At 40.4% G+C, this 72,089-nt stretch overlaps 1 pseudogene; it reads left to right on the plus strand.

The window, feature by feature from the left end:
* The first annotated feature begins 27,223 nt into the window (after window positions 1–27,223).
* Window positions 27,224–28,456, plus strand: LOC107783608 (uncharacterized; annotated as a pseudogene).
* The last annotated feature ends 43,633 nt before the right edge of the window (window positions 28,457–72,089 follow it).

A 72,089-nucleotide genomic window follows, 5' to 3' on the forward strand; every position in this document is an offset into this window, starting at 1 on the left:
AAGGCGGCTGCTCTAACTAATGTTATGATTTGTAAGTATTTCCCGTGTGTTTTGAGTTCTTACATATTCATGAGTGAAATTGTGTATTGGCCTTTTTGGGAAAAGTATTTCAAAAATAAATGGTGTATTGCAAGTTTATTATTTTAACGTGTGTTTCTATTGTTGGACGATTTTCCCTATTTGTATACGGTAAAATCAGAGGGTCTAATTTTCCGTCATTATGGTGCCTCGTAAGAATATTTCGCAGGTTAGAGACTAGGATCGAGGTTCACCCTCGAGGTCTATCGACGCTCAACCTCGGGGCGATGCAGACCAACGACTATGATGGAAAAGTGGGGAGTTCCCAAGGTGCATAACTAGAGCTAACAAAGTTTAGTGAGCTAAGTTCAGACCCGAATCATGACATCAACTAGTTGTCGCATCTCCATATCTTTATAATAAATATATTTGTACTATGTTAGGATTTCCCCTCATATATAAAAGGGATCCTTGTCATTTTGTAGTCACTTGTTGCTCAATACTAAATACACAAGAACATTCTCTCCGCTTTCTAACATATTCTCTTGATCTCATTACTTCATTTATTACTTATATTCATTGTGCTCCATTTATTGTTCTTCATTTATTGTTTATTATTGACCATAAAGAGCCGTCATTAATTTATTATGACTATTAGTCACCCATCAATTACCCACGATAGCTCCTAGCCAAGCTTCAGACTCGACCCCGAGGCCCTCGAATAGGCAAGCACGAGGCCCCGATTATTAATCATTCGGTTTGATTATCACCTTGCTCTCAGGCTCTTATCTCATTTCTAAGTCTTCCACATAACATCTATTACCCTAACAACTATCATAAAAATTAGATCACGCATTTTTAGAACCACTAAATCAAATTTAATTGTTATTACCATTTTCATGGTAAATAGTTTGGCGCCCACCGTGGCGTCTCTGATTTTGCTGATGGCATACACGATGTCAGATACGTCTATGTTGAAGTTGTACTCCGACAAGCGAGGTGTCTCCATTGGCCCTGTGTGCCTACCAAATCCAGCTCTGTTGACGAGTCCCCGAGGGTTCTGGCCTCGGTCCATCCTTCAATCATTGCGGGGTATGTTGCGCCTTGAGGCGTTTCTCCTATCTTCAGGGTATGGCTGGTACCTTTCTTTGTTTAGCTTTGTCTCCTTAGCCAGAAGCCTGCTTGGGTATACCGAGCCCGAGGGGGCTCCTAGTTGATCGTCCTCGACCCTGATTTTCGATTGATACCGATTGTGAACGTCCGACCAGGTCACGGCGGGATATTCAACCAGATTTCATTTTAGCTACTTCGAAGCCACCGAGATTCATTTATTCAAACCTTTAGTGAAGGCTTGTACTGCACAGTCATCCGAGACTGGTGGTAATTCCATTCGTTCCATTTGAAAGTGAGATACAAACTCTCGTAGCATCTCATTCTCCCTCTGCTTGATCTTGAAGACGTTGGATTTCCTTGTTGCTACTTTGATGGCACTAACATGTGCCTTTATGAAAGAATCTGCCAGCATGAAAAATGAGTCTATGGAGTTAGGAGCTAGATTGTGATACCACATCATGGCCACTTTCGAGAGCGTTTTCCCGAACTTCTTTAGCAAGACAGACTCGATCTCGTCGTCCTTTAGGTCGTTGCCCTTCACTGCTCAAGTGTATGTAGTGACATGCTTGTTGGGGTCCGAGGTTCCATTATACTTCAGAAGCTCGGGCATTTTGAACTTCTTTGGAATGGGTTTTAGGGCCGCTTCTTGCGGGAACGGCTTTTACACGAACTTCTTCGAGTCTGCCCCCTTTAGAATTGGGGGTGCGCCCAAAATTTGATCGACCCTGGAATTGTAGGTCTCTACCTTCTTGTCATTGTCTTATATCTTCTTCTCGCCCGACTCGATCCTCTTTGTGAGGTCCTCGAGCATCTTTATGATGGCGGGGTCGGCTGCCGGTCTGTTGTTGCTTGATCTCTCTGGTACCTGCTCGGCTGGGGGAGCCGTCCCCGATGCTACCACGCTGGGAGTTTTCTGGTGACTTTGCAGCTGAGCAATTGCTAGCTATTGAGCCTGCAACATTTAAAAAAAAACGTGAAGGCTAACCTCCCGTTCTTCCCTAGCCGCGGTTTTCTGTGCTTCTTGTTGGTCTCCTTGGTGCACGCTCCTATTAGTGTGGGAGCTTATATCGACGTGTTGGGCATCACATGAGACTGCATCCACGGGAATTGGTTCGGGTCATTCTCAGGGTTTCGTGGTGGTATACTGACACCTGGAACATCTACACCATTCTCTCCAAGGTCCTCAAGATTGTTGTTTCCGCCTCCATTTACCAAGTTAGACATTTTGACCTGAAATCGAAGATCTTGGACAAGAAAAAGTGTGAAAGATAACTTGCGTTACGTAGTAAAACCAGCAAGAAAATAATCACTATTATTTTTAGCCCCACGGTGGGAACCAAACTGTTTACCGTGAAAATGGTAATAACAATTAAATTTGATTATGAGGTTCTAAAAAAACGTGATCTATTTTTATGCTAGTTGTTAAGCAGTTGATGCAATATGAAAGGCTGAGAAACAAGATAAGATCTTGAGAGCATGGTGATAACCAAGCCAAATGATTAATAATCTGGGCCTCGAGCTTGCCTATTCGAGGGCCACGGGGTTGAGTCTGAAGCTCGGTTGGGAGCTATCGAGGATAATCGATGGGTGACTAACAGTTATAATAAAATCAATGATGGCTCTTTATGGCCAATAATAAGCAATAAATGAAGAATAATAAATAGAACACAATAAATACATGCAATAAATGGAAGCAATAATATCAAGAGAATATGTTAGAGAGCAGAGAGAATCTTCTTATGCATTTAGTATGGAGCAACAGATGTTTACAAAATGACAAGGATCTCCTTTATATATGAGGGGAAATCCCAACACAGTACAAATACATTTATTACAAAGATATGGAGATGGGACAGCTAGTTAATGCCATGATGCGAGCTTAGACTAGCCTGACAGACTTTGTCGGCTCTAGCTACACTCCTTGGGAACTCCCCACTTTTTCTCCGTAACCGCCGGTTCGTACTGCTCCGAGGTCGATCGTCGATGACCCTCGAGGGGTGAAACTCGACCGTGGTTCTGAGCCTTCGAGACGTCGTAACGATGGGAAATTGGACCCTCCGATTTTACCGTATACAGATAGTCCCTGCATTTCTTAGAGTAGAATGATAAGAAACGACCTTGATAACCATCTTTCCAAATTTCCCGCAATAATGTTATATTGATGATGTCATACTTATGACATAAGCCTTTGTGATAATCGAGGTATCCCACTGACTCGTCTTTTCGACGCCATTCAATGTACTGCCAATTCTCGTCCTTCTAAGTGATAATATCGCCGTCGATTCAGTTCCAAAAATGCATTGATTGCGCATGCCGATATGTCTTTCAAAGACATTGATGGCGTCATCGGTTACGTTTTTCAAAGAGTATTTATTGTTCCTGTTGGTTACTCTGCCATTTCTCTATAAATGGGAGCTTTCTAGAACCAATTCTTTATTCAAGTGTTCTCAAATTAACCTTTTACCCTTCTCTTCTCCTCATCCTCATCCATTGTTATCCTTTATGTTTGAGGCCCGCGGCCTTAAGGTTACATGGTGGCATTCTCTTCAGCCACGCCATGGCCTTTTTCCAAGGCTTTCCCTTGCAGAGCGATATTACACTGACTTGTCATCGTTGTTGTTGTTGTTGTTATTACTGTTGTCGTTGTTGGCTCGAGATGATGAGACAAGGGGCCAATTTCTGCCAACTTTGGAAGATGTTTGGACTCTACATCGCTTCTCACAAGGGTGTTCGGACTATACACCGCTGCTCACCTTCCTACCCCGGCCTGGTGTGGCACTTCATCCCTTTTGCTTTCTGTTGGGTGAAGTGGCACCTCTAGCTGGTAACTTGCATGACATGATGTCCCAAAAAGTGGACTCAAAGTATCCATGCAGGTAAGGCTGATACTCGCCAGGTCTTCTATCGAACCGTGATCTTCCCGGCCTGGTAGAGCTTTTGCTCTTTGGCGGGCTATGGCTTTTTCTTTTTCTTTCTCTGCTTCTTCACTTTCCTCTTCTCCATCTTCTCACTTTCCTCTTCTTCATCTTCTCCCTTGTGAGATACCATTTTGGAGGACTGAGATGAGACCCCCGAGGAGGTGGTGCTCGAAGATACTTCCGCTGAGGATGTACCCCCGAGAATAGATTAGACTCTAGGCTTTTCTTATATATGTACCTTGTTGCTTCTTTGTTTTTGTGTACAGACCCCTCATGGGATTTTGTAATCATATGTAAGGACCCTTCGTGGGATTTTGTAATCATGTGCTTATGAATACAAAGATTTTTCTTCAATTTGCCTCTGAATTATGTTATATTTCTTTTTATCTGTGTTTGTGGAGAATTTGAATACATGACTCCACCAATTGGTGCGAGTATTGAGCCCGGGTGTGAGCATTTCCTTTGGATCTTGATTGATTAACTCGATTCCCCGTAAAACCCTTTGTCGTACCTTGGACCGAGCCCGAATTGGTTTGATAAACTCGGGTCATCGAGATCCACGACTTCGAGTTGACTGGGAGTAGGGTTTCGAAATTTCAGTACGAGACTTAGCCTATTAGACCCCGCGATAGTCTTCGATGGGGGGATTTACTTGGACACCCAAGAATAAAGGTAGCCTTTAGGCTTTTGGGAGCAGTTCCCCAATGGGGTTTAGCTCAAGCTCGGGCTATGCGGAGACTTGTTTTGAACTCAGAGTAGATAGTCTTAAGGCGTTACAAATAGATCTCGGATGAGGGCTTACCTGAGTTTAGATTGTACCTCTAGGCCAAGCCCATACGAGTAGAGTTTTAGTGCTTGTTTTCTCCTTGAGAGAAGCCCTCAAGATTGGGTACCATCTGGAGTCTTGTAATGATATTAATGGCCCCTTGGAGCATATCTTCTTTTTGGTGGAGGTCCTCGAGATCGGGTACCATCTCGGGACTTGCAACGATGCCAATGGCTTATTGGAGCCTATCTTCTTTTTAGTGGAGGTCCTCAAGATAGGGTACCATCTCGGGACTTGGTTGATGCGGGGTCTTCGACCCCGAAACGTCGTATGGCGGCACCAAGTGTATGACACAGTTACGAAATGACCAAGGAGATTCCGCTGGCATATGTTTCCAAAGCGATAAAAGCTTTAGCCAATATTTTTAATCAGTTGTTGATGCAGGCAGGTGGTCGCCGCTTTTCCCATATATAGGGTTGTCTTCGCCCTTTTGGATATTCCGCTATTCTGAGAAGTTATCCTCTTTCATAGAGTTCTCCTTTCTTGCTCCAATTTTCCTTTAACTCAAAGCTTTTGCGCAAGTCTTCATTTCCCCTTTCTTCGTTTTATCATAGCCATGGCTGCTATGCCCTAATTTGCTTGGCAAGGAGAAGGGAGCTCCGCCTCTGGGCACTTTACTTCAGGAGGGAATCTACCGTCAGAAGAGACTCCCAACATTCGAGGTTATCGGGATTATGCCTTGAAGTTCATTTCTTTAATAGGAGAGGAGCATCTTAAGTTGGTGAGGAAGGACTGTGGATGGTGAGAAAAGGTAGCATTGTGAGTACCTTCCCCGGAGGAGAGCATTATGGACCATGCCGAGGGATTTTTGAATGTGTACACGTACCCCTTTACGCTGGGCCCCCTTGATGGGATCGTGTTAGACTTTTGTCGAAAGTACCAGGTTACCTTGGGACAGATTCACCCGTCATTTTGGCGGATAGTATTGATGATGAGGTTCTTTGTGGAAGAAGTAGGTCTTGAATTCACTCTCAGTCATCTCATCAGGCTATATCAGCCCTTTCACCATTGAGGCCTGCTGACCCTGCGATGCCGATCCACCATGCCTTTCATTGTTGACGACGAAGAATACAGAGACCGGGGATGGATGAGCTGATTCTTCTGGGTACGGACTGTAGGTGGTACACTCATGCCAATGGAGTTCCTGCCATTTCCTGAGGAATGGAATTTTACACGTAAGTGGTACACTCATGCCTGCGTAGTTTCGTTTGTGGCGAAGGCATGCTCCTTAAATGCACCTTTTTTTACTTTTCTATAGCGACTTCGTGGATGTCGGGTGAGGTTCCAGATTTGCTGGATTGGGTTCGGAGGTTGGAGACCCACTCGACTTACAATGAGCGTAAGTGGCGAGCATTATCTAAGGATAGGTGGGAGGCAAAACACCATGGTACATGCTATATGATTTGCTCCCCCCTTTACTCTCGGAAGGGCACTTTTTCTTTCTGCAAACTAACTCTGTCATCGTAGGAATCAGGGAGTCCCTAAAAGTGAGGTCGTGTCCTTTATAATTAGGATAGGGAGAAAGATCGCCGACTTCAGGACTGGGGGATGATAACCATAACAAAAAGCAAGAAATGCCTTTGCAGGGCGACAATGCTCAAATCAAGATGAACCCAGACCGGGAGCTCGAAGAGGATGTATTGACTGAGCCTGCTTTGTCCGCGATTTCTTATTTTGGAAAGGTGGTTTCTCCTCCGTTGCCATCTTCTTTTTCCGTCGAAGGTACTTCGAGGCATGGGAGTTATCTGCCGCCGATTCTTTCTCCCATCGAAGGTACTTCAAGGGATACTCGAAACCCAGGATCTTATATACCGAGTGACTGCATCACATTCAGGGTCGGCTCTTCTGGGGCTGAGGGAGCCATACTAGCAGATGTGCACTTGACCTTCGAGGAAGCTCAGCGGTTTCACTCTGTGGTGAGTTTTGGCACAGGCCTTTTGAGTTTTGTGCGTTCCCTTTTTATTGAGTTTTCTTTTGCAGGCTTTTGACAAGCTTAAGTCCGAGCTGCTTCGCCATGAGGCCAGGATGCGAAAAGCTTTGGATAGGGAGAAATACCTTAGGCTCCTTTGCGACAAAAGGGAAGTTGAGTTAGCATACATACGGTATGAGGCGAGTCAAAGCTTGAATTATGAGAGCTACCTGAAGGAACAGGTAGTTTTTGTTTCGAGGGAGTGTGTATTCCTTCTTCTAGCTCCTGAAGCTAATGTTTCGTTTATTTCAGTTGCAAAAAAAGATGGAGGACCTGGAGCACCTTCAGAACGAATCTGGCCGAGCCAAGCGCGGGTATGATGAGTTAAAGGCTCAGGCGGACGTTTAGGCTTCAGCGGGAAGGGTGCTCTGGCTAAAGCCTCTGCCTTTGAGGTTCAACTTCGCTTAGCTCGTGATAATAGCTTGGTTTGAACAGATATGATTACGAAGCACGAGTCTGAGCTTTTGAAGATAAAGGCAGAGGTTGTGGATGCCCGGGCTGAAGCCGTAATAAGTCGAACTAAGGCTGACCAAAAAGTGGCGGTCTATTTGAAGGATGCTGACGATGCTCAAGCTGAGCGAAGAAGGACTGTTGACCGTGAGGGTAGGAGAAAGGGATATGCTCGGTGTAGGTATCGAAGGAAAACCTTCGAGGAGATCCATGTTAGGGGCTTTGACCTCTCAGAAGAGGTAGAGTAGGCGGGGGAGGACAAATGTGATGCTAAGTCACTTCTATTTGATGCCGAGGATAGCGAGGATGAGGCCAACGAGCCATAGTCCCCAAGGGGGATGTAGATTTTCTTTTCTGATTCGGTACATAGTACATTAAAAGTAAGTTATGGATGTAGCTTGTATTTTCCCGCATATATAAATAAAAGGAAAGCCTCGCGGTTTCATTTCTTTTGCATTTCTTTTTGCCTTGATTTTAGCCAGATGAACTGGTCTTTGAGTTAGAAGGAATCCTTAGATTCGTGATATGGCCCTGGGGCTCATTAGGCTGGCCCATAGGCTCTTACGCGCTTGGTCAATATGACCTTTTAGTATAAGCCGGCGTTCGAGCTCTTACACTTTTGCTCTTAGGCATATTTAGTTAACTATTTTGGGTTCAGTATCTGAATCCGATTTCGACTCGAGCTCATTCGACCCTCAAGTTATTGAATTTAGAGCTGGCCCTTAGGCTCTTATACGTTGGGTCGGTACGACCTTTTGTATGTGCTGGCAAAAGTGGCTCTTACGCATTGGGTCGGTACGACCTTTTGTATGTGCTGGCGACAGTGGCTCTTACGCATTGGGTTGGTGCGACCTTTTATAGGCTTTATTTTTCCCTCGTTAAGGACTTTTTGAAATAATGTTTTCCTAACTCTTCGATGGTTCGATAAAAACCTCAATTGTTATTTGTTATATGGCGTTGATCGAGCACCTCGGGAGGTTTGGCTCGGTGGATGAGTATCTCGAAGCCTGTGTTTAGGAGCTGACATGGTTGAAGCGTTTTTGCCTATATCGAGGGTAGCCTGTTTAACTGGTTCTTTTCGAAGTATATTCGAGTAATTGAAGGCCTGTTATTTTATAGCGACGGTCGGGCATCCCCGAGTCGCGTTAGTTTGGCTGGTACAGCCTTGTGACCATAGTCATTTGTGTTTGGTCGGAGCCTTTCAGTCCTGAATGAAGTAGTTTTAGCGTCTATATCGAGGGTATGCCTTTTTAAGGGTCTTACATGTTTGATATATAGCCTTAACTTTGAGATCAGGTTTATGCCTTTAGTAAGGTCTTACAAGTCTTACATGCCTTTGAGGTCTTACAGTTTTGGATACTTGGTACAAGTATGGTTTATGCCTTGATTGAGGTCTTATAGATATTGTCACTTGGTACAGGTGTGGTTCATGCCTTGCTTGAGGTCTTACAGATATTGTTGTTTCCTTATATAGGTCTTACGAGCCCGAGGCTGCCCCTATGCGGTCTTACGGCCTCGGTATTTGGTAAGTCGATGGAGATGGCGATTTACGGCAGTCCCCGAGTCGTCGAGGATTTCTCAGCTCGGGAGCCATTACTTGTAAATTGGGTATTGCCTTATTAAGGGCTTACTATTTCAGAGTTTCAGACCCGAAGGTCATGTGGCCTTGAGTTTTCGACGCCGGTCCCTGAGTGTTTGGGACGTTTTTGGCTCTGGAGCTATTTTGTGATCTTGTTGTTGCCTCGTTGAGGGCTTATGAGTTTGATGCTCCGAGTCGGGGTCGTATTGTTTCGAGTTGTTGATGCCAGTCCCCGAGTAATCGGGACTTTTTTGGCTCTAGGGCCATTTTTTGCAAAAAATATCGAGCTTACTTGAAACACAAAATGCTTTTGGGAAGTATTCTTTGATTTCTTGGTACAATTATACATGCCTTTGCTGTTGGGGGCTTGGTTGTTCCATGCGGACACGGTTCATTTGACCGTTTGGCCCGGTACATTATTTTCCTATTAAGACCCCACTTAATGCGTCTAGGGTTCTCCGAGTAGGTGACCTTCCGGGGGGATGCCCCCCAGTATTCGAGGTTGATTGCGAAAGAAGCCTTGAATACTTGTTGAGTCTTCCTTAGGTAGCATATGGATGTTGCCTCGTTAAAAACCTTGTTGGTAAAACCCTTTTTGGGATAAAAACCCGGTCAAAGGAAAAGAGTGCAACGCATGCTTTTGAAACCTTCGAGTTGGAGAGTGCTTTGGCCATTTTGATCGGATACCTGCACTCAGGTCAGTGTAGAATGTAATTGAAAAAAAGGAGACGGTCATACCTTAGTGTAAATGTGCTGGCAGTGTTTTGAGCCTTGATATGTTTCAGTCATTTGTGATGAGGATGCGGTATGGTCCTCTACTTTGTTTAGTCGGGGGTAGCCGAGAGTATAACTTATTATCGCTTATTTTACTGTTTGCTTATACTTCGGCTCCTTCGAAAGTGGAGGTGCCGGTGTCAGTGCCATATCGTGCACCGCGAACATTTCTCTTGCCGCATGCTGTTCCCGTAGACGGTTTTAATCCAATCCTTTGTCGGGAATTTCATCATTTGATAGAGGGTGGATGGTACTGCTCTCATGCGTTGTATCCATGGCATTCCGAGCAAGGTGTTGTACCTCATGTCTCCTTCGATGACATGGAATTTGGCATTTTGGGTTGTGCCGACCACGCTGACTGTGAGGGTGATTTCCCCTTTTATTATTTCGCTCGCCATGTTGAATCCGTTGAGGACTCAAGAGGCGGGTATGATTTGGTCAAGCAGTCTGAGCTGCTCTACCACCCTCGACCTGATAATGTTGGCCGAGCTACCTGGATCCACAAGTACACTTTTAATTTGAAATGTATTTACAAGGAAAGAGATACAAGTGCGTCATTGTGAGGCTGAGACAACGTTTCGATGTCCTCGTCGCTGAATGTGAGAGCATCTTCAGGTATGTAATCCCAAGTTCGCTTTTCTCTAGTGATGGTGCCTCATAAGCATATTTCACAAGTTCGATACTAGGGTTGAGGTTCACCCTCGAGGGCTATCGACGCTCGACCTCAGGGCGATGCAGACCAACGACGATGATGGAAAAGTGGGGAGTTCCCAAGGCGCATAACTAGAGCTGACAAAGTTTAGTGAGCTAAGTTCAGACCCGAATCATGACATCAACTAGCTTTCCCATATCCATATCTTTGTAATAAATGTATTTGTACTATGTTGGGATTTCCCCTCATATATAAAGGGGATCCTTGTCATTTTGTAGTCACCTGTTGCTCAATACTAAATACACAAGAACATTCTCTCTGCTTTCTAACATATTCTCTTGATCTCATTACTTCATTTATTACTTATATTCATTGTGCTCCATTCATTGTTCTTCATTTATTGATTATTATTAGCCATAAAGAGCCGTCATTAATTTATTACGACTGTTAGTCACCTATCAATTACCCTCGATAGCTCCCAGCCGAGCTTCAGACTCGACCCCGAGGCCCTCGAATAGGCAAGCTCGAGGCCCCGATTATTAATCAGTCAGTTTGGTTATCACCTTGCTCTCAGGCTGTTATCTCATTTATAAGTCTTCTACATAACATCTATTGCCCTAACAACTAGCATAAAAATAGACACATATTTTTAGAACCACTAAATCAAATTTAATTGTTATTACCATTTTCACGGTAAACAGTTTGGCGCCCACCGTGGAGCTAAAAATAATACTCCCTCAGTTTCAATTTTTGTGAACCTGTTTGAATGGGCAGGGAGTTTAAGAAGAAATGGAGACTTTTGGAATTTGTGGTCCTAAACAAGTTAAAAAGGGGCCCAGAGTATTTGTATGGTTATAAAAGCTTCTCATTAAGGGTAGAATTGTAAGTTTAAGTTAAATTGTTACCAAATTTAGAAAGGGGTCATTCTTTTTAGAGCGGACCAAAAAGGACATAGGTTCACATAAACTGGAACAGAGGGAGTAGTGATTATTTTCTTGCTGGTTTTACTAAACAACTCAAGTTATCTTTCACACTTTTTCTTGTCCAAGATCTTTGATTTCTGGTCAAAATGCCTAAACCAGTAAATGTACCTGAAAATAACAACCTCAAAAACTATGGAAAGGGCGGTATGGTTATTCCAGGTATGGGTGTGCCACCGCGAAACCCTGAGAGCACACCAGAGCCAATTCCCAAGGGTACGACCTCGTGCGATGCCCAATGCATTAACGCTAGTCCTCACATTAACCGGGGAGCACACCGAGAAATTTAGCGGGAAACTCCAAAAAATCCAACCTGGGAAAACAAAGAGATTCCTCGGCATGTCGTTTATATGATTATCGAGGGGACCGACATTCTCCAAGGACCTTGGCAGAACCACACAATGACGCACTGGTAATTTCATTTCTTTTAAACAACGTTCGAATTAAATGTGTGCTCATTGATCTAGGTATCTCGGCAAACGTAATCAGGTCGAAGGTAGTAGAACAGCTTGGGTTGCTCGATCAGATCGTACCCACCTCCCGGGTCCTCCACGGCTTCAACAAGGCTGGCAAAGTCATGAAAGGGGAGATCGCCCTCCCGGTTTACATGTCCGATACAGTTCAGAACACTAAGTTCCACATCATCGGCGGTGACATGAGGTACAACGCATTGCTTGGAAGGCCGTAGATACACAACATGAGGGCAGTGCTGTCAACTCTGCACCAGATGATAAAATTTCCATCAAAGGATGGCATAACAACCATATATGGAGAACAACATGCGACAAAAGAAATGTTCGTAGTTTACCAGGAGGCGCCGAATCCTATACACTCCACCTCGGATGAGTCTGGGAGCATACAGACTCCCGAGGATGATGAAGAAGATTTCCTCGCTCCTCGAACTTTCGTTGCCCCCGGAGAGTCGGATGCAACAAAATTGACAATTGAAGAACTGGAGCAAGCCATTTTGATCGAGAATCTCCGGATCGGAAGGTACACGTGGGAATGAGATTAACCCTCGAACTTAGGAAAAAACTCATTCAATTCCTTATTAATAACATTGACTATTTTGCTTGGTCCCATTTATATATGACAGGAATCCCGCCGGAAATAACCACCCACCGATTGAGTGTCGACCCTAGGTTTAAACTGGTGAATCAAAAAGGAAGACCACACTCCGAAGTAAAACACACATTCATCAAGGACGAGGTAACGAAATTCCTTAAAATAGGGTCTATTAGAGAGGTAAAGTACCCCGAATGGCTGGCCAAGGTAGTGGTAGTACCCAAAAAGGGAAATAAGTTAAGAATGTGCATAGATTATAAAGACTTAAATAAGGCGTGCCCCAAGGATTCATTCCCATTGCCTAGCATTGATCGTCTGATCGATTCTACGACCGGCCATGAGACCCTAACCTTTCTCAATGCCTACTCGAGGTATAATCAAATTCAGATGAACCCTGAGGATAGGGAAAAGACTTCATTCATCACGAAGTATGGTACCTACTGCTACAATGTAATGCCATTCGGGCTGAAAAACACAGGGGATACGTACCAACGTCTAGTTAATAAAATTTTCGAGAATCAAATAGGCAAATCCATGAAAGTTTATATTGATAACATGCTAGTTAAGTCCCTGTGCGTAGAGGATTATTTGACTCATTTGCAGGAAACATTCGACATCCTCAGAAGCTACAACATGAAGCTTAACCTCGAGAAATGTGCCTTCAGAGTGGGTTCAGGCAAGTTCTTGGGGTTTATGGTATCGAACAGGGGGATCGAGATCAACCCCGACAAAATCAAGGCCATCGAAGAAATCACAGTGATAAATAATGTAAAGGCCGTGCAATAGCTGACAGGGTGGATAGCGGCTCTGGGCAGATTCATACTTCAGACAGGAGTAATCATTTCTTCTCTTTACTCAAAAAGAAAAACAACTTCGAGTGGACTCCAGAATGCCAACACGCCTTATAGGAATTGAAATGATATCTGACTAGTCTGCCTTTACTCCACACGCCAAAAGAGGATGAAATGTTGTATCTATACCTAATTGTATCCAAGATAGTGGTAAGCGGTATGCTGGTTCGAGAAGAGAAAGGTACGCAATTCCCTATTTATTATGTAAGTCGGACCCTAGGGATGCCGAAACCAGGTATCCGCACCTAGAAAAATTAGCTCTTGTGTTAATAAGCGCATCGCAAAAATTGAAACCCTATTTTCAATGCCACCGTATTTGTATTTTAACAACGTACCCTCTCCAAAGCATATTGCATAAGCCCGAACTATCGGGCCGATTGTCCAAGTGGGCCATCGAACTCGGGGGGTATAATATCAAGTATCAACCCCGAACGGCCATCAAGTCCCAGAGTCTAGCAGACTTCGTGGCTGACATCTCACTCTCCCTCGTGCCCAAGGTAGAAAAGGAACTCTTGCTAAAATCAGGCGCATCTTTCGGGGTATGGACCCTGTTCACCGACGGTGCCGCAAACGTAAGAGGATCAGAGCTCGGTATAGTCCTGAAGCCGCTCACGGGTGGCATAATCAGGCAATCTATAAAAACTACAAAATTGACTAACAATGAAGCCGAGTATGAGGCTGTAATTACAGGTTTGGAATTGGCCAAAAGCCTGGGAGCCGAGTTCGTCGAAGTGAAATGCGATTCACTCATAGTAGTAAACTAGGTAAATGGGAGCTACGAGGTCCGAGAAGACAGGATGCAAAGGTATTTGGACAAAATCCAAGTCACATTACGTCGTTTAAAAGAATGGACCCTTGGTCCACATACCTCGGGAGCAGAACAGCGAAGCCGATGCCCTCGCCAACCTGGGATCATTTGTTAAAGAAGATGACCTAATCCCCAGGGCTGTTATTCAGCTGTCCAAATCAATGGTCGAGGAAGGTCATGCAGACATTAATTCAACTAGCCTAACATGGGATTGAGGAATAAATATATTGACTATCTGAAAGACTAAAAATTACCCACGGATCCAAAGGAATCGTGGGCCCTGTGAACCAAAGCAGCCCGTTTCTCGCTCGATGAAAACGAGACTCTATACAGAAGAACTTTTGATGGCCCCTAGCAGTATGTCTGGGGCCAGGAGACACAAATTATGTACTCCGAGAAGTTCACGAGGGTAATTGCGGAAACCACTCCAGCGCTGATTCCTTAGTTCGAAAGGTGATCAGGGCAGGCTACTACTGGGACAACATGGAGTAAGACACTAAGGAATTCGTTCGAAAGTTCGACAAATGCCAGAGATTTGCCCCTATGATTCACCAACCCGGTGAACAGCTACATTCGGTCTTATTGCCATGGCCATTCATGAAATCGGGAATGGACATCGTCGGACCTCTACCAATGGCACTAGGTAAAGTTAAATTAATTTTATTTATAACTGACTACTTCTCAAAATGGGTGGAAGCGTAGGACTTCGAGAAGATAAGAGAAAAAGAAGTCATTGACTTCATCTGGACCACATTATGTGCTGATTCGGTATTCCTTCCGAGATAACATGCGATAATGGGAGGCAGTTCATCGGAAGCAAAGTAACATAGTTCCTTGAGTATCACAAAATCAAGAGAATCTTGTCGACGCCTTACCACTCGTGTGCAAACGTCCAGGCCGAGTCCACAAACAAAACCATCATCCAAAACTTAAAAAAGAAGTTGGAAAACGCTAAGGGAAAATGGAGAGAAATATTGCCCGAAGTGCTAAGGGCATACCTAACAACTCCAAAATCAAGCACAGGGGAAATACCTTTCTTTTTAGTGTATGGCACCGAGGCTTTGATACCGGTGGAGGTCAGGGAGCCAAGCGCCAGATTCCGTCACACCACTAAGAGCTCGAACAACGAGGCCATAAATACGACCCTCGAACTATTAGATGAAAATCGAGAAGCCTCACTGGTCCGAATGGCCGCCCAAAAGCAAAGAATCGAAAGGTATTATAATAAGAGAACAAACCTCCGACATCTCGGAGTCAGGGACTTTGTCCTAAGGAAAGTTACCCTCATCACCCGAAACCCTAATGAAGGAAAGCTAGGCCAAAATTAGGAAGGACCGTACCGCGTCCTCGAAATTATTTTGGCAAAGGGTCCTACAAGCTCGGTACCATGGAAGACGAGCAGTTTCCAAGCAATTGGAACATATCAATGCTGAAACAATACTACTGCTAAGGCGTCAGATGGAAGATTCTGAAACACCCTCAAGCTCGAGGCTTTGGGCTCTTGTAACCATGCGTTGCACTCTTTTCCTTTGACCGGATTTTGTTCCTCAAAGGGTTTTACCAGCAAGATTTTTAACGAGGCAACATCTATATGCTACCTAAGAAAGAACCAACAAGTATTCAAGGCTTCTTTCGCAATCAACCTCAAATACTGTGGGGCATCACCCCGAAAGGTCACCTACTTGGAGAAGCCAAGATGCGCTAAGTGGGCTCTCAATAGGAAAATAATGTGCCGGGCCAAACGGTCAAATGAACCATGTCCGCATAGAACAACCGAGACCGTAACAACAAAAACGTGTATACTTGAACCAAGTAATCAAAGCAAATCGGTATTTTTAAAAAAACGGCTCCTCTATCAAAAACATCCCGAACACTCGGGGACTGGCGTCAACAACTCAGAACAATGCGACCCCCAGGTCGGAGCTCCTAACTCATAAGCCCTCAATGAGGCAACATCAAGATCACAAACACAGCTCCAAAGCCAAAAATGTCCCGAACACTCGGGGACTGGCGTCAAAAACTAAAGGCCACCTGACCTCCGGGTTGGAAACTCTGAAATCGTAAGCCCTCAATGAGGCAATACCGAGTTTACAAGTAATGGATCCCGAGCCGAGAAATCCTCGATGACTAGGGGATTGCCGTCAATCGCCATCTCCATCAACTTATCAAAACCCAAGGCCATAAGACTGCATGCGGGCAGCCTCGGTCTCGTAAGACCTATATAAGGCAACAACAATATCTGTAAGACCTCAAGCAAGCCATGAGCCACACTTATACCAAGTGAAAATATCTGTAAGACCTCAAGCAAGGCATGAACCATACTTGTACCAAGTATCCAAAACTGTAAGACCTCAAAGGCATGTAAAACTTGTAAGACCTTACTAAAGGCATAAACCCGATCTCAAAGGTAATGCTATATATCGAACTTGTAAGACTTCTAAAAAGGCATACCCTCGATATAGACGTCAAAACTACTTCACTCGGGACTGAAAGACTCCGGCCAAACACAAATAACTACGGTTACAAGGCTGTACCAGCCAAACTAATACGACTCGGGGACGCCCGACCGTCGCTATAAAATCAGGCCTTCAATTACTTCGAATATACTTCGAAAAGAACCGGCTAAACAGGCTACCCTAGACATAGGCAAAAGAGCTTCGGCCATGTCAGCTCCAACTATAAGGCTTCGAGATACTCAGCCACCGAGCCAAACCTCCCAAGGTTCTCGATTATTACCATATAACGGCTCACAATAGAGGTTCTTATCGAACCGTCAAAGAGTCAGGCAAACACAATTTCAAAAAGTCCTTAACGAGGGAAAAATAAAGCCTATAAAAGGTCGTACCGACCAAAAGCATAAGAGCCACTGTCGCCAGTACTAAAATCAAAGGTCGTACCAACCCAAAGCGTAAGAGTCATTGTCGCCAGTCCATACAAAAGGTCATACTGAACTAACACGTAAGAGCCTAAGGCAGCTTTAAATTCAAAAACTTGAGGGTTGAGTGAGCTCAAGTCGAAACCCGATTCGGAGACTGAACCAAAAATAGTTAACTAAATATGCCTAAGAGCAAAAGCGTAAGAGCCATTGTTGCCAGCCCATACAAAAGGTCATACTGACCCAAAACGTAAGAGCTTAAGGGCTAGATTTAAATTCAAAAACTTGAGGGTCGAATGAGCTCGAGTCGAAACCCGATTCTGAGACTGAACCCAAAATAGTTAACTAAATATGCCTAAGAGAAAAAGCGTAAGAGCCATTGTCACCAGCCCATACAAAAGGTCGTATTGAGCCAAAGCGTAAGAGCCTAAGGGCCAACTTTAAATTCAAAAACCTGAGGACCGAATGAGCTCGAGTCGAAACCCGATTCGGAGACTGAACCTAAAACAGTTAACTAAACATGCCTAAGAGCAAAAGTGTAAGAGCCACTATCGCCAGCACTAAAATTGAAGGTCGCACCGACCAAATGTATAAAGGCCAGGTATAACCTGAGAACATTTGGGGACTGTTTTTCGACCTTCACAGGCCGCTCAGCAATAGCAAAAACCCGAGGGTGTAACCCAAGGTCTAAGATCTCAAATCGATTATCAAAAGTATCACATATTATTCACAAAAGGCAAAAGAGAAAAGAAATTATAATAAACAAAAAGCCTATTATACATATGGCTCGTAGAGGTACGTTTACAAGGCTTTTGAAAAATCCTTACAAGGAAGGGACCAAACAAAACCCTAATCTATCATCGAGCCTGCATCTTTGACGGCTCCGCCGGAGGTTGTTCCCCAATGGTTCCAACTACAATCCCAGGACCTTTGACGGCCTTTTCTCCTCGGGGGATTCCGCTTTCATCCTCATCATCTCCTAAGCCACTACCCGGCACACCTCCAGAAGCGAACAGGGAAACAACTTTCTTCTCTAGGGTCTTCACCCTCTCGAGCTCGGTAGATAGATTGATATCTCCTGCATGTATATCCTCAAGAGTCCGCCTCCGAGATTCTAACTGAGCATGCTCCACGGCTTGAGTCAACTTCAGTTCGGCCTCCTCAGGCACTCTCCCGGTTTGAACATTTATTACAATGACACCGTCTTTGTGCATAGATATAAGTGCCTCAGCTTCGGTTTTGATCCCGGATAGTGCAGCAACTAACTCAGAGTGGAGACCTCTATATTTGTCACTATCTGCCCTCACATCTTGAAGCTGACGCCCAACTAAGGCCACCTTTTCCTAGAGGGTCTCCCTCTTAGAGGTTACCTCTCTCACGCGCTGTTTGAGTTTGAGGATTTCGGAGTCTCTAGCTCGGAGCTCCTCCCTCAGTAGGGCACCTTCCTTCTCAAACTGCACGAATCAGATCTAAGATGTTAAAACACTGAGATTTGGCAAACATTCAGACAATAGCAAATGGAAACTAGGTAACTTGTTCAACAAGATGAGCCTTCTCATGCTCATGACGGGTCACCTCAGCCTGAAACCGGGAGAAAGTCTGATTATAAAGCGCCCTGGCCTGAATCCATAAGAAAGACAAAGATCAGAACGACATGCAAGATTTACAAAAACTACCTACTTACAAAGCCTGCTCATCTCACCAAAGAGAGTGAAGCATCGAGCTCGGGAATCCCCTCCGGAGCGGCTGAAGGCCTTTCAAGCGCATCTCTGCCTCTGATAGTCACCCTCACATCGGAAGGTTCTTCATTTGGGGCATCTTGCATTCCCTTAGGAGGTAAGGTTATTCCCTAAGGGGAATCACTCATGATAATGGCACCAGCAGGGTCGATCAGGGCCATCTCTTGTCCATGCAGGGCTCCAAAACTGGGCTCCTCCGAACCACCTACCGAATGCGTTCCAGCTTGAGGAGTATTTTGGTCATCGGCCGGCTCAGGAACCTCACCCGATACTCCCTCAGTGGCCTCTCCATTCCGAAGTTGTAACACGACGACATCAAGCTCCAGCTCGAGAGCCACCATCTCTACGGCCTGAGGGTCGATCAGGTTTTCCCCTCCAGCTATTGAGAAATTATTTTTCCCCTCGCCTTCAACTCAGGGACTTCTCGCTGCTTTCGGAGTTAAGGCTGCCAGATTGGCTTTAGTTTCTTCTACCTTGATCTTCTTGGATTCCAAAGGTTCATTCGACGGTTCCCTTTGTCTTTTCTTCCCTTCGTTGGGTCCCAAAGTACCCTCTTCACCAAGCGATGTTACCTTCATCAATGGGACCTCCCCCAGACCTACACAAATGCAAGAGGTAAGCACAGGGAGTGAGAGCTCTATCAGTAGTGATTCAGATTAGAAGGTACAACTACAACAGGGGTGAAGGCTCACCATGGTCCTTAGCTTCCCATCGAGCTTGGGACAGATCACGTCACACTCGCTCAACATATGGGAAAATCGAGTCTAGCCGGCCGACCTAGCCCTAGAGGTTCGTGACTGCACCAGGGTAAAATTGCTACGGCTGCATTAGCAGAAGAAATTAAGTGCGTGGAAAATGTACCTAAAAAGAAGCAAGGAAATTCTAGATAATGTATCTACTTACGTTCCATGTTCTACCTCTCGAGGAACGACATCCTTTCCATGGGGATCAGGTCTGAAGTCCTAACTCGAACAAAGTGACTCATCCACCCTCCATTCCCTACTTCTTTGATGCAAGAGAAAAGGGCCCTCGAAGCTCAGCAGTGGAGCTTAATCAGACCCCCACGGAAGAGACGGGGGCTATACATCCTGATCAGGTGATCGAGGGTGAAGGGCATCCCCTCAGTCATGCTCACATAGTACCTGATCATGTAGACAATGCGCTAGAATGAAGGGTGAATTTGGCTGAGGGTCACTTGATACCGTTGGTAGAAGTCGAGAATCATGGGATCAATCGGAGGCAAGGATGGCCCCATCGACACAAGGGTAAATGGGTAAGTATACACACTGAGAAAATTAGCTTTGTATATCATTATGTCCTCCTCCCGCATAGGGATCTCCACAAGCACCGCGTCCCCCAGCGACAATCAGTCCTCACCCTTTCAACGTCTGTTATTGAGCTAATATACTGAGACACAGGCTCACGACACCCTGACTTTGAAGAAGGTCTCTCGACCTTAAAATCGGAAGCCGTTGCAAAAAATCCTGGAATACATTCCTCAGCACGAGGAGGCATTGACGTTTTGCCTTTAGATGGAAGCGAAGAGGATGAGGTCATGTTCTTCTGAGAAGCAGAGGCGGAAGTTTTTGCCATTCCTAAAAGATTTCAGAAGAGAAAGAGAAGTTGCATTTCAAAGAAAGAACAAAAGTAAAGGTATAAGGAACCTTTTTGGGGGCTTGGTGGTGCAGTGAGTTGTAAAGAACGAGCAGAAAAGTATTTATAGAGACCCCACCCGCACGTTGAAGGAGGCCAAAGGACAGCCAACCGTCCTAATCAATGCGAAGGCTTTCAAGGGCTGTGTGTACACCATCTTTTGGCACCTTATGACTGTCGTCGTTATGAAAGTACCAGAGGGGCAGGAATTCAAGGTCGTTTCTTATCACTTTTGCTCTAAGAAACATGGAGACTATTTGTATACGGTAAAATTAGAGGGTCCAATTTTCTGTTGTTATGGTGCCTCGTAAGCATATTTCACAGGTTCGAGACTAGGGTCGAGGTTCACCCTCGAGGGCTATCGATGCTCGACCTTGGGGCGATGCAGACCAATGGCTATAATGGAAAGTAGGGAGTTCCCAAGGAGCATAACTAGAGCTGACAAAGTCTAGTTAGCTAAGTTCTGACCCGAATCATGATATCAACTAGCTGTCCCATCTCCATATCTTTGTAATAAATGTATTTGTACTATATTGGGATTTCCCCCCATATATAAAGGGGATCCTTGTCATTTTGTAGTCACCTGTTGCTCAATACTAAATACACAAGAATATTCTCTCTGTTTTCTAACATATTCTCTTGATCTCATTACTTCATTTATTACTTATATTCATTATGCTCCATTCATTGTTCTTCATTTATTGCTTATTATTGGCCATAAAGAGCCGTCATTGATTTATTACGACTGTTAGTCACCCATCAATTACCCTCGATAGCTCCCAACCGAGCTTCAGACTCGACCCCGAGGCCCTCGAATAGGCAAGCTCAAGGCCCCGATTATTAATCATTCGGTTTGGTTATCACCTTGCTCTCGGGCTCTTATCTCGTTTTTAAGTCTTCCACATAGCATCTATTTTCCTAACAACTAGCATAAAAATAGATCACGTATTTTTAGACCCACTAAATCAAATTTAATTGTTATTACCATTTTCTTGGTAAACACTATTCTTTGGAAGGAAAACTATTGTGTTTAAAGTTTCCATTATTAATGAGTTTGAAGTCATGGTTCTGAAATATCCTATTTATTGATGTTGAGATGATGATCCTTGAAAGTAAAGAAGTGAATGTGGTTGAAAGTATAAATAAAACTATATAAATAGTGTGAAAGGTTTTAAGGTAAGTATATTTGTATTGTTGTTTCCTTTGTATGCAAATCAAAAAAAAATGTTGACTGGGAATTCACCTCCACCCGCATATATTGGGGTGAGGAGGCATGGCCTCTTTGTGTTGGGATTGTGATTGGGAATACACCTCCACCCGCATACATTGGGCTGAGGTGGCATGGCCACTTTGTGTTGGGATTATGATTGGGAATACACCTCTACCCGCATACATTGGGGTGAGGCGGCATGACCGCTTTTTGTTGGGATTATGATTGTGAATACACCTCCACCCGCAGACATTGGGGTGAGGCGGCATGGCCGTTTTGTGTAGGGATTGTACTCCTGAATACACCTCCACCCTCTTACTTTGGGGTGAGCTTTGTGTAGGAATTGTGGGATTGAAATTACACCTCCACCCATACACATTGAGGTGAGGTGGCAGGGTCGCTTTGTGTAGAGGTTGTTACAAGGTATTTCCCAAACAAAAATAATATTATCTTCATATTTTGAAAATTATTATGTTTTAACTTGGCATTTGGATATAATTGATTATTGATTGTTGTTTCTATGATTTTTCTTTTATTATATTGGCATTCTATTTTGAAAGGAGAAATTTAGCTTTTCATACTAGTACTATTCCATATGTACTAACGTCCCTTTTGCTGGGGGCGCTGAATCTTCAATGGATGCAGGTGATTCATCAGCGGGCAGCTTTGGTCCTCATTAGCAATTATTTCCTATTCAACAGGTTTTGGTGAGCCCTACTCTATTCTGGGCCTTATGTCACTTGATGTTGTGCTTTGTGTTTTGAGGTATAGCCGGGGCCTTATTGCCGGTACTTCCATACTACTCTTCTGTTGTACTTAGAGGCTCCGTAGACAAGTTGTGGGTGGTGTTCGATATTGGGAAATTAAACTAGAAGTGTTGGTGTTTGGTAAAGATGTTTTTATTATATCTATAACCTCACAATATTTTTGAAATTATGAATGAAGCTGCTAATAGAAATGAAATGAGAGTTGTTAATGAAATCTTTTCAGTGTTTGATTAATGGAGTACATCTCTTCTTTATTCATGGATGAGTTTGGGTAGAAGGAAATTTAACAGGCTTTCTCGGTCGGATTCAATTGGTTGAGCTCCAGTCGCGCTCCCCAAGTTTGGGGCATGACACGAACCAACCCCCCAAACTCAAGATTTTCTTTGAACGCAGGCACGAAGGACATAACTAACACGTCTGCAAGCATATACATACAACGAGATCACTATATTCACACCGACAGAAGTCGCCAAACACAAATGCGTCAAGCTAATAATCACTTTTCCCTCTCGCATTTAATCGTTGCTCTTCCCACTAAAGGCTAAGCACTGCCTTTCCCTGCATAGGGCTAAACATTTCCCTCATTATTGCATAAGGCTAAACACTGCCTTCCTTGCATGAGACTATGCCATTGTCTCCACTACATCACATGAGGCTAAGCATTTCCTCCATTATTACATAAGGCTAAACACTGCCTTCCTCGAATGAGACTAAGCACTGTTTCTGTTACATTGCATGAGGCTAAGCATCGCCTCTATACTGCATAAGGCAAAGCACTGCCTTTTCTTGCATGAGACTAAGCACTATATCCATTCCTTGATGAGGCTAAGCACTATCTCCATTATTACATAAGGTTAAGCATTGCCTTCCCTTGCATGAGACTAAAGACTGTCTCCGCTACACTACATGAGGCTAAGCACTATCTCCCTTTCTCTCACTAGGTTAAACACTGCCGCCGTCATTGCATAAGGCTAAGCATTGCCTTTATTCGCATGAGGCTAAGCACTGCCTCCATTATTTCATAAGGCTAAGTATTGCCTTTCTTCGCATAAGGCTAAACACTGCCTACATTATTGCATAAGGCTAAGCATTGTCTTCCCTTGCTTAAGACTAAACACTGTCTCTGCTACACTGCATAAGACTAAGCATTATCTCATTTCTTCGCAATGGGCTAAGCATTTCCCTCATATCATACAAGACTAAGCCTTGTCTTGTCTCATTTTAGCGAATGACTAAGCATTAGCTATTCCCTCTTTCAAACAATTGATACCACCACATCTTTGCATTTCATGGGCTTAAACATCGCCACATTGTCCGAAAGCGTCATAGTCCTAAAAAAACATCATCCTCATAGCCTAAAGACACCATTCCATGGCCTGAGGATCTCTCGAAACTGCACATCATTATTCAAAGGCATCATAGTCCAAAGGCGTCATCCTCATATCCCAAGGACACCATTTCATGTCCTGCAAATCCCTTATCAAATGCTTCATTACCCAGGACGTCATGATCTAAGGCGTCATCCTCATTCGGTTAGTTTTTTCTTTTTTCTAAGAGGAAGATATTATGTAAAAAATTACAAACATAAAAAACCATATAGAAAAAAGAAAAAACTAACCGAATGTACTTGTTACAATTGTGGAAATCTAGGACACTTAGCTAAAGACTGCAGATTACCAAAAAAACCCAAAGGAAAAATAAATTACCGAAATAATGACAGACAATGATAAATATACACAAATAGAGTATATAGATTATGAATTAGGCAGTGAAGACAACAATATGAGATATCAGAAAACGAGTTCTCAGAAAATGAAAAGGATATAAATAATAATGAAATAGAAGAATCAGACGAAGATAATTATGACTGAAAAAGATATGCAAATTATACAACAAGAAGAACACCAAGATGAACAATCTTCAGAACAGAAAATAATATTTGACACCACTATATTTGAACAAATAAAAGGAAAAGAAATGGATCTAAGCATAGACAAAATATTAGAAGTACCAACAATAAAGAATTCGTTTAAAAGACAAAAAGAAGAATATTATGTAGTAAGCCAAAGAGAACATATAATAGACTGTAAATACATTAAAGGTAAAGCAAGAATACCAATTTTAAATAAAAAACTATTAAATAAAGAAATACAAGATATAAAAGCAAAAAATCCAATAAAATACGTACACTTAGGAGGAACAGAGATACTAATAAAAGCATGTTTTAGAGAAGGAATAGATACCCCTATAGAAATATACTTGGCAGACGATAGAATTGTACAACCTATAGAAAAGAGTATAATAAGTGCAGTAAGAGGTAACTTAATATACCAAAAATTCAAATTCATAATAAGTGCCAACTATTCAGTGGCATAGATGATAAAAATATAGATAAATCATTAGTGCTATACTGGAAAATGTCTGGAATAGAACTAGCACCAGGAAGTAAGATATTCACAGCAAGATGTAAAAATCTATATGTCTTAACGACAAAACATAAGATAACAGCTAAAAATAAAATAAATAAAATAAAAATAGAAAATCCATTCGAAAGAATAGTATCAGTTATAAACAACAATGATTATAGTTATAAGGAAATGGATATAGAAGAAGATTTAGAAATAGTAAAAGAAAGATTAAGCACGTCAAAACGAACAAGTAATGAAATACCAGAGACATCATCAAGAATAAGTACATCAAGAAGAATAGATTACATAACTCCACAAAAATTAATAGAACAAAAAATAGAAGAAATAAGCCCACAACATTATTATATAACAGGAATAATGGACCAAAGAAAATATTTAATATTAATAAATACAGGACAAGAAGAGAATTATGTTATAAGAGAACTGATACCAGAACAAGAGATAGTGACAATAGAACAGCAAAATTCAGAACTACCAAAAACATTAAGAAAAAATGAAGAAACAACTGAAAAGGAATTAATTATTGGAGGAATACCAATATTAATAAATTTTAAAATATATCAAGGAGATAAAAACATTACACAAGGAATAAAATGGTTAGAAAAAGTCAAACCATATAAGTTAGAAGATAGGCAATTAACAATAAGTTATGAAAATAAGAAAATAATAATAAAAAGAACCTTAATATAATGCCAAAAATATATATACTTGTCAAAATAATAATAGAAGGATATTATAATAGATATTATACACCTATGATGGATACATGAGCAGAAGCTAACATGTGTAGGCATAATTGTCTACCAGAAAGTAAATGGGAAAAGCTAAAAAAACCCCATAATAGTAACATGATTTAACAATGAGGGAAGTATGATAACATACAAAGCAAGGAATCTAAAAATACAAATATGGGATAAAATATTAACCATAGAAGAGATATATAGTTATGAATTCACAAATAGGAATATATTATTGGGAATGCCATTTTTAGATAAGTTATACCCACACATTATAACAAAAACACATTGGTGGTTTACTACTCCGTGTAAGCAAAGAATAGGAGCAAAAAGAGTAAATAATAAATTGAGAAAAACAACACCCTGGATTAAGGAAGTGAAAAAATTACCCAGAAATTAGAAAATATGACACAAAGCAACCATAATATAGAAATAATCATTTTCTCAATAAACAAGATAAAACTACTCCAAGATAAATTAGAATTACTATATAATGATAATCCACTACAAGGTTGGGAAAAACATAAAACAAAAATAAAAATTGAACTAATAGATGAAAATAGTATAATAACACAAAAACCTTTGAAATACAATTTTAATGATCTAACAGAATTTAAAATACACATACAGGAATTATTAGACAATAAGTACGTACAGGAAAGTAATAGTAAACACACTAGCCCAACATTTATAGTAAATAAGCATAGCGAACAAAAACGAGGGAAAAGTCGTATGGTTGTAGATTATAGAAATTTAAATGCAAAAATAAAAACATATAATTATCCGATACCAAATAAAATACTAAAAATCAGACAAATACAAGGATATAACTATTTTAGTAAATTTGACTGTAAATCAGGATTTTACCATTTAAAACTAGAAGACGAATCTAAAAAGTTAACAGCATTCACAGTTCCACAAAGATTATACGAATGGAACGTATTACCATTTGGATATAAAAATGCACCAGGTAGATACCAACATTTTATGGATAACTACTTTAACCAATTAGAAAATTGTATAATATATATAGATGATATACTGTTATATTCTAGAACAGAGAACGAACATATAAAACTACTAGAAAAATTCATACACATTGTAGAAATATCAGGAATTAGTTTAAGTAAAAAGAAAGCAGAAGTAATGAAAAATCAAATAGAATTCTTAGGTATACAAATAGATAAAAATGGAATAAAAATGCAAACTCATATAGTACAAAAAATAATTAACTTAAACGAAACACTTGATACAAAAAAGAAGTTACAATCATTTTTAGGATTGATTAACCAAGTAAGAGAATATATCCCTAAATTAGCAGAAAACTTAAAACCATTACAGAAAAAATTAAAAAAGGATGTAGAATACCATTTTGACGAAAAAGATAAAATACATATAAAGAAGATCAAAAATATGTGTAAAAAATTACCAAAACTATATTTTCCAGATGAAAAAAGACAGTTCACATACATAGTAGAAACTGATTCTAGTGATCACAGCTACGGAGGAGTTCTAAAATATAAATATGATAATGAAAAGATTGAACACCATTGTAGATATTATTCAGGATCATACACGGAACCACAATTAAAATGGGAGATAAATAGGAAAGAACTATTTGGATTATATAAATGTTTGTTAGCATTTGAGCCATACATCGTATATAACAAGTTTATTGTGAGAACAGATAATACACAAGTAAAATGGTGGATAACACGGAAAGTACAAGATTCAGTAACTACGAAGGAAATAAGAAGACTTGTATTAAATATACAGAATATTACAATTGAAGTAATAAGGACTGACAAAAATGTTATTGCAGACTACCTATCAAGACAAAGGTACCCAAACATATGAAAGCCAAGAATTAAAAGATATATTTGCAATCCTTACTACGCTATCTTTACAGATGGATGGTATGGGAAAAAGATTACAACAGCTAGAGAAAAGCCAGCCAAGTCAGCAGCATGACTATAAAGATGCGGAGCTAAGTCGATCGGAAGACTCAAAACTTCCAGAGTTAGAAGGAGACGTTGGGAAACTCCAAAAAACCCATAACACAGTTTGTTTATATACAGCTGCAGGTACAAGTAAACAAGTTAACAAGAAGCCACATACCAATGTCAATTTAAACAACATATTTGATAAACCAATTACTCCGAAAAGGCCAAAAGAAACAATAGTTATGACACCACAAACCTCAACGTATGCCAACAGCCTACACCAAAATAAAAAAATATACAACCATATTACTCAGACCTATATTGAGAATATATACAAAATTCAAACATTCCTAAACCTAAACCCCAGAGCAACTACTACAACAGATCCAACACAGGACTATATAACCCAAAAACTCCAAGGATATAATAGGCTTATTGCACAGCCAAAAACTAGAGCCAATTTAGTAAAAACATGTTACAATTACGGATTACTTAGCACGGTATATACCTATGATGGAGAAGAGATAGTGGAATACCAGAGCTATATAAAGCATTTGTTACATTCAAAAGAATTACAAAAGGAAACTTATTTTTTATAAAATTCTATACAGCACCAGCTGAGATACTATACGATGAAATAAAACCTATTATACAAGTTGTAAAAATAGGATTGACACGAGATATGATAATACCAGAAGAAATAGAACAACAACCAGAAATACCGAAAATCGAGATACCAGGTTTTTATGCCAACAAAAGAATAATTGGGATAACAACTATTATCCAAGAGCTAGCCAACAATTATTTACAAGAAAATGATATATGGAGCTACTACTCAAGAGACCAACTAATGATATATGCAAATTCAAGAGAACTACGACAAGGAGATATGGATGAAGTCCAAAAATGGATTTTATCATTACTAAAACCAGAGATACAACCAACTACAAGAGCACTAAAGAAAGGATTTATTTCCAATGAATTATTGACAAGATACTGCAAATTAGTAGGACACAAATACCCAGATCATATATGTTCAAAATGCAACGGAGAAGATAACCATGTACCAGAAGTACAACTGGAATGAAGAACTGGAATGAAGATATCAGCAAGAAGACAAATGAGGAAAATAGCTATTATTGAAAACAAATAATGTAAAGTCATAAAGTAAATAGTACGAGTAATATTCATGAACAGTAAAGGTCGTTCATGAAAAGTCATTTGTAAACAGTAAGAGTCGTTTGTGAATAGTAAGAGTCATGTAAAAAAATCGTAAAGTAAATAGTATGAGTCATATTCATGAATAGTAAAGGTCGTTCATGAAAAGCCATTTGTAAACAGTAAGAGTCGTTTAAATTTTCTATATATAGTTTGTAAATCCGAGGAAGAGAGGACACACCCTCACCTTCTCTCTCTTATCTTCTCTCTCTTATAAGAAATATCTGAGTTATTTACAAGGCTCTTAAACAACTATGGAACATTCAAACGAGTTACAAGATCAAGTAAGTTTATTCACAATCATGTCTAACTAAACTTTTATATTCCTAATAATCTCTTGAATATCATAACTGTTTATCATGTTATAATACTGTTATAAAGAACATCTTGAGAAAGTGTGCCATGTCTAATAATGCTGAGAGTAGTTAAGCCCAGACTATGTCATCCTAAGGTCGAAACCGGTAGGCATGGAAGCCGTTTAGGGGAGTAGACAGAGTTGAGGCGCTGTTAGGGAAAATGATTGAAGCAAGAAAAACATGGTAGTGACTACAAAAGATTGTTCAGTATAACTTATTAAAACATGATGAACTCTATGATAAACAAAGAGGTTAAAGGGAATATGTTTAGTAAACACATGATAAGAATAATAAGGAAAAATAATAATATCTTATGAACAACCCCACTTATTTACTAGATAACAATAATGATTACAAAATACTCATGTTATATACCTTGAACCAACTTAATAACGACATTAGGAGAAAAATTTATGATATTTTAATTTCTTTTGAAATAATTAGCATAATGGAACAAGGATATACATAACTAATTTTATCAGAAGAAATAGATATCTTAGATTTATATGAACTAGACTTATATTCAGATTAATGACCAACCACGGATATATCAAGTTAATTCCGCTTTTTATAACATCAGACTACACACAAAATTGTTGGGTAGAAGGAAATTTAACAGGCTTTCTCGGTCGGATTCAATTGGTTGAGCTCCAGTCGCGCTCCCCGAGTTTGGGGCATGACACGAACCAACCCCCCAAACTCAAAATTTTCTTTGAACGCAGGCATGAAGGACATAACTAACACATCCGCAAGCATATACATACAACGAGATCACTATCTTCACACCGATAGAAGTCACCAAACACAAATGCGTCAAGCTAATAATCACTTTTCCCTCTCGCATTTAATCGTTGCTCTTCCCACTAAAGGCTAAGCACTGCCTTTCCCTGCATGAGACTAAGCATTATCTCCACTCCTTGCATAGGGCTAAACACTTCCCTCATTATTGCATATGGCTAAACACTACTTTCCTTGCATGAGACTATGCCATTGTCTCCACTACATCACATGAGGCTAAGCATTGCCTCCATTATTACATAAGGCTAAACACGACCTTCCTCGAATGAGACTAAGCACTGTTTCTGTTACATTGCATAAGGCAAAGCACTGCCTTTTCTTGCATGAGACTAAGCACTATATCCATTCCTTGATGAGGCTAAGCACTATCTCCATTATTACATAAGGTTAAGCATTGCCTTCCCTTGCATGAGACTAAAGACTGTCTCCGCTACACTACATGAGGCTAAGCACTATCTCCCTTTCTCTCACGAGGTTAAACACTGCCGCCGTCATTGCATAAGGCTAAGCATTGACTTTATTTGCATGAGGCTAAGTACCGCCTCCATTATTTCATAAGGCTAAGCATTGCCTTTCTTCGCATGAGGCTAAGCAATGCCTACATTATTGCATAAGGCTAAGCATTGCCTTCCCTTGCTTGAGACTAAACATTGTCTCCGCTGCACTGCATAAGACTAAGCATTATCTTATTTCTTCGCAATGGGCTAAGCATTTCCCTCATATCATACAAGACTAAGCCTTGTCTTGTCTCATTTTAGCGAATGACTAAGCATCAGCTATTCCCTCTTTCAAACAATTGATATCACCACATCTTTGCATTTCATGGGCTTAAATATCACCACATTGTCCGAAAGAGTCATAGTCCGAAGGCATCATCCTCATAGATTAAAGACACCATTCCATGGACTGAGGATCTCTCGAAACTGCACATCATTATTCAAAGGCGTCATAGTCCAAAGGCATCATCCTCATATCCCAAGGACACCATTTCATGGCCTGCAAATCCCTTATCAAATTCTTTATGGCCCAGGACGTCATGATCTAAGGACAACATTTTCATATCCCAAGAACACCATTTCATCATGTTTAAATTTTTGTAATAACCCTGTATATTTGTGTGCCTCGAATTTTAAGTTTTGCAGGTAACTCGGGAGGTAACCGTTCTACGAATAGGAGAAATTCTCGCTCCATTTTTTGTTCACAATGTTCACATCTTACAATCATCTCGAACATAACCAATGATCAACAATTAATTACCCTTTGTTCCATAACCGTTCAAATACTTGCTTTATACATCCATAACGCATTCATAGCTCCACTTGAAATTATCTGTTACTCACAACACTATCACATCGAAAAGATCTTTTTCGAAACACACGACCACTTTACAACAACTCCATCAGTTTCGTTCGCCGTTGGATCCAGAACTACACACGGCCTGATTTCCGTAATACCAGGGATATGTAGGCAACTCAAGAACTAGGGTTTGGCCTCCATTTTTCAAAATGCATCATCCCCCGATCATTTCGGACAAAATTGGTCATCATTTCTTTACCCGACAACTCCTTCATCATTCCCGGGTAAAGAGAGGCAGTTGTTGATACCCAATTTGCCCTCATATTTTATAAATATCATGTATATTTTTAAAATATCCTTTTTGCATTATTACCTAATTTACAAGGGTCATATAAGTATTTTCTATGATTTTTCATAATTTTTTGAGCTTTAGAATTGATTTTCTTTCATTTAAATTTTTTAAATATTTATTAATTACCCTTTTAAATTACTTTGTAATGACTTAATCATTCAAATTCATTTATTTAAATCTACATATATGTTTTATAATATTCTTAGTTCATTTCATACAATCACATTTGCAGTTTTGAGCTATTTACATAATTTTACAATAGTAGCTAATATCCTATGCATAATTACATTTATTACATTATTCATGCTAAAATAATATTTTTATATTTCTATAACGTTAGGCTATTATTTTCAAGCATTTACCATATAAGTAATATTTTATTATCTATTAATTATTTTAACATAATTTTCGTGTATTTAATTCTTAGCCCAATATAGGGTTAATTGTCGGACCAAAACCTTGGCCCAATACCCTTTAACCCAGGATCAACCCATTACCCTATACCCATTTCCCGACCCGCCCCACTTCCCCTAGAATCATGGTTATTTATCTTAGATGATCAACGACCCGCAATAAGCCTTCCCTTTTCCTTATATCTCCCTAACCCAAAACCTAGAGATACTTCCGCCTAACGTATCCCTTGAATCCTCTCTATTCTGTTCTTCTTTGAGAAACCCTAGCTACATATCCCCTTAATATGTAATCCTTCCATGATTTTCTTTCCATATATGCTATGTCTCTTTGTTACTTACACGATTATGGTATCACCTAGTACTTGCCTATTTTTGGCAAGTACAGGCCTTGAGTCATGTGTAATCGTCTTTAATCTTTAAGATCTAGATGGTATTTCATATGTATACATTCATAGTAAGGTGATATGGGTCCGATTCACCAAGATCTTTGGTCGATTTTTGATTTCTGTCGAACTAGGGTTTTTCTGGGTTTTCTCCTAATATGATTTGAAATTGATTTTTGCATGATATTCTTTCCTTTAATATGTTTGATTGACTGTGTTCCTTGCTTGTTCGTTTGAATTTTACTACTATATAAACCCGTCCCTTGATTCCCTTTAGGCAGACCTTAGTCACTGTATTCTCACTCTCACTAGTCCTATACTATTATGAAATTCGAGCTCTTGGCCGACTGAAAGCCAAGGCCACCAGAATTCAACTATTGGACCTCTCTCATTACGATCACTGCCCGGGGTTCACCTGAAGCCCTTAGGAACTCTGACGCACTGAGAATTTTGGGGTTTCTGATGTTCTCTCCGCGTTAGTGATAAGCAAGTTGTACGCTCTTAATCTCTACCTTATTAGCTCATTAATTCTACAAACTAGTGAGTAATGAGTCTCTTGCAATTTTATTCTATTTTGTTTATATTCATGTCAATCAGGCCTCTATGAATCAACATGATATTGCTTGACTTTGTTAGTATTCATGTTTGTTCTAGCATTATCCTATACCCCTGTATTTTCTAGTATCTGAACCTACTTGAGTTCTGAGTTTCGATGCATGCCTGTTATATGTGCGCAATTTGAAAGATTTTTGATTACTTTCAGTCCGATCTGTTATTCTGATTACTAGTTGCTCTTCAAAAACCTTTTCTCATGCGTTGCCTTGGATTCTTGCATTCTTAAGGAAATTATCTCCTACCTATAGTTTTCTTGAGTGAATTTCTTTCTAATGAATCCTTCATGCATGTTCTACTATTCTCCTGATACTTGAGCCTTATATGCCCATTACTGTCTCAATGTATAAGCCATATATGTTGCTAATTTGGTATTTGGTCAATCCTGCATTCTTCAGTGTTCCCCAGGTTTCTAATTAAACCCCAATACGCTTGCTTTTTGTCATAATGCATAATTGATTGACTTAAGTTCTGAAGTATGTCTACCCTTGGACCTTAAGATTGATATATCTTCCTACTAAGATGTCATTGGACTTAGAAATCTTTGTGATTAGGATTCTTATCAGCTGTTACAAACCATGCCTACTTGCTTGTTTACTTGTCATTCTCTGACTATGACTTTATTAGACCTTCATGCCTTAAATTCGTAGTTTTGAGTCTTTTTTAGGTTAATTCATGGTTTACTAAAATCTTGTTGTTCTGAAAACTAAGCATGTATGCTTATCATATTGACCTAAGTGATATTCAACTCTGCTAATGTTCCGCATGCTATACTCTTTCGCTTGTTATGAACCTATATCGCCATTCTTTTTGCTAAAACTACTCTATTAAGGCTTTTCTATGTTAATCTTTCAGCTTTCATAATTTGATCCCCTTCTTGAAATTACCTTAAGTTGTTTTTGACTATGTTAGTATTTAAAACTTCTTATGAAATAGTCTGCTATCCTATGATGATCAATCATGTCCCCTAAACCTGGAAAATGCAAACATGGACTTGCCTTATGTGTGTCCTGCCAGCATGCCACATGAATTTGTCTATGCGTCTTGTTGGTGTTTAGCGTTACAGTCCTAAGAAATAAATGCATGGACTTCCTGCTCTGTTTAGTTAGTTCAACATATAGTCACTTTCTTGTGTGATCATGTGTGAGTCCTTCGCTTGGGCTTGGTGCCTGATTCTATGCGATGTTGGGCTTGGCTGTTGGATTCGGACTTACTAGACTGATCTTATGAGTTGGGAACTTGAGTCTACTGGAGCTGTCGAAGGCCTAGAAAAACACTGGGTTATTTGTATTGGGCCTATCATTGGGCCTATAGTTATCATATTTGATTTGAATTATTCCATTCGGGCTGTAATAACTTGTAATAATGAATGATGGGGGAAATTAATAAAAAGGGCGCTGAGGTATTCTAATACTTGCATGAAAGGGTAGAAAACATGCCTATAGGGTCTATGTGTTCTATTTGCTATTACATACATCATGCCTTATTTGTTGTTTCGTTTAGTGTGTGTTGCACACTAATAGGAATCATGCTTATAGGAATTACGCACACACTTCACTTAACTTGTTAAAATATGTTGGCTCAAGTAATTGCTACACTTGTCTCCATGTCTACTTCTCAACACTTTTAGATAAGCATGCCTATTGGATACAATAATATAGTGCCTTTTCTAATCTAGATATCATGACTATAAGGTTTTAATAATTGATCAACTACTTTCTATTACTTTTATACTGCCTCACTTAGATGACATGCCTATAAGGATAATGTGTTGTAAAATCAAGTCTAATTGTCAATTGTTAGAATCCTGCCTATAGGATGTTATCATTTGCATAAGAAACTGTTTATCGACACTACTAATCATGTGTTTTCAAGTGACTTCGCTGCCTCACTATGCGATTATTAGAAATCCTGCCTCTAGGACACTGTCCATAAAATAAGCGCTGGCAATTGGGAGTTGTAGCACCCCGGAAACTTTTGAAGTACTTAAGTGCTATTAAGAAAGTTGATGTGTGCTAATTATATTATTTTGTGTGTAGATGAGGACTACTAATATGATGTATATCAATTGGATATGATAATAAGTGTACTAGGCATATTATAAGTGATGTGGGGTCTAAGGAGAGGCCTAAGTCTAAGTCAAGTTGGAAAATTACAAGATAGACTAAAGTTCCAAATGAGTACGCACAAGACCAAATTTTGGACGAGCATATATACATATATATAAAGACTTATGTAATGAACAACCTATCAAATGAAAGATCTTCGAGTCTAGTTTTTAACGCTTCAAACCGTTCATTATTTGGACACTCCTACAAGAAATTATGACCAAGTTACGAAAATCTGACAGAATATGACACTACCGCGCCGCCCCATGCGGCGCACCTGTGGGGATTTCCAGAACACTTCAAAATTTCGTTTCTAGGAACATTTTTAACTGTCGGGCCGCGCCCCGCAGCACCCCATGCTGTGTGGCTCTACAATTTTGGATTTTTATAACCCGACCCTATTTCGTTATATAGGCGTTGTGGACCATTTTTCTTGCAAAATCTAATATTTTTTAGAGTGAGAGAGCGCGCTAGAGAGAGGGAGAGTTCCTCAACAATTGGTTCTTCAAACTTTCTCAAATCCTTAGATATTAACAAGTAAAACTCACTAGGTCTTCATCCTAGAGATTGAAGTTGCTAGAATTTCCGGACATCGTAGTAATTAAAGTAAAGCTCAAGAAAGGTATGTTGGCTAAACTTCTCTCCTAGAATTGAATCATATGATGTTCTTGTAAGTTTCGAATTATTCATTATAAATTAACTATTCCGAATAAGCTTTGTGTTGAAAGGTATATGTTCAAAATGTATTCTGGATGCTCTTATCATAGCATGTTATCGTTCAGGAATGTGTTCAAAGCATGAGTTGGGTATTAAAATATTATAACTTCAAGTCATGTTTCAAGTGAAGGCTATTATGCCAAATTCTGTAAAAAATCTCAATGTGCTTAAGGCTCTTAATTGCTCATATGTGTACTAAATGTCGTGAGTAGAGATTCTTTGTTAATCTATAAAGATGCTTGAAAGTGAAAGGAGTGAGACGGGGATATAAAATGTGGCTACCGAGGCCTCTTTGTGTAGGGATTATGGTATTGTAGTTACACCTCCACCCGCATATATTGGGGTAAGGCGGCAAGGCCTCTCTATGTGAAGGTGGTTACAAAGAATCCACAACTTAAAATTTATAAATGATATTGAAGGATCTTAATAAATTTTCTACGACTTTAAAGCTATCTAAGCCCTTTATATGTTCCATGGTTCGTCATACTCATGTTGTATTTCCAAATTGTTGAAGACATGTATTGTATATATGAATATTATGGATGGTTTGTGAGATACATATGTGTATAATATTATATGTGAACATTATGTACGATTTATGAAATGTATAGGTGTAAAATAAGAAAGGGATATGGACGGTCTATTGAGATGCAACTGTCAACGCAGGCGATAGGTGCCACTTTCATTGGCCTTGTTTGTACATGTTGTTTCAATTACATTCTATTATGCGTTCCACGTATAGTTCATATGGTTCAGTTGATCCTAAAAGAAGTTATGAATGATGCAAGTATAATAAAACTCAAAACGTGAATCTATGGAATATTTCCTAGTTCTTGATGTACTTTGTATGCCTCTTATTTGAATTACCATGATTTTATATGTTATTCTGTTTTCCTTACATGCGAGTACTATTCCACATGTACTCACATCCCTTTTTCCTGGGGCACTGCATCTTTTAAATAGATGCAGGTAGTTCCACAACAGGTGGCATTGGTCAGTGATAGCAGTACAACCTCTCCTCAGCAGATTATGGTGAGCCCTGCCACAATTTCAGTGGGTATTCGAGTCTAGCTTGTTTTATGTACTTAGGTATTCATTATCATAGAAGCTCCATGTACACTGTGGGTCATGTATTTAAGATTTGAGTTTTGTCATGTAATTATGTTTATAGTTAATTATGAAGCTATGTACCCATCATGAGAAAGATTTTAGGCCATTGAACCAAATGTATTCAATTTGGAAGTTAAGATCAAAATATGTTTTGATAAATCATGCATGAGTAATGATGAAAGGTTGATGTAACGTAGGCTTTCTTGACTGGGTTCACTCAGTTTAGCGTCGGTCGCGCTCCCTGATTTCAGGGCATGACTAGAGTTCTAGGATCATTTCACTACAGTATTACGCAAATAATTAGAAATCATGCCTATAGAACTTATAACACTTTAATCTTCCTATACGTTAGTCCAGAAGTTGCACTACTGCCTATATAATACTAGAAATCAGAATCATATAGAAATCATGCCTATAAGACCTAATGATTCTAATGCGTCTAAAAATTGTCTACTGCATAACCTGAAATCTATTTGCGTGCCTTTGTTGTTATGTGTGGAGGCTAAACTGAGCCACTTGTTGCTATTATGTGCAGTCCTATTTGTTTTGAATGTGTGATTAATTTTACCATTTTGAACAACCTAAGTAAAGCCTAGAACCACCTAATAGTCAATCCAAAACCTCTTGGACCATAAGCATGGGACAGGTAGTGCACGCATAGAATACTGTTTAGAGTTGAATTAGAGCGCCTTTAAGTAACAAATTCAGCATAGTAATTGGGTAGTAGGAGATGATAGTCTGTGCCCACTGAATAATATGAGCAAACGCTACCTCAAGGGAGTTGCGAAGTATTATTTATGTTACACGGGGTGATCCTTTAGGCTAAAAAACTTTGGACCCCCCTTTCTTTATATGCTTGTTGTTTGAATTTATTCATTAGTTATAGATCAACGTAATTTTACTCCTTGTGATATTTTTAAGACTTGTATCAATTAGTCATATAGTTTATTCTTATGTTATAATAGAGCTTCTAACTTCTACATCTTTCTTTGCTTATTTGACCACCTAGCTTAACTCTATAATCCACATAGTTTAAACTTCGGCCAGGAACCATAGTTGTGGACCTCGAAGAGTACCAAACACCTTCTCTTTGAGGTAATTTGAGCCCTTACCCGATCTTTGGTGGTATTGACTAGTCAAACAGAGTTATTTGCAAATAGGTTTCCTAACACACCTTAAAAATTGTTAGGTGGTGACTCTTCTATTTTAATACCCATTTAAAAGAGTTGTCACATGTCGAAGCCCACTTTTGCGAGAAAAGGGGCGTGACAGCATCCGTAGTGGATCCTCAAGTAGATTTTGATGAGGAGGTTTTAGCTCAGACTGTACTCGTCGGACCAGCTCAGATCCCGGAGGGGTTCATAGCCACTTTAGTACTTCGGGATGCTCTAGTCTATTTGGTGGGCCTTATGGAGAGTGTGGCCCAGATCATTACATTCCCGGTGGCACCAGCTATCTCTCGGTCTAGAGGAGGAGCACACACTCCAGCAGCCTCGCCAGTTGGGGTGGTTCAGCCGATTGTATCCCCACAGGCCAGGGATAGGCCCGCTATGTCTTCTGAGGCTCTGTTGAGGTTGAACAAGTTTACCAAGCTCTTTCCAGTCCATTTCACTGGTGCATCTTCTAAGGACCCCCAAGATTATCTAGACCACTGCCATGAGGTGCTGTGGAATATGGGTATAGTTGAGACCAATGGGGTCGATTTTACTGTGTTTAGATGACTAGTTCTGTCAAGTGATGGTGGAGAGATTATATGTTGACTCGACTAGCTGGGTCGCCTGCACTTACTTGGGATCAGTTTATACAGGCATTTCTAGAGAAGTTCCTTCCTGTCACTTTGAGAGAGGATTACCGCAGGCAGTTTGAGCATCTTCAGTAGGTTAGTATGACTGTTATCCAGTACGAGACTCATTTTGTGGACCTAGCTCACCATGCCATTATATTGCTCCCTATTAAGAGGGAGAGAGTGAGGAGATTTATAGATGGGCCCACTTACACTATCAGTCTTTAGATGGCCAAGGAGACCGAAAGTGATATTTCTTTTGACTGTAGATATTGCTAGATGGATATAGATGGTTCATACTCAGGAGAGGGGGCAGGTATCTGATAAGAGCCCTCGTCATTTCGGTGGGTTCATTGGTGCCTCGTTTGGGGAAAGAGGTACTTTTGAAAGAGGCCATCCTCTCAGGCTGCTTCAGTCAGCACTTCAGGCATATCATATTGCTTTAGGGATCCATGGTCCTTATGTGTCTCATCCTAAGAAGCTAGCCTACAGTGCACCACCAGCTCCTATTAGTGCACCTCTGATATAGAGTTATCAGAGTGGTTACTCAGGTCATCAAGGTGAGTTCCAGCGTCAGCAGTCACAACAGTCGAGGGCTTGTTATATTTGTGGGGATTCAAGGCACATTGCTAGATTCTACCCTAGGTCACAGAGCAACATATAGCAGCAAGGTTCTCGTGCCATGATTCCGGCACCAGTTGCTCCACTGCCTGCTTAGCAAGCTACGGGCAGGGGTCAGGCAGCCAGAGGAGGAGGTCAAGCCGTCAGAGGTAGAGGTCAGGCCATTAGAGGTGGAGGCCAGCCAGCTAGAGTGAATCCTAGAGACACAGTTAAGAGTGGTGGGGCCCAGCCTCGATTTTACGCTTTTCCAGCTAGACCTGAAGCCAAGTCATCTGACTCCATTATCATAGGTATTGTTCCATTTTTCCATAGAGATGATTTTGTTCTATTACATCCAAGCTCTACTAATTCCTATGTATTATCCTATTTTGCTTCATATCTGGTTGTGCCTCCTGATTCTTTGAGTGCTCCTGTGTATGTGTCCATGCCTGTGGGAGATTCTATTATTGTAGATCGCGTCTATCGCTCATGTGTGATTACTATTGGGAGTCTTGAGACTAGTGTAGATCTCCTACTTCTTGATATGGTAGATTTTGATGTTATCTTAGGTATGGATTTGTTGTCACCTTATCATGCTATATTGGACTGTCACACCAAGACGATGACCTTAGCCATACCGGGGTTGCCTCAATTGGAGTGGAGAGGGACTTCTGTTCATTCTACTATCAGGGTTATCTCTTATGTGAAGGCTCGACATATGGTCGTAAAGGGGTGTCTAGCTTATTTGGCTTATATTCGCGATTCTAGTGCAGAGGTTTCTTCCATGGATTCAATACTAGTTTTTCGTGAGTTTCTAGAGGTGTTTACTGCAGATCGGCTGGGAATGCCACCCGACAGAGATATTGACTTCTGTATTGATTTGGCTCCAGGCACTCTGCCCATTTCTATTCCACCATACCATATGGCCCCATTAGAGTTGAAGGAATTGAAGGATCAGTTGCAAGATTTGCTTGATAAGTGATTCATTAGACCTAGTGTCTCGCCCTAGGGTGCGTCTATGTTGTTTGTAAATATGAAAGATGGTTCGATGAGAATGTGTATAGATTATCGGCAGTTGAACAAAGTCATATCAAGAACAAGTATCCATTGTCGAGGATTGATGACTTATTTGATTAGCTTCAGGGTGCCAAAGTGTTTTCAAAGATTGATTTGAGGTCTTGCTACCATCAGTTGAAGATTAGTGCATCAAATGTCCCTAAGATGGATTTTCAAACTCGGTATGAGCATTATGAGTTCCTAGTGATGTTATTTGGGTTAACAAATGCCCAGCAATATTTATGGATTTGATGAACCGGTTGTTCAAGCCCTATTTGGATTCTTTTGTGATAGTATTCATTGATGATATCTTGATCTACTACCGCAGTCGAGAGGAGCATGAGCAACATCTTCGGATTGTACTTCAGACTTTGAAGGATAGCCAATTATATCCCAAGTTTTCAAAGTGTGAGTTTTGGTTAGACTCAATCACCTTTTTGGGGCACGTTATATCGGTAGAGGGCATAAAGGTGGATCCTAAGAAGAATGAGGCAGTTCAAAACTAGCCTAGACCTACTTCATCTATAGAGATCTGGAGTTTCCTGGGTTTGGCAGGTTATTATCACCGGTTCATGGATGGGTTTTCATCCATAGCATCCCTTTTGACTAGATTGACCCAGAAAGGTGCCCCATTCAGATAGTCGGACGAGTGTGAATTTAGCTTTCAGAAGCTCAAAACTACTTTGACTACGACGCTAGTGCTGGTGTTGCCCATAGGTTCAGTATCTTACGCATTGTATTGTGATGCATCTCGTATTTGTCTTGGTACAGAATTGATGTAGGATGGTAGGGTGATTGCATACACATCGCGGTAGTTAAAGGTTCATGAGAAGAATTACCCTGTTTATGACTTAGAGTTGGCAGCCATTGTTCATGCACTAAAGATTTGGAGGCACTATCTTTATGGCGTGTCGTGTGAGGTATTCATGGATCATCGGATTTTATAGTATTTGTTAAAGCAAAAGGATCCCAACTTAAGGTACATGAGGTGTGTCGCACCTCCTATTTACGCCCCCGCGAGGGTGCAAAGGAGTTTTTTCCAATTAAAGGACAATCGAAACGGGATTTGTTTATTTGTTTCAGAGTCGCCACTTGGGAATTTTAAGGCGTCCCAAGTCACCAATTTTAATCCCTGAATCGAGGAAAATATGACTCTGTTTATTATTCTGCGAACCAGAAATCCTAAGTAAGGAATTCTGTTAATCCGGAAGAAGGTGTTAGGCATTTCCGAATTCCGTGGTTCTTGCACGGTCGCTTAACTGTTTTTATTCTTGGCTTAATTATCTCGATTTTACATTTTTTATTGCATGATTTTGTTATTGCTTCTGTTTAGATTGTTTATAATTAAAGACCCTTCTTCGAATCGAATCACGCATACGTGTATCCGTTTTATATATTATATATTTTTAACGTGAAAAATCTTGTCACGCGTACGTATACACAATGATATTGATAATATAATAATTATTTTTTCGATTTTTTTTTTATTATAAAAATAGACTTAAGTTCGAAATTGTGCTTAAAATAAAATTAAGAACGTCTGTCGCTCTTGTAAGATTAAATAGTGAACTGCACATCTCGGGTTATATGAAATTAATTTGATATTCTCCGAAGAACCCCCTTTTTTATTAAATGTTTGTTCGAAGTTGCGCGAACGCATAATCCGAATTGCCTTTAGAAATATAATCAGGTCACGCGAACGTATCCCTAATCACACAAGATATTCTTGATGGTAGTATAAATTTTCCACAAATTGTTTATTACATCCATACATTTTTATGTGAAAGTCATGAGAAATCACTATTTGAGATGCCTCTAAATTCCTTGAAAAGAATTCACAATTCATTAAGTGTTGACCGCAAATTATATTGCGTGGGAATTATATTCCTCAAAAACCATTCGAGTTTAAAGAGTAAACAATAAACAACGCGTGATTAATACTACCATTTTTATCGTAAATACAATATTTATCTACCCAAAAAGCGAATTGTGTATAAAACTTGGGAAGATAATTGATTTAATAAACGAACTAATATTTTTCGAAGAATTTTCATGGTTATATTTGGAGCAAACGCTATTTACACATTTTTGACTTAAAATGTTACAATTTATAAATCCATCCTTCTTTTACACTACTTGTTTTTAGTCCGAGGTTATAATTATTTAGTTAATTTTGCTTACGAAGAGTGAGTTTGAGATAAATAAACCAATTCTTATTCTCTACCTATGCGAATATTTGCAAACACTAACTCTATGTTTTGTAAAAAAAAAATCGTTGACATTATTTCATACATTAAAAGAAATGAGTTGATCGCGTTCCTAAAATAACTAAGCCATTTGTTATTAAGAAAGAGAACTAATCTACCAATTGATTTAATAAGACGACATCACATATAACGTAAACATACATCATGACCTGTTCGCAATATTCCAGCATTGTAATAGTAATGGATTATATTAATTCACCTTTCAACTATAGGTTATACACATAACCGTTATTACGCCGTATATGAACAAAGTACGACTGAAATCATCTAGTCTTAAACAAAATTGGATATTTGACAAAATAAGCTAGTAATGTAATTTCTGGGTATTTCCGTACTATTCTTTACTTAGCTAATAATATCACAAGATTTAATTAATAGCCAACTTTCTGCCATGTTCCCTATCTCAACAATTCAAACAGTAAATGTCATCACTAGTCCTCAAAACATATATGATTATCGTGGAATTTATTACTCCAGAAGGTTAATTAGTTAACAGTTTATCACGTCAAGTATAATACTATATTAACCAACTAAGACAAAACTGAAACTTAAACTAATAAAATTTAAATGAGTAGAAGACATCCTTATAATTCCAAACTTCATTTACTTGCCATGTTGAAGCTTTTCATGACATGAATTTACAGATATGTACCTGATATTGGAAGCAAAAGAAAATAATGATGAGAATCAGCGGTAGTAACAACAATACAACAACAACAACAACTGCCCAACAACAGTAACAACCCAGTAACAGACCGGTGGAGTAGTAATCCCAAAAACAAAAGCTTTAAGCTTTGAATGAAACAACAACCATTAATACTAATTTCAAACAAAGAAAGAAAGCAGAAGATTTTTTAGTTTTTATTTTTATTTTGAAAGCTTAAATATTTTTCGGAATTTTTCTTTCTCTTAAATGTTCAGCCTTTTTTTTTTCTTCTATTCTCTATCCGTTTTTTCTCTCTATCTGTCTGTGTATTTTTTTTTCTCTATCTCTGTCTTCTGTCCATTCTGATTTCAAGACTTCTTATAACCCATCCCATAAATCTTTCAATTAATTAAAATCAATATTTTTTCTCTACCCAACTCATTATCTTCCCACTCATCCCCATTACATTAAATAAACATATCACACCACCCCATTATATTTTGTCCCTCATGCCTAACATAAAATAATACAAGATTCCCCCACTAAATTTTGTCTTGTCCCCCCTTTATATTAAATAACCATATCACAACCACCCCATTTCATTTTGTCCCCCATGCTTCATATAAACAATTACAAAATGTACAATTCCTAAACTACCCCTCCGACCTTATTGCAAATTACTATTTTACCCCCGAAAGTACTATAAATTACCAAAATACCCATCAGCTATAACACATCAATTAATCAAACTTAACCAAAATATATGCAATATGATTAATTTCTAACAATGTTTCAACAACAAATCACATGAACATGATTTCTTCAACATTTCAACAACAAATCACATGAACACAAATTGAACAACAAAGAACAACTAAAATTTGATTGAACAATATTTTAGCAACAAACAATCCTATTTTCGGATTCAACAACAACAACAAACAAGTATATTTAGATTTCTAAATTCAATAATATTGAACTTAAAATCAACTACTCTAACAACATTACAACAAACAATTCTTATATTAAACTTTAAACAAGATTATGAGACAAATTCAAGAAATAATCATAAATGATAAACAAGAAATCAAACTATACAAAAATTCGGATTCAAGATCATCCAAACAAAGTATGAACATGAATGAATCTATTTTAACACAACAAACATGACGGATTAAAACGATTAAATCAATATATTTCCTTTAACACAACTAAATTCTTTTTAGACAAATAACAAGATCGACGAATAAACAATTATGAACTTAAGCTTGAACTTAACAATATTAACAATTTCTAACAATACATAAACACATGAAACAAATTGAAGAAATAGTTAATTAAATTTCAATTTGAATCTAACAAACATCAAACTAACAAATTCTTACCTAAACAATAAAACAAACATGAAATAAACATGAAAACAAATTAATTAATTTACCATTTGAATCTGAAAATTAAAATCAACAAAACACATGAACAAACTAGAAAATTATTTCAAACGATAGACATGAACAAAGCAAGGATCGAACATTTATCGACTTTTACTTTGAAAAATATAAAAACGAAATAGACTCAAAACCAAACTAACCGGTTCAAAACCACGACGAAGCACGAAGAAGATGAAGGAGTATGAAGCAGAAAACTGAAGCATTCGCAGCTGGTCAAACGCAGCATCGATGCTTGCTCGTCCATGGCGGCAACGTGAGCAGCCATCAGCAACGACCAGTAGCATGACGAAGAGAAAGGATGCAGCAGACGAGGAAGACGAAGAAAAAACAATGAACGTGCGGGGAGCTGGACGCAGCAACATCAACCCAGCTAAAACCAGCTCGAGCTGGACGGGGCAATAATGAAGAAGCAACGATGACAGTAGCGTTTGGACGTAAGGTTGCTGAAGCAGCTGCGCGAGTAGCAGCAGTTCGGTCGCGTTCGGAGGGATCCACCTTGATGAAGAAGATGAAGTAGGCAGCGATGGTTGAGGCTTGACATGAGGTCGATGCTGGACGGGAGTGGTCGTCGACGAAGAAGCGACGGGGTTGGAGAAGGTTGTTGGTTCGGTCGCGTTCGGAGGTAGTTTGGTTGAGCCGGGGTCGTGAGGGTGACGTGCGTGTGTGTTTGTGTGTAGACATGGCTTCTTGAGGTTGAAGGCAAAGGGAAGCCATGGGAGGTGGAGAAGCTTGAGGAAGAAGAAGAAGATAGGAGGGGTGGGGGCGGATGACTTCTTTTATTTTTTTTTGTTTTGTTTTTGTTTTTTTGTAAAAAATAAAAGACAAAGGGGGTTTGGGTCTTTTGGGTTATGGACTGGGTCGACCCAGTTCGAAATGGACTGGGTCGTAGGGAAGATTGGGCCATTTTTTGGGCATGTGGCTTGAAATCGAAGAAGAGGCCCAATTCCGACTTTCTTTATATTTTCGCTCTCTTTTCTTCTTTTATTTCTCTAAAACTAAATTATAAAAATACTTAAATTATTATTAAGAACTAAATTAAGTTATAAAAGAACAAATTAACTCCAAATAACAATTAACGCACAATTAAGTAATAATTAAGCATAAAATTGTATATTTGGACATTAAATGCTAAAAATGCAAACGATGCCTATTTTTGTAAATTTTTATTTTTTGTAAACAAACTTAATTACTAACAAATTGTAGAATTAAATCCTACATGCAAAATGCGACATATTTTTGTATTTTTTATTAATTTAGCAAATAAACATGCACAGACAAAAACAAATAATTATTCAAAATATCACAAAATACCACAAAATTGCACACCAAGAAAAATTACTTTATTTTTGAATTTTTTGGAGTAATTCTCATACAGGGCAAAAATCACGTGCTTACAAGGTGGTTGGAGCTTTTGAAAGTCTATGATATCACTATTTGTATCATCCTAGGAAGGCCAATATGGTGGCCGATGCCTTGAGTTGAAAAGATGTGAGTATGGGTAGTTTAACGTATATTCTAGTTGGTGAGAGGCCACTGGCTGCAGATGTTCAGGCTTTGGCCAATCAGTTCGTGAGGTAGATGTTTCGGAGCCTAGTCGTGTTCTATCTTGCACAGTCACTCGATATTCCCGGTATGAGCACTTCAGAAAGCGTCAGTATGATGATCCCCATTTGCTTGTCCTTAGGGACACGATGCGACACGATAGTGCCAAGGAAGTTACTGTTGGAGATGATGGGGTTTTGAGGATGCAGGGTCGTACTTGTGTGTCCAATGTAGATGGACTTAGTGAGCTGATTCTTGAGGAGGCCTATAGTTCTCGGTATTCTATTTATCTAGGTGCCGCCAAGATGTACCAGGACTTGCGGCAGCATTATTGGTGGAGGAGAATGAAGAAGGATATAGTCGCATATGTAGCTCAGTATCTAAATTTTCAGCGAGTAAAGTACTACCATTAGAGTCTTGGTGGTTTTCTTAAGAGCCTAGAGATTCCTGAGTGGAAGTGGGAGCGTATCACTATGGATCTTGTTGTTGGACTCTCACGGACTCAGAGGAAGTTCCACGCAGTTTAGGTTATTGTGGACAGGTTGACCAAGTCAGCACATTTCATGCCAGTGGTAGTTACCTATTCTTCAGAGCGCTTAGCATAGATCTACATCCGCGAGATCGTCTGTCTTCACGGTGTGCCTGTGTCTATCATTTCTGATCGAGGTACGTAGTTCACCTCACACTTCTAGAGGGCCGTAGAATGTGAGTTAGGCATGCATGTTGAGTTAAGTACAACATTTCATCCCCATACGGATGGACAATCTGAGCGCATTATTCAGATATTGGAGGATATGCTTTGCACTTAGCGTTATGGACTTCGAGGGTTCTTGGGATCAGTTCCTACCATTTACGGAGTTTGCCTACAACAACAGCTACCAGTCGAGCATTTAGATGGCTCCCTATAAGGCATTATATGGCAGGCGGTGCCGTTCACCAGTTGGATCTTCGAGTTAGGGGAGGCTCAGTTGTTGGGTTTAGATTTGGTTTAAGATGCCTTGGATAACGTCAAGATTATTCAGGATCGACTTCGCACAGCTCAGTCTAGACAGAAGAGTTATACTAACCGTAGAGTTATTGATGTTGCATTCATGGTTGGAGAGAGGGTATTGCTCCGGGTTTCACCCATGAAGGATGTGATAAGGTTCGTAAAGAAGGGCAATTTAAACCCAAGGTATATCAGACCTTTTGGGATTCTTGAGAGAGTGGGTGAGGGGGCTTACCGGCTCACATTGCCAACTAGTTTATCAACAGTCCATCTGGTGTTCCATGTGTCCATGCTCCGAAAGTAACACAATGATCCTTCCCATGTATTAGATTTCAGCTCAGTCCAATTGGACAAGGATTTGACTTATGAGGAAGAGCGATGGCTATTCTATCCCGATAGGTCCGACAATTGAGGTCTCAGAGTTATCCTTCAGTTTGAGTGCAGTGGAGAGGTTAGCCAATTGAGGCAGCCACGTGGGAGTCCAAGTCGGACATGCGAAGTAGATATCCACACCTTTTAACCAGTCCAGGTACATTTCTATGTCCATTCGAGGATGTATATTTGCTTAGAGGTGGAGAATTTGATGACCCGATAGGTCATTTATAGTTTTACCCTTTATTTTTGTGTTTTGACACCTCGAATAGCTCTGTTTATCCTTTCTCAATTTGCATGCACAGTCCGTATCCTTTTTCCGGAAGGTTTTTGTGAGAAAATTGACAAAAATATGAAATTGTGCCTTAAAAACTCATTTGAGTTGACTACGGTCAACGTATTGTGTAAACAGACTTGGATCAGTGTTTTGACAGTCTTGATGGGTCTATATTATGATTCAGGACTTGGGAATATTCCCAAAATCGAATTCGGAAGTCCCTAGCTTGATTTAACATAATTTGTTGAAAACTAGAAATTTAAAGGCTCAAAGAATTCCTAAGTTTGACCATAAGTTAACTTTGTTGTTACCAGGTTTGGATATATGGTTCCAGAACATGGTATATGTTCGTTTTAGTATTGATAACTTGTCTGTAAAATTTGGTGCAAAACGGAGTTGATTTGACATGATTCGGATGTCCGGTTGAAAAATTGAAAGTTCTTAAAGTTTCTTTGAAAATTTCTTTTGTTTTGGTGTCTGATTCGTGGTTTAGGTGTCATATTGATGGTTTGATAACTCGAACGAGTTTGTATGATGTCATTAAACTTGTGTGCATATTTGGTTTGGAGCCCGAGGGGCTCGGGTGAGTTTCGGATAGGCTACGGACCATTTCAGACTTAGAATTTTTGGTTTTTTTTAAAGTCTGCTGTCATCCAATGCTATGTGCTTCGCGATCGCGAAGGGGAAACTGGGGTTGGGGTGGGCTTCTTCATCGCGAATGTGTTAGCTGGTTCGTGAATGTGGAGTGTTGGGGGAACTACCTTGGCGAACACAACTAGCTTCTCGCGAACTCGTAGGGTTATGGACCTGGGAAGGGCACTGGCTAAAGTTCTACATGAACACGACCATTGGGTCCCGAACGTGATGGTCAGGGGGGAGAGACATCACAAACGCGAAGTCCATTTGGGCCGCTGTGCATCGCAAACGCGGCAGGCCCTTCACGAATGTGAAAAAGGCCTAACGCCATTAATTTAAAATATTTCAAACACGGTATTTCACCCATTTTTCACCATCTTCTCATTAGAGCCCAGCCTAGAGGAAATTTTTGGGAGAAAATTCATCACCAATTCATAGGTTAGTATACTTTAACTCATTTGCGTCCTTTTCTATCAACACCCTTTAATTTTTAAGCTTAATCTATGTTCTTTCATGGTAGGAAACTAGGGATTTGGGAAGAATTGGCGATTTTTATAAAATTGAGATTTAGACCTCAAATTGAGGTCGAATTTCGAAACCAATCATATAATCGGGCTCGGGGGTGAATGGGTAATTAGGTTTTGGTCATAATCTTGGCTTTTGACCCAGTGGGCCTAGGGTTGACTTTTTCGAAATCATTAAAGATTGAATCTTTTTCACTCATGAGTAGTTTCTAAAGTTTATTTTGAATTGTTTGAATGATATTTGGTTAGATTTGAGTGGTTTGGAAGCGAATTCTAGAGGAAAGGCCCCGGTTGAGCTTTGATTTGATTGTAAAGCGAGGTAAGTGTCGTGGTTAACCTTGACTTGAGAGATTAGGACTCGTTTGCCTATTTGCTACGTGATTAAATGTGTGGGTACAATGTATAGCTTAGCTGACAAATATTTATGTGTTGTTGGTGAAAGCATGCGGGTGGAATTTGTTTCCTTGTGATTTATTGTCTTTTTAATTATGATATCTATGCTTATGATATGTTATTACTTATTTGATAATTCTTTCCGTATTTATTGCTTATTTAGTAATTGCTGAGTATTTTGGAAGTTGAAGTTGGTACCTTGGCATCATATTTGACGTTAAATACAAATCACCACATTAATTACTTTTCGAAGTTATATTATCTCTGCCATGGTAAGGAAGAGTGTTACAACATGAAGGGTGATGCCGTGACATTGAATTTACCTTATTTATTGATTTATACATAGTAACGAAGAGAGTTAAATCATGAAAGGTGATGTCGTGCCATTTAAATCATTTATTCATTATATTGTGATAAGGAAGAGAGTAAAATCACGATGGGTGATGTCGTGCCATTTCATGTTACTTATGTCATCATCTTATGGTAAGGATGATAGTAAAAGCATGGAGGGTGGTGACGTACCATTTTTATATCATTGGTTCATCTGTCTTCATTGTTGATGATTTATTTTGGCTGTTACGTGATGTTACTCCTACTGCAGTTATCGTATCTTTCCTCTTTTGCATTTCCCCTCATAGTTTGTACATTGTTAATATCTGTGTGTGTTACTGCTTCGTATATATATTCTTGCTCAGGTTTATTTACATAGGTGTCCTGTCATAGCCTCGTCACTACCTTGTCGAGGTTAGGCTCGACACTTATGAAGTATATTGGGTCGGTCGTACGCATACTACACTCTACACTTCTTGTGCGGATTTTGGAGTCGGTCTTAGCGGCGGTCAGTAGATTGCTCGGATTGAACACCCGACGGAGACTTGAGTTACAACTGCTCGGCGTTCGCAGCCCTGAACTTCCCTTCTACCCTTTTCATAGCTGTTTATTTCATTTCAGACAATTTTACTTTCATTCAGACCATTATTTGCATTATTCTAGTCGCTCGTGCACTTGTGACACCAGTTCAAGAATTGTATCTAGATATTTCAGTTATTATGGTTTTATCGCACTTTTCTTTAGATTTATTTCAGTTATTTTGATTTCTTTATCATTATTTAATATGAACTGTAAAAAATAAATAAATTATTCTAACGTTGGCTTGCTTGGCAAGTAAAATGTTAGGCTCCAACATAGTTTCGACGGTGAAAATTCCAAGCCATGACATCCTCATTGCTAGTTAAGTTCGACAAGTCCACAAGTTAGGGACCAAGAAAGTGACTTCGTAAAGATATCGTGAAGGTTTTATGGCAAGAACATAGAAGAGATTATGTGGGAAGTAGAGGAAGAAATGAAGTCTAAATACCCCCATCTATTTCAAACTTAAGATATGGCTTGAGATGGGATATTCAAACCAGTAGGTCGTGAGGTAAACTCTTATCTTTGTCTGGCAGCACTTATGATTGACGACCGTGTGAGGACACATGTTTCTATTTATAAACATTGGCCCTGTGTAGCATGTATAGTATGTTTTTTGGCCGCGTGCAGGTTGGTTTTAGTCCAGTATACAGAGGAGACTCTGGTGGAACTTTTGTAAGTGTCTAAGAGTTAGCATTCGAGGATGAATGTTCCTGGGGTAGGGGGATGTTATACCCTATACTTTCATGTTGGAATGCATCTTAAGTGGATCGATATAATTTAAGGACCTTTATCAAGATAATAATGAGTTAAACCAAGTGTTAAGGAAGTATCGTGATTGTTGGAGATTGATAAGCGCATCAGTCAACACTCGAGGATGGATGTTCCAAAGGGGGGAATGATGTTACACTCCATGTTTTCATGCGTAAAAGTACGTCGTTAGTCAACTGATGTAAGCTCGAAAATGAAATCATCTTTGAAAGTATATAAATTAAGTTATTTATGTTACCTTGGAGGTAACAAATATTTAAGATCATGAACAACAAGGACCAAGAGGGTTGGAAGGTTTAGAAGCTAAACGAATTGAAGAAATAAATTTCGTCAAAAGTCGATAAGAGCCACATTGGACATAGAGTTATCATATTCTTACCCCAAATAATTATGCATAGGCACTTATATCTTCACATGGGTATACACATACAAGAAAGGGCAAATTTCACATTGAAACAGGCATGTGCGCTACGACTGATACATCTGTTTACCATGAAAATGGTAAAAACAATTAAATTTTTAAATGGGACTCTAAAAATACATGATCTATTTTTATGCTAGTAGTTAGAGCAATTGATACTAGGCATATGACATTTGATGACGAAATACAAGTAAAAACAGGGTAATAATCAAACCGAGGAGCTTGCTACCCGGTCTTCGGACTGATCGATGAAAGGCCTCGAGGTCAATATCTGGCTCGAGCTCGAGCTATCGGGAGTAACCGAGAAGGGGATAATAGTTAAAATATAATTAAAGAAGGCTCTTTATGGCCAATATCAAGCAATAAATGAAGAACGAGTATGAAAGCAATAAATGGAAAGAGTAGCCTCGAGAGAGTGAGTTAGAGAGAAAAGAGAGAGAGATATTATTGATTTTGTGTAGAATGGTTGGAGCAACAATAGCCCCTTACAAAGTGGTGAGGATTCTCTTTATATAGAAGGGGAATCTTGCTATAGTACAACGTACATTAATTATAAAATCATGGAGATGGGACGGCTAGACGCGATGCCTTGATACAGGCTCTGGGTAGGCCAGCTCTGTCAGACTTAACTGCGTGCCGTGGGAATTCCCTATTTTTCTCCAACATCGATCTTCGTCTTCTTTGAGTCGGGCCTCGACGAGCCCCGAGGGAGGGAACTCGGCCGCAACTCCATGTCCTCGAGGTCTCGAGACATTCCTCTAAAGTGACTTGATAGCAAGAAATTAGGCCCTCTGATTTTGCCGCATACAGATAGTCTCCACGTTTCTCAGAACGAAGCGATGGGAAACGACTCTGACACCCGACTCTTCGAGCTTCTCGTGACGACGTAATACTTATGACTCAACCTATGGCGCGAGTTTTTGCGATAACCGGTACATCCCATGGACTTGTGTTTTCGACATTATTCAATGCACTGTCGATTCCCGTTCTCCAAGGTGAAATTACCACCGTCGATTCGGTTCCCCAAGAACACAGTAATTGTGTCCGCCGGTCAGTCTTCCAAAGGCCTCGATGACCGCGTCATTACCTCCTATAAATGGGGGATTTCTGGCATTGTTTTTCTATCCAAGTGCTTTCATCTGCTCATTCGCCCTTTTCTCCTTATCATCTTCCTCTATTGTTGATCGCCATGTTTGGAGTCAACGACCTTAAGGTTATTTGGCATCGTTCCAATAGATCGTGCCATGGCCCTTTGCTTGAGCTCCTCTTTGTTGAGCATGATTATGCCGTTCTACCACTGTTGTGGTTGCTGTTACATCTGTTGTCGCTGTCCCTGTTGGCTCGAGACGATGATATATGAGGAATCGATTATCCCCTTTTTTAGAAAGTCATTCGGACTATGCACCGCTGCTCACTCTCCTACCCTGGGCTGGTGTGGCACTTCATCCCTTAGGTTTTTTCTTTCCCAAGGGATAAAGTGGCTGCAACGGTCGTTGAGGCTGGGGCCCGCCGAATCTTCAACCTTTGGCTTCGGCAAGCTATGTCTCTTTTCTCTGCCTTCTCTGCATCCCCTCCTTTTCCTCTTCTTCATCTTTTCCCTCGGTGAGGACTTCTCGCGGGATTGAGCTAGGAACCTAGAGGAGATGGCGGTCGAAGGAGTTGCCTTCGAGAGGGCGGCGCTCGATGATGTGGATACCGGAGATGGACCCTCGAGGATGGACTATGTTCTTAGGTTCTCACTATGGGTGTATACCCCTTTGTTTTTGCGTAAGGACCCCTTGCAAGCTTTTGTAATTGTATGTAAGGACCCCCCGAGGTCCGTTATAAGCCAATATTTATGAAATATGAAGACATCTTCTTTACTTATGCTTTTGATTTTTGTCGTGTTCTTGCATACTCTAGTGCCTTTGCGGGGATTTTGAATGTATGCCTCTATTGACGATCATCAACATTCTTTCCGGCCTTTGGTCGGTAGATATGGCTCCTTTCAAAACTCATAGTTGTTCTCGGAATCAAGCCTGAAGCGGTCTGATAATCTTGGATCATTGGGTCCCTCGAGCCTCGTGGAGATAGAGCACCAAAGTGAAAGTCGACTTCGGGTTCTTGGAGCTTTTACTTTGAGCTTTGACGTAGATAACCTTTTGAGGTGTTTGTAGGCAGGTTTCTAAGGAAGGGGCTATTCGTACTTAGGCGACTTCCTGAGGTCGAGCCCTAGTGTACGGAGCTCGAAGCGCTTATTTTTCTTCTCGAGGGAAAACTTCGAGGTCGGGTACCACCTCGGAACTAGAGACGACATCGCTGACCCTTTGGGCCTAACTTCTTTTTGACGGAGATCTCTGGGGTCGGGTACTACCTCGATTTCCGCACCGAGGCCGTTGGCCTCCCGAGGCTTATCCTGGGTAGGTAAATCGTTATTGTTTCCCACATATACATGGGGCAGCTTTTGCTTCTTTGGAAGATCCCATTTTAGATAGCTATCCTTTCGCCTTGGCATCGAGTCCTTCGTTACCTTAAGTGCAAAAATGTTGGTGTAGGTCCCTGTTTCAGTTTGCCAACTCTACCATAGCTATGGCTGCTACTTCAGGGTCGGCCTAGCAGGGAGGGGAGACTTCCACTCCCAGTGCCCAGGATTCGCGGGAGTTCACTCTGAAGACTATGTCTTCGATAAGAGAGAAACATCTGAAGATGGTGAGGAGAGAATGCGGATGGGGCGAGGAGGTAGCATTGCATGCGCTTTCCCCGGATGAGAGTACTATGGACCCTGCTGATGGATTCCTGAACGTATACTTATACCCTTTTGCACTAGGCCCCCTTGATAGGGTCGTGCTTGATTTTTGCCTGAAGTATCGGGTTACTTTGGCGTAGATACATCCGTCATTTTGGCGAGTAGTGCTGATGATGAGATTCTTTGCGGAGAAGGCTGGGCTTGAATTCACACTTAGTCACCTCGTCAGGCTATACTGGCTCTTTCATCATCGAGGCCTGCTAACCTTGCAGTGTCGTTCGTCCATGCCCTTTGTTATTGATGATGAGGAAGATGGGGATCGAGAGTGGTTAGTCGATTCTTCTGGGTCTGGACGATTGATGTTATCCCTGTAGAGCTCATGCCATTTCCCGAGGGGTGGAATTATGCGCGTGAGTGGAGTGTCTCGTGCTTTCTTATATTCGCTTATAGCGAAAACCAGTTTAGTAATTGTGTTTCCTCCTTTCCTGTAGCAACTTCATGGGCTCTAGGCGAAGTTTCCGATTTGCACGGCTGGGTCTAGAGGTTGGCAACCCATTCGACTTGTAACGAGCGTAGGTGGCGAGCTGTGTCCCAGGGCAGATGGGAAGCAAAATACCAAGGTATGTGTGTACGTTGCTTTTACCTTGGTCTTCATATATTTGAGATGACATTTTCCTCCTTCTTTTGTACTGGCTTTGCCATCGTAGGTATCGGAAGGTCCCTAGGGGCGAGACTGTTCTCCTCTGGAGAGGGGGAGGAGTTGTTGGCTTCCAAGCCAAGGGACGATGACGATAAACAGGATATGCACTCGCAATGCGATGGAGCTTTTAGCGGGGCTAAACGGGTCCGTGTCTTCGAGGAGAAAACATTGCCCGAGCCTATTGTTCCTGAAGACTTTGGTTCCAGAGCGGTGGTTCCTCCGAGTGATCATGCTTTGACCGAGGTTGGTTCTTCCAGGGCCGAGGGGGCTGGACCAATAGGAGTGTGCTCGGCCTTCGAGGAAGTCCGCCGACTTCACTTCGTGGTGAGTTTCGGCATAGTCCTTCTGCATCTCGTGTTTTCCCTTCCGTATCGAGTTTTTCTTCTACAAGCCTTTGATTGGCTCAGGTCTGAGTTGCTCCATCATGGGGCTAGGCTTCGAAAAGCTCTGGATGAGGGTAGGTCCCATAGGCTCCTCTGCGAGGAGAAGGAGGTTGAGTTGATGCACTGGGGATATGAGGCGTACCGGAGCTCGAATTACAAGAGCTATTTGATGGAGCAGGTAACCTCTCGTAGTACGCGTTTTGCTCTTTTAACCCTTAAGGTTAATCTTTTTTCCTATCTTAGTTGCAGAAAAAGATGGAGGCTTTGGAGTACCTTAGGGGTGAAGCTGACCGAGTTAGGAATGACTGTGGCGAACTAAGAGCTTAGGTGCAGGCTCAAGCTTCAGAGGAGAAGGGTGCCTTGGCTAAAGTTCCCGACTTCAAGGCCCAACTCCGCTTGGCTCGTGACAACGCTTCAGTTCAAGTGGATATGATCGTGAAGCTCGAGTCCGAACTTTCGAAGGTCAGGGCTGAAATCGTTGATGCTCGGGCTGAAACAGCGTCAGACTAAGGCTGATCAGGAGATGGCGATTCATTTGAAGGATGCTACTAATGCCCAAGATGAGCTGAAGAGGGCCATCGATCATGAAAAGAGGATCGAGGAATATGTTCGTTGTCGAACCCGAAGAGAGGTACTTGAAGAGATCGGCGCTAGGGGTTTTGTTCTCCTGGAAGAGATGGCTCAAGAGAGGGCGGACGAGCGTGATGCTCGGTCACTTTTTCCCGACATCGCGGAGAGTGAAGATGAGGCTGGTAGGGTGTAGCCTTCTGAAGCGGGGTGTAGATTTTGCCATTCTGTATGTGATATTCGTAGAGCACATTTGTAGATGAGAACGCACCTTTTGCATATGTAAATAGAAGAAAACCTAAAGTTTTATCTCTTATATATCCCTTTCTACTTCACTTTTGACCAGGCAGGCTAGTTTCGGAGTTAGCGAGAATCCTTAGATTCGTAACACGATTTCGGAGCTCATCAGGCAGGCTTAGAGGCTCTTATACGCTTGGTTGATGCGACATTTAGGGCAAGCTGGAGTTAGAGCTCTTATGCTTTGTTCAATTGTTTTGGGTTTAGTCTCTGAGTCAGGTTTCGACCCTCAAGCTTTTGCGTCTGCATGGGCGGGCGACAATGGCTCTTATGCCTTGCCCTTGGGCATTTGTATTTTAACTATCTGGGTTCAGTCTCCGAGTCGGGTTGTAACTCGAGCTTAATTGATCCTCAAGTTTTTTTTGTGCTGTCGACTATGGCTCTTACGCCATGGGTCGAAGCGGCCTTTTAGGTATATGGCCCGGAGGCTCGTGAAGCTGGTGACGATAGCTCTTACGTTGTGCCCTTAGGCATGTATAGTTAACTATTTTGGATACGGTCTCCGAATAGGGTTATGACTCGAGCTCATTTTAATCCTCAAGTTTTCAATTTTTAAGCTGGAGACAGTGGCTCTCACGCTTTTGGTTGTTGCGGCCTTTTAGTGTGTGGCGCTGAGGCTCGTTTGGCTAGCGATAATGGCTCTTGTGCTTTTTCTCGTGGGCATATGTAGGCTTTGTTTTCCTCTCGTTAAGGACTTTTTGAAATGATTTTGCCTGACCCATCGTCGGTTGGGGAAGAACCTCGATTTCAAATCGTTAGTGGCGATGTTCGAGCACCTCGAAAGGTTTAGCTCGTAAGCTGAGTAGCTCGAAGCCTTTGTGATTCAGAGCTGACATGGTCGAAGCTCGTTTACCTGTCGAGGGTATCCTATTTTAACCGGTTCTTTTCGAAGTAGATTTGAAGTAATGGCCTACGATTTTGTTAGCGATGGTTGGGAGTCCCCTTGTCGCATTAATTTGGCTGGTGCAGCAATTTTGACCGTAGTCATATGTGTTTGGCCGCAGTCGTTTTTGATCCCGAGTGATAGTTTAGGCGTCTACATCGAGGGTATGCCCTTTCGAGAGTCTTACAAATGTGACACATAGCCCAAACTTCGGGATTGAGTTTTATGCCTGTAGTAAGGTCTTACAAAATTTTCAAGCCTGTTGAGGTCTTACAGTTTTTTCATGCCTGTTGAGGTCTTACAGTTTTTTCATGCATGTTGAGGTCTTACAGTTTTTCATGCCTGTTGAGATCTTATAGTTTTATGTTGTTATGTAAAATAGATCTGGCTAGACCGAGTTTGCCCGCTCGGGGTCTTACTGCCTCAGGTATGGCGATTGACGATAGTCTCCGAGTCATCGAGTTTGCTTAGAATCGAAAGCCATTACTCGTGAGCTCGGAATTTCCTCATTGATGCCTTACGAGTGCGGAGTTCCGGCCTTGAGGTCATGTGGGTATCAAATTGTTGACGCTAAGTCTCCGAGTATTTCGGGACTTACACGATAGAAGGATCCTTGTCGTGAGTATGCTGAATTTTCTTTGGAGTAAGAGATACTTTTGGCGAAAGATATTCTTTGATTGCTTAATGTAAGTGCATGTTATTTCGTTGTCGTGAGCTCTGCCTGCACGGGCGCGGCTCTTTTGACCGTTTGGCCGGTACATTGTTTCCTATTGGAACTTAGTCTGTCGTTCCCCGGCCCTTCCGAGCGGATGGTGTCTTTAAGGGGGGTACCTTCCAGCATTCGAGGTTGATTGCAAAAGAAGCCCTGCAAGCTTGTCGGATCCTTCTTAGGAGGTACGTCGCCCCGCTAAGAACCTTGCTGGCGAGACCCTCTTCGGGGCGAAAGCTCGGCTGAAGGGAAAGAGTGCGATGGGTGCCATTAAGGCTTCAGGATCTTCAGGTAGGGTTAACACTTCCGAACGCCTTGGTCGGGTGTCTGCATACGGGTTAGTGTAAAATAACGAAGGAGGGAGGTGGTCTTACTTTATCGCGGGGTGCGTAGGCGATGTTCTGAGGCCCGATATGTCCCTACTATTTTGCAGTGAGGACTCTTGTACAGCCCTCCTCTGTGTTTAATCGGGCTTGGCCGAAGACATGGTTTGATTACCCTTTGACTCTTTCGATAGTGGAGATATTGGTACCGGCGATACGTTATGTGACGCGAACATTCCCCTTGCCGCGTATTGCTCCCTGCCGACGGTTTTAATTTCATCCCTTGTGGGGGATTTCATCCTTTGGCGAAGGGGGGACGACACTGCCTTCACGTAGTGCGTCCGCAGTTGTCTGAATAAGGCATTCATGCCTTGCGCCTCCTTTGATGATACGGAACTTGGCGTTCCGATCTACGCCAGTCGTGCTGACTGAGAGAATGGTCTTTCTTCACGTTGTCTCAATCGTCGTGTGGAATTCGTCAAATATTCGAGAGGCAGGCGTGATTTGGTCTGGCAGTCTGAGCCGCCCTATCATCCCCGGCCCGACAATGTTGATCGATCCACCTGAATTCATGACCACATGTTTTATTTGAAATGGATCGAATGAGGAAGAAGGTTACCAGTGCGTCGGTGTGAGGCTAAGACACAGTCTCGGTGTCCTCTTTGCTGAATGTGAGGGCGTCCTTGGGAATACATCTCGGATTCACTTTTATCTAGTGACAGGCATTTTTACCCTCCTCTTTATAAGTTCTTGGAGAGTGTCGTCGTTCTCCACTATCATGGTAATATGTCGCAGCCCATTCGCTTCATTCTTCTCCGCCGCCTTCATTACTCGGAACTGAACTTGAGCCTGATCGCTCGACAGTTCTCGGCGGTGATTTTTATTGAGTAGCTTGGATTTTTTCCTTCTGAGCTGGTGGCCATCTTCGGCCCCATGGCCGTGCGTATTATATATTTCACACACCAAGATATGATTCCTCTGAGAGGGATTTGACTGAATATGCTTGGGCCCTTTGGTGTTCCCGATTTTGCTAACGGTGAACACGATGTCTGATACATCGATGTTGAAATTGTATCCCGATGGGCGAGGCACCCTTGCTGGCCTTATGTCCCCGTCAAATCTGGATCTGTTGACGATTCCTCAAGGATATTGTCCTAGATCCATTATCTGATCGTAGCGAGGTAGGGTGAATCTCAGGGTATTCCTCCTATCTGCGGCGTACGGCCGGTATCTCTCCTTGTTTGGCATCGGTTTATTTGCCTGTAGCCTACTTGGGCATACTGAGCCCGAGGAGGCTCCCAGCTGGTCATCCATGACCCTGATTTGTGACTGGTGCTGGATGAGGGCATTCGACCAGGTCTTGGCTGGATACCCGATCAAGTTCTATTTCAACTGCCTTGAAATCACCGAGCTTTGCTTGTTTAGGCTTTGAGTGAAGGCCTGCACCGCCCGGTTGTCTGAGACCGGGGGTAGTTCCACTCGTTCCATCTGAGAAGGATATGTGAATTCTAGCAGCATTTCATTCTCCCTTTGCCCAATCACGGATGTGTCGGGCTTTCTCATTGTTGCTTCGATGGCACCAGTGTATGCCTTCATGAAGGAATCCTCTAGTATGGTTAGTGAGTTTATGGGGTTGGGAGCTAGGCTATGATCCCGCATCGTGTCCCCCTTCGAGAACGTTTCTCCGAACCTCTTCAATAAGACGGAGTCGATCTCATCGTCTTGTATGTCATTGCCTTTCACTACGTACGTATAGGCAGTGATGCGTTCGTTGGGATCTGAGGTCCCATTGTACCTTGGGAGTTTTATCATTTTGAACTACTTTTGAATGGGTTTCGGAGCCGCTTACTCTGGGAACGACCGTTGCACGAACTTCCTCAAATCTACACCGTTCAGGATAGGGGGCGCAACCGGGATTTGGTCGACTCTAAAGTTATAAGTTTCAACCTTCTTATCGTTGGCTGCTATCATTTTCTCGCCTGACTCGATCCTTTTGGCGAGGTCCTCCAGTATTTTCACGATGGCAGGATCGGCTACTGATTCGTTATTGCTTGACTTCTCTAGTACCTGTTCGGCCGGGGGAGTAGTTTCCAGCGCTACTGTGCTGGGAGTCTTCGGGTGGCTTTGCAACTGGGCGATAGCCAACTGTTGTGCCTGCAACATTTCAAAAATATCATGAAAACTAACTTCCTGTACTTCCCGAGCCGAGGTCTTCTAGGCTTCCTGTTGGTCGCCATATTGTATGCTTTTATCGGTGTGAGGTTTCGTCGACCTGCTGCGCGTCTTGCGAACCCGCATCCGCTGGAATAGGTCCAGGTACGTTATCGGGGTTCTGCGGTGGCACGCCAATGACTAAAACAACCACATCGTTTTCTCCGTGATTTTCAAGGTAGTTGTTCTCAACTCTGTTTACCGAGCCAGACATTTTGACCTGAAATCAAAAGATCTTGGACAAGAAAAAGCGTGAAAGATAACTTGCATTGTGTAATGAAACCAGCAAGAAAATAATCACTATTATTTTTAGCCCCATGGTGGGCGCCAAACTGTTTACCGTGAAAATGGTAATAATAATTAAATTTGTAAATGGAACTCTAAAAAAACGTGATCTATTTTTATGCTAGTTGTTAGAGCCGTTGATGCTAGGCGTATGAAGTTTAATGACGAAATACAAGTTAAAACGGGGCAATAATCAAACCGAGGGGCTTGCTACCCGGGCTTCAGACTGATCGATGAAAGGCCTCGAGGTCGATATCCGGCTCGAGCACGAGCTATCGGACTAACCAAGAAGGGGATACCAATTAAGATATAATTAAAGAAGGCTCTTTATGGCCAATATCAAGCAATAAATGAAGAACAAGTATGAAAGCAATAAATGGAAAGAGTAGCCTTGAGACAGTGAGTTAGAGAGAAAAGAGAGAGAGAGAGAGAGAGAGAGAAATATTATTGATTTTGTGTAGAACGGTTGGAGCAACAGCAGCCCCTTACAAAGTGGTGAGGATTCCCTTTATATAGGAGGGGAATCCTGCTATAGTACAACGTACATTAATTATAAAAGCATGGAGATGGGACGGCTAGACGTGATGCCTCGATATAGGCTCTGGGTAGGCAGGCTCTGTCAGACTTAACTGCGTGCCTTGGGAATTCCCTGTTTTGCTCCAGCCTCAATCTTCGTCTTCTTTCAGTCGGGCCTCGACGAGCCCTGAGGGAGGGAACTCGGCCGCAACTCCATGTCTTTGGGGTCTCGAGACATTCCTCTGAAGTGACTTCATAGCAAGAAATTAAGCCCTCTGATTTCGCCGCATACAACATCACATAGGTCAGGCGCGACCCGAGGTATACCACACCTCCAAACATGCATGGTCTGGTGCCTTCCTAACCGAGATGTGTCCAACTTCTATCTGGTGCATCTTTTTCCCAAAATCAACCCTGAAAAACCCAAAACTCACTCGAGGGCTCAAGACTCCTCCAAGCTATCTCGACTAGTCCAAATACCCCATATGAAATCATTAATTCTATTAAGATTATAAAGTTCGTCCATAAATAATTTTATAAGCAGTAAATTATTAATTTTATGTTTATAAAATAATAGTTTAATTTATTTAAAATTATTAAAATGGAGAAAATTAATTAAAGTAATTATTTTACAAGGGGATAATAACGAAATGGGCTATCCTAACAAATGCTTCAATTGTTCAACTAAAGGGACAAAAATTAAATTCAAATTTTAGCCAAAAAAGACCCAAAGAAAATCGGTCCAAAACCCCTAACTCAGTCCGAAACCCGATGTAGACATGTGAATTTTAACCCTCCCCAAGATTTTTCATATTTTGGCGCAAAATATTTAATTTAGGCCTAATATAACTATTTTAATCAATTTTGACTCTTTTACTTTATTTTATTACAAGAAAACAAAAAATCACAAAAATAGGTTCATTAATGTTTTGTAGTCATTTTTAATCTAGAGAAAACAAAAATCTTAAAAAAAATATATACAACAATAGTATCGTATTTTTATTTTAATATGATATTTGAAAATACCAAAAATTGATTTGTTTTAATGGTTAGTTTTATTTTAATAATTATTTGAATAGTAGGAATAATTAACAAATGAGTCCGTATTTTTAATCTCGTTCGCAATAAAAGAATAGAGCTTGGGCCTAATTTTGGACCTAGCCCATCATTATCAAACCCATAATTCCTAGTCTCATACCCATTAACCTAAAACCCTACCTAAACCTAGACTATATAAATAAAACAAAAAACAAAAAAAATAAGGGAGGAAGGCTAAAAGGAACGAAAAGAAGCAGCAGCTAAAGAGCAGCTAAAGGGATGTGCATCATCTTCTTCAAAAGAATACCAGAGAAAACCGACCCCCTTGCGAGTCATCTTCTCCAAACGACCCTACCTCTAAAACGACCCCTCCTGTACTTCGTCGAACCAGCAAGAAGAAGAACGCTGAAGGCAGATACATACAAAACAGCGCCGCAATAGACGAACCGGACCACCCCGCGTCGTCTTCTCCAAGCACCCCTCCAGCGTAACCTCTGGAACTTCTTCATGGAGAGCACCACAAAACCCCAGAATTTAGCTCCATCTCCATAAGCTCACGCCGGAACCAGCCTTTTTCCCCCACCAGACCTCGCCAAGAACCAGCAACTTCTCCCCAAAATTGGAGGAACCTCCATCGTCGTTATTCTCTGCACCAAGAAACAAGAGTCAATCTCTCGATATCCTTGCTCTTTGACAAACACGGGAAGGAGAAGTAACAGCTGCCTTCTCTCAAAGGCTCTCTTGCTCTCTCTCGTTTTCTGTCCCACCAGATCGTCGACGAGCTTAACCAGAAAACCGGCGACGGCTACTACCCCCCATTTTCCGTCGTCTTGTCTCTTCTCTGTTATTGCTGCAACAAAGGTAACGTTTCTGTTGAGATCGGGTTCAGCTAGAGCTTTGTTCGTTGGCTGTTAGTTCCTTTCGAGATTCCGGCGAGGTCCCGGCGCTGCTACGTTTTCTGTTCGAGTCCGTATTTGTTAGTTGAGCGTCGAAACAATATCGTGAAGGTTCATTTCTCACCCTATCTCTTTGTTAGTATATGATGCATGAATATATGGGTGTATGTCTGTTTATTCTATTTTTGTCGTGAAGATTGGACTGATTCCCTTTGTTTGTTAATTGTTGGATCTGTTATTGATTTTTTAAGTTTCCAACATATTTTCATGCTAAGGGGGTCGTATGGAATCTTGGAAGAATTGATCTTTCTACGTGTATATGAGTTTAGATATAAGTTACATCATTTTCTTAGTTAATAAAGAATGTTCCATAAAAGTTAATTCTAAGGTAGTTAATTCTAAAGTAGTTAAATCTTATACTTCTCTATAATAATTTCTATAACTTTGGCCTCCACAACAATCTCAAATTAGCTTTAGGAAAATAATTGTACATTCGTAGTTTGCTTTAGGCTCAATTTAGACTAGTATTGTGATTGTGTATACGTTCGCGTAACATAATTATGATTCTAGAACCAATTTGGAGTATGCGTTCGCGCATCTTCGATCAAATCTTCTCATAATAATAAAATGGGTTTTCATAGGCTATTAATTTAATGTAATTTATATAGTTTGAGGTGTGCCATCTACACTTTAATCATTCATGACCATCGTATTAATTTCGTAACCTGGATATAAAAAATGACAAATGTTTCTAAATTTGGATCTGTTAATTATTCGAAAAAGCCCTATTTGGTTTCCCTTGTTTATTTAATATTGATCTTGAGAAAAATGGGTGGAACGAAAAAAGATCATAGCTTTAAGGCTATTGATATGAGTCTGTTAGAGATTTGAACTCTTCAATTTACTTGTCCTATTTAATGATGGATGGATCAGTGTGTGACTGATAATTGATCTGATTATGTGATCCTCAACTATGTCTAGGTTCTGGGATAATTGAGTCCTTTATTATCAGTTGAAGTCAGATTTATATACATTGACATGTAAAATTAGAGGGAACTTTCAGTTCTATGGTGTCGTATTATGATGGGAGTTCAAGTGTTGTTGATGTACGTTTAATCTGCTATCGTGGTTGTGGACACGTTTGCGTGACATGACTGCGATTTCTAAAAACAAAACTGGAATATGTGTTCGTGCAACATTGGCCAGATTTTCCTTAATAATAATAAAGCATTATCAATTGTGGACACGTTCGCGTGACATGATTTTGACGCGCCAAACAAATAGGTACACGTACGCGTGGCCTGTTTTCAAGATAATTTTCTAATTAAAAGAGGCAAATGCACATAGGTTCTAAAATCGAGTAATTAAACAATTTTAATAAAGCCAAGTATGATCAAACCGACTGTGCTAGAACCACGGAACTCGGGAATGCCTAACACCTTCTCCCGGGTTAACAGAATTCTTTACCCGAATTTCTGTGTTCGCAGACTGTAAATAAGAGTCAGCTTCCTCGATTCGGGATTTTGAACCGGTGACTTGGGACACCATAAATCTCCCAAGTGGCGACTCTGAATCTTTAAATAAATAAATCCCGTTTCGATTGTCCTTTAATTGGAAAAACTCCCTTATACTATGGCCTTTTATGGGGTGTAGGAAAAAAGGAGGTGTGACAGCTCTGGCGACTCTGCTGGGGATCGAACCCAGAATCTCTGGTTCAGGGTTCAAGAATTCGAGCTTGTTAACATGATTTTTACTTGGCTTTATTTATTGTTGATATTACTATATTATGTGAACCTTTTATGCTAAATGCTATCTGTTTACCGCTTTAATATTTTTGGAATTGTATATAACTGTCTTCTCACGCCACCCATCTGAGTCTTCTGAAAATGGTGCATACGTTCGCGTAGCCCGTTTTTTTTTTGTAGAACTTATACCAAATAGAACGAGGCTGGGCAAGCGATAAGGTCGGGTAGACTTCAGTGCTCCCGGTACGTCGCCCCCTCCTCGGCCCCAGTTGTCCGCTCGGGTACCCCAAGTCTAGACAGAAACCCCAGGATTTAAACCTAGAAAAACACAGTCTCATGTCGCATCCCTAGTAGGAACGTTTGTTTGCATCATGTGCATTTTGACTTTGGAGACTCAACACAGGGGTTGGGTCTATCTAGGACAGGTGCACCTGTAATGAAAAGACCATCTTGATGCATCCTATGTGCTACATGTTGCATTTATTCAGGGGTAAAAAGGTCATTTGGCGGACCAATAATAGTTGAGGGCAAGTGAAAAAATGAAAAAAAAAGGGGAAAAAAAGGGAAAAAGAGAGGGTGAAGTGTGAGGATAAAGCGAGCGGGGCCTAATTATGTTTTCTTTTACATTTTTGTTTAAAAAAAAAGAGAAGAGCTTGAAAATTGAAATTTTTTTGCACTTTTTATCATTTTTCAAAAATAAAAAAAAAATCAAAAAAAAGAGAAAAGAAAATCCAAAAAGATTTTATATGCTTCATCATTGTTCGAAAAAAAAGGGAAAAATGTATTTTCTTTATGTCAGTTGTTTTTATTATTCTCGCCCGTATCCAATCTGCCCGAACTACGCATACCTGATTCTCGTCTTTCGGGGCGTGATACGTAGGCAACCCACATAGGGTCCGGTCTTCCTAGTAAATCTTAGGTTCTTGACTTTGCGGGGTCTTAGCCAAATTTTGCACTTCTAGCCACCTTTTAGCCAAATAAGCCATTTTGCAAAAATAGCCTCAATCATGCCTTGCATGTGTCTTAGGGAATGTTATTGTCTCGCATAGTGTTGGTTTAGGTTTTCTTATACAGGTGTGGATTTATTCATTGAAGTTTGAGCATGACAGACACCCTGTGACCATCCGGTCAGGATTGCATTCAGGAGTTGCTTAAGGAGATTTTTATATTTGTTATTTTTATTTTATTTTTATGTTTTTTATGTCGTCTTTTACTTTCTAGTTTTGTACAGTAATGTCAAGTATTTTGTTATTGTATTTTCTGCTTTATGTGTGAAAATGTGTTGTAACCCAAAAATCTTAAAGCTAAGTCCCATTTTTTATTTCCGTTATAAATTTTCTTTGGAATACTAATTATAGAAATGAAAAAAAAAATTGAGGTTGTTTTTCCTTTAGGCAATTAATATCTAGGACTTAAAATGACTTATTTTTATGTTCCCTTTAGTATATTAGGACCAAAATTCAAAAAAAAAAGAGAGAATTTTATTTTAGTACTTCTTTAAAATCTTTCTTTAAGGTGTTATTTCCAAAATCCAAAAAGATTTTTCTTTTGAGGTGTTTCTTTAGGAAATTAGTGAAAAATAAAAAAAAATTCTTTTTATTTTCATTAGAACTTTAGGATGTTGTACATAGAAAAAATATATTTTATCTTTTATCTTTTCTCGCTGAAATCCAGAAATATCTTTTATCTTTTCTCGCTGCGAAATCCTTCTTCAGGGATATCAAATGCAAGTTCTCTGTCCCTATGAGCACGTGATTTTTGTCTTGCGCGACAATCGCTCCAAAAGAAAAAAAAAATAATAATAATAATAACAAATAGGTCCTGCTGTACAAATTTGGATTTTTATATGGCACTTTGTTAATTATTTATGATTTTTGCCCATTTTTGTTAAAACAAAATACAAAATGTATGTGTCGTGCGTAATTTGAACCGTAATCCGATTGTTAAATAGGAAATCACAAAAAATACGCATTTCTTTTGTCCTGATTTGTTGCCTTGTTTAATTTTACCTACTTTTAACATTTTATACGCATGAAATAAATATGCTAAGAGCTTAATTAAGGGTGTCTAGTTTTATTTAATTAGGTTGTGTATTTAGGAAATTAGAAATAAAGAAAAAAAGGGGGAAAGTTTGTTTTAAAATGAAATTGGGCTACAAACATTTAAAATCTGAAGCCCAAACAAACAGCCCAAAACCAGGCCTGCCCGGTCCGCACCAGCTGATACCCAGGGTGTCCAAACGACGCCGTTTTAATCCAGCCTGATCTGGGTCGTTGATCTCGGATTGATCAACGGCCAAGATCACATTTCCCATACCCACGAACAAAACCCGACCCGTTCCACCCGGACCAACCCAAACCCCATTTAGTTGAAACGACACCGTTTCCCCTAAGCCTTTAGATCCAAGCCATTGATTTCAGTTGATCCGACGGCTGAGATCAACCCACTCATTAACACCCCAGCCTTCGTCCTCACCAAACCTTTCCCCTTCAAACCCTAGCCGCCCCCATCTCCCTTCACCAGAAACCCGGCGGCATGAACGCCGGTGACCTTCACCTTAACACCCTAGGACCACCTTGACACCCTGAACATGGATCCACCAACCGTTCACCTCGAATCCCATCCCACCTTCTCGAATCTTCATTTGAAGATTCGAGTCAAAACTCGATCTACCCCGATCTGCCCTAAATTCATACCAGACACTCCCCAGATCCCCCTCGAGACCAAACCATGCTTGGTTTGGTCCGAATCTGATCAGGGAAGAATGAATCCCAGATCTGATTTTTGGAACCTTAGGGTTCCTCGACACTGGTCCATGTCCGTTCGAGCCAAAGAGATTAAGGTCTAATGGACCTTAATCGAAGTGTTTCTCATCTGAGAAACACTTCGATTAATGTCCGTTCAACCTTAAAAAGGGTCTGTTCGAATCCAAGTAAGATTTTGATTTTTCAAGGTTTAAGGTGAGTTCTTTCTTTTCTTTATTTGTTTTGGTCCGTCTGATTGTGGTGAAGGTCTGTTCATGTTTTGTTTGTGTCCCCGAATTTTAGCAACTATGCCCTGACCACTTTGCCTGAACCTTTGTTGTTTGATTGAGTATCTTCTTCTACTTGTTCTGATAGTGTGTATGTATGTATTTGTTGTGCAATAATTGAGCTTCAAATGTTGACTGATCAATTGGTTCCTCAAGTACCACTTTGCTCAGTCAGTATAATTCGAATCATGTGTCGATACTGTTAAATGTCTGATTTTTTTGGTTACGACTGTATGTGTTATAACTAATATAGTCGAGTCGACAAATGTCGTCAATTAATTTCAGTAGTTCAAATGTTAACGATTGAACCTGTTGTTTGCTGCAACTTTGTTTGAATCAAAGTAAGAATCAAGTAGGGTCACTTATAGTTGCTGTATTTGAATCTGAAAATAAAAGGGTAGATTGTTAGCTGCAATCTGAATTGATGGCATGTGCACTTGTGCACAGCATGTGCATTGTGCACAGCCTGGTTCCTGCATAAAGGGGCTTTTGATTTTAAAATAGTTTGACAGCATATGCTGTCAGACATATTCTGCTGCCCATACTTTGCTTTAGTTTAAGAAGTATTAAACCTTTTAAAGAATAAGTCTGTCAGGGAATGTTGATGGGAGTTAATACTTAAATAACTAAGTGGAACTGAAAAGAAGAGACCACATGGGAGGGGTTTTTGGTTGTTGAACAGGCTGTGTTTAGTATGACTTTAGGCTTATAAAAGGGGAATACACAGAGATAGACAGGGGCACACTGTGAGGATATAGGAGAAAAAAGAGAGGACATCTGATAGACACAGAGCATACAGAGATAGAGAGAGACAATAGAGGAGGAAGAGAAAAGGGATACCATCTGATTTAGGGAAAGTGAACACAGAGGGAGAGGGGATTAGGAATAGACACAGACTTCCATCAGTTTGGAAAGGAGGATACACATTGAGAGGTATACACACACACACACACACACACACACACAAACAGACATTGACAAGAACAGAGTGATTTGAGAGGGAACACTTTTAGAAGAGTGAAGTTCTGGAAACAGAAAACTGGAAAAGAACTTTGTTTGATAACTCAGACAGACAAAACTAGAAATTGCATTCTTTCCTGTTGTGTTGATTTCCCTAAATCTTGACCTGTTTGTGCAACACCGATTTCTCCCAAATCCCAACTGAGTCTGCTTGGTTGTTGTTTGTTTTACTCGAGAACTTGGGCTAGTTGGGGTCTTGATCCCACTCCAATTGTCTCGTGAGTTGTTGCTGCTGCTATTCTGTTTCCTGTTGCTGCTGCTATTCTGTCCTGCTGCTACTGCTAATCCTTTTCTTGCTGCTGCTAATTTCCCCATCTTCTTCCTCTTCTCCTTTGCATTTTCAGTATTTCCAGGTACACATTTCGAGTCCCATTTTGGTGTTAACTGTAACAGTTCGAAAGCATGAAATGAAAGGAGTTTGAAGAAAATTTAGATGTCTGTTTTGTAATGCTCATGATATATTGACTCCTTTTGTATAAATTGATTAGTGTGTGATTCAGTAGTGAAAGATTAGTTAGATAATACTTAATCAAGTTTTAGCCTCTTGCACCTTAGTTTATAGTTGTTGGCCAGTGCAAGATGTAATGGTACAGTATATAGAAGGTATGGATAATTGGTATAGAATTTTCGACTGGATTCCCGTTTAACTAATGACATGCATAGGATAGAATATTTCCTCCTTACACAATAATGTTCTGTGTTATTTTTTAGTTCTTTTATCAGGACCGCTAGGCAATATATAGGAGCACGTTCGAATCCCCATTAGTAATAATGCCTAGCGTTCAATTTCTTTAATCTAACCTAAATAAGTCTAGTTAAGTTCGATTCGAGAAATGTTCGGATTAAGTATTGCATTCCATCCATCTCACATATAACTTCTTTGTTCAGCCAAAGTATTTCGTAAGGTATGGCGTTTTTTTTTATTTTATAAGTAATTAGAAATTGATAGGAATCCGGTTTAGGCCAAAGCATATACTTCAATTAGCATACATCCTTCTTTCTTCTATTTCTGGAAAACAAAAAAAAAATATAATAAGAAATGTAGTCACTATAGGTTTATCTTTTTTTTTTAAAAAAATAATGAGATGAGCCTCGCCAAATAAAAATGTAAATTGCGGGGCCCTCAACAACTAATCATAATATTTAGAATTCAGGCTAGGCCGTTTAGTGAATCTCATGGCCTTCTACAAAATAATAACGCGTTAGACTCTTTAGGCACGGCTTAATAAAAATACATTCTTAAATTCGGGTGCACATTGATGTGACCCAAATCCAAATCTCAACGGAGTCAAAATGTGTCGACGACCACGGGTGCATTGATTGTGACGTGGTTCGAGATGCATTTCCACGACGTTGCAATTCTATAAAAATAAATGATAATAATAAAAGCGGTTTAAACTTAATAAAAGCACGTAAGTCATAACATGTATTTAAATCAGATATTTAGCCATTATAACAATTTAAGCGACCGTGCTAGAACCACGGGATTCGAGGGTGCCTAACACCTTCCCTCGGGTCAACAGAATTCCTTACTTAGAATTTCTGGTTCGCAGACTTCATTTGGAAAAGTCGAAAATTTCCTCGATTTGGGATTCAAGATAAACCGGTGACTTGGGACACCAAAAGCCAAACCTTTCCCAAGTGGCGACTCTGAATTAAATAAATAATCCCATTTCGAATATTGTCACTTAAATTGGAAAAACTCCCTCGCGCGTTTAACCCTTCGGGGCGGGGCGCGCAAAAAGGAGGTGTGACAGCTCTGGCGACTCTGCTGGGGAACATGTAACCCAGAACCGCTGGTTCAGGGTTCAAGAATTCGAGCTTAGAATAATTGTTATATTTGGCTTTATTATCTGATCTTTATTACATGTTTTTGCATAACGTGCTAAATGTTGTCTTTTACCGCTTTGATATTATCTGAACTGTATATAAACTGTGCCGAAACCCTTCTCTTCTTACCTCCGGGGAGAAGCTTGCTGGTCGAGACTCCCTATTCTGTTAGTGTCGATACCTGAAATAAGAAAGAGGTCGGACAAGTTACAAAGCCGGACGATCTCGCGGGTCCCCGGTACGTAGCCCCCTCCTCGACTCGAGTTGTCCGCTCGGGTACACAGTCTATAACAAATACCCAGGTCATAAACCTAGTATAACGAAACTTCATGCCGGATCCCTAGTAGGAACGCTTATTTGCATCATGTTGCATTTGACTTAGGGGGCTCAACACAGGGGTTGGGTCCGTCTAGGACTAGCAACCTGAAATGAAAAGACCATCATGCTGCATTCCTATCTGTGTTGTGCATTTATTTGCTTCGGTTCCGCATGCCGACCGGTTTCTAAAAAAAAGAAAAATAGCAGGTATAGGGAGATAATTACTTATTTTGGAAAATAGAACCAATGTCCGAGTAGTGTCGAAACCTCGCCGGAATTTCTTCTAAAATGTGTGTATATAAAAAAAAATGAGATTGTCCTTTAGTTCGATTTTTTTAAAAAAATATATATAAAAATTTTCTTTTTATCATTTTTCAAAATCAAAAAAAAAATAAAAAGGTATTTATTTTTAAAAGTAAAAAAAAACGGAAAATTCATAATTCAAAAAAAAAATGTTGTTTCTTTTGTAGTACCCCTTTTATAAATTCAGACTAATAGTCCAAATATTTCTCAAAAAATAATTAGTAATAAATATTTTCTTTAATCTTTATCTCTTTTCAAAAAAATAATAAAAAATACGTATTCTTGATTTTTAGGTTTATTTGATTTTCTCTATTCACGATAGCCCGAACTACGCCGGTTTGATTCTCACCGGATGTGAGATACGTAGGCAATCCTCGTCGGGTTCAACCCCCATTTTTTTTGCTAAAATAGCCAAAATCAATAAATAAATAAAAAATGCGTTTCAAACTTTTAAAAAAAAAAGAGTCGTAAATAAATCGGGTGACGCTGTTTTGTCATAAATAGCCGAATGTTCCCGAAAGGGACGCCGGAAGGCTGACTTTGCATAAATAGCCACCTTTGGGTCTTGTTTAGCATTTTTATCCAATAGACCCACACAGCCTTAAAGTCTTCGTCCCCGAAGTGTTTAAAGGCCGTGTTCAAAATTTGATCCCCTCTGTAAAATATTTTGAGTCAAGTCGTTTTGTTAAAATCACCTTAATAAATGTGCAGGATGAGCACGATGCAAAATGAACATTTTTCAATAATGACCAAAATCCCTGTCAAGTTACGGCTATGGTGGAATGATCTAGGTGTTGAAGGACAAAATGAGGTTAAGAAATATCTGAAAGGTCTTGTGGGTTTATTGGAAATCCAGCCTCGGGGAGATATCATAAGAGCTTTGGTTACCTATTGGGACCCGGCGCACAATGTTTTCCATTTCTCTGATTTTGAACTCACCCCGACTTTGGAAGAAAT

This window comes from Nicotiana tabacum, chromosome 8 (genome assembly GCF_000715075.1).
Source record: "Nicotiana tabacum cultivar K326 chromosome 8, ASM71507v2, whole genome shotgun sequence".
Taxonomy (NCBI): domain Eukaryota; kingdom Viridiplantae; phylum Streptophyta; class Magnoliopsida; order Solanales; family Solanaceae; genus Nicotiana; species Nicotiana tabacum.